The sequence below is a fragment of the Anopheles nili genome, chromosome 2, assembly GCF_943737925.1.
Source record: "Anopheles nili chromosome 2, idAnoNiliSN_F5_01, whole genome shotgun sequence".
NCBI classification, from domain to species: domain Eukaryota; kingdom Metazoa; phylum Arthropoda; class Insecta; order Diptera; family Culicidae; genus Anopheles; species Anopheles nili.
In genome coordinates, this window is record NC_071291.1 from 25,905,741 (window position 1) to 25,975,460 (window position 69,720).

The window sequence follows — 69,720 nt, forward strand, 5'->3', positions numbered from 1 at the left end:
CTGCTATCCGCGTGGGGTATTTCGCCTTTTTGGCCAGCCCGTTCCCGAAGGAAGCGTAGAACGAAGTGCGCCACTTTCTTACACCGTACGGTTCTGTCGGTTTTTTTGGGTCCACGTTTCCTTCGCGTGGCGTGATATTGAAGTGCATTTCCCGTGGCAATCCGGACCGGCGGGCATGGGTTCTCGGTTTCCGGGGGATCATCCGGGCACGGTCGATGCGTTTAATCTTGCGCCCACGGTGTAACGAGATCCCTCCCCGGAGCAAGGACGGCCTCCCGGGGCCACCGTCGGTTCGATAACGGACGATTGCCGGAAGCACCTTGCTGTCTTGATCGAGCCGCGGCAGCAAACCGTGTTGGCCGCGATCGTGGGAAACGAGAAACGGCCCGGAAGCATGCGATTCATGCGCGATATTATTAATGATAGCCCGGTTGAAACGGTGGGCCGAGCGCAGACTGGCAGAAGTTCGCATCAGCTGCTCGAGATCGAGAGCGTGTGCGTAATGTGCGCTGTCCGGAAGTGCTCGATGCATGATGTGGCGGTATTATGCGCTTCGGTTCTCGAAACAATAACTCATTTTTATCAGCCACCCGGTAGAGGCTCGCAAACGAAAACATTCCCAATTACGCTCTCATCGGTGTAGCTCGTACAATATCGCAAAGGAAGGCTTAGGCTTTCCAAACGAGATCCTTGAGGCTTTTAGAACAATCGGATCAATCGGCCGCCTTTTCGCCTATTTCTTAATGACTTCCATAATGCGCTCCATCGATTGCCCTCCCGATTGCGTCGTTTCATTCGTTTCTCTAGACTCGCTGTTCCTTAGCCGAATCCTCGAAGATCCACGTTCCCGGGATCAGGATCAGGTGGATCGAGTTACACGATTTGTTGCGCGGGTTCGGTCGAATGCAAATCGCGCAACCGATCGGCTTATGCTGGACACCCGGACCTCGGTCCTCGAGGGCAACACAGACTCACCACGGGCAACAGAAAATTCAAAAAAAGGATGAACAAAAACTGTGCCAACTGGTGTGTGGTAGCGAACGCAAAGAAAAAACGACGTGCGCGCGCGCGCGCAAGATCTTCAGCTCCAGATCGTCGTCGATGTGCTCCCGTTGCCTACTTCTCGGGACCGGTTTTTGGTCCTTTCTTCGGACCACCATCCTGTTCTTCTTTGCCACCGATGCCAACACTCGCGCCTCCGTTCTCGTACAATATCTCAAACACTGCTTCAGCTTTGAGCTGCTGTGGACCGTATTCACGCTCCGGACGGTAGGATAAGGAAGCAAAAACCTCCCGACCTGCAACCGGTGGACAGAGGCCACCGAAAGGGAAGGAAAGCCGGTGGCCTGGTGGCAGGGTGTTGGGCAAAAAACGTGGGAAAATCAGTTTTTACACAAGAACGTCGACGCAGGACTCGCATTCACAATCGCAACCCTGCCCAGGCGGTGAGCGATCGCGCGCAGGTAGCTCTAGACGCACCCTCCGAAGGGACTGCGCCCTTCTTTGTGGCCTCTTTTGCTTTTCTCTCTCGGTCTGGCTCCCGGTTCCTGGCCTGTCAGAAAATCATCCACGGCCCGTCGTCCTCGAAGGTCCTTGCGAGAGATCTCGTCTGATTATGTTATTACGCTTGCGTCTCGAGGACTCGACGCAACCAGCGTCCAGTGCATGTGGGGTTTCGTCCTGTCGAGGATGAAAATCGATTGCCAAATCTGGAGAGACAGACGAGAGACTGTGCCTGGCCGGGATTTCGATGATGCGGGCTGTCAGACACTAGCGAGCATTTAATGCGCGAATTTCAACCGTTTTCAAGCATTCCTTTGGCATCGCGGTATACCTTCATCGCTTCGATACGCATTTCGCTTGATCGATCGATCGAATCGAACGGACCGAAAGATGGCCGTTGGCGACCTTTCTGACCCCCAAAAATCAACCATCTCCGGACGTTCGGGTCCCAAAAACGTCCCAAAAGCATCGTCGCTCCCTAGCGAATTTACGATCCCTTGGCACAAAATGGCAATGTCTTGGACCCCGCACAAGGCGCCGCGTTGTTTGGGTTCGCTTCCTTCTGCCAGCAAGGCGATGCCGCCGATGGTCATAATTTGCGGTGCCGAAAATCGCAACGATTCCGATTCTTCCTTGTAGCAACCCTCGGGATTTTGGGACGTAATCATATGCCTGCCGGCTGGCTGACTGGCGTTCTGGTGGCCGTTTTGCCGCTTTGCATATATGTTTTCGAACCTCTTGTGAGGGCTCCAGGCTTTCGCGCAAGGAAAAGGACTTACGGCCGCTGGGTCGCTTAGCTACAACACCTCACAAGGCTCGCAAATTCCCTGCGCCGGCTATGCGCTTCGGTGGAAGCGATGATTTATGCTCGATAGCATTTCCCTATTTAATTGGCCATTTCCCTCCGTGAACACACCGTTTAAATTAGAGAAGATCAACTCACAGAAGAAGCAGCTCCACGTGAGCTCTAATTCAAAGGATCACCATCACCAGAGATTGGCATTTATCTAAAAAAAAACCATCCTCCCAAAGTGATTGCGATTGAATTACACACTGACATATGTTGTCACCATTGCGTTGCCTTTAATTCCCATTATGCTGACTGATCAATTCATTTCGGTGCATTTTGTCACCTCTTCTCCACACCTGGAAACCGGGCCGAACCGGGAAAAAATAAATACAGATAAAAACGAACGAAAACAATCTCTAAAATCCCGTTAGTGCAAAGGATCCGCCCGGGTGTCGATGGGCCTAAAAAAACGGGCGCAAAAAAAAGAACAGATATATACCTACACAAAAAAAAGCCATCAGAATAGGGCACAACATCCCAAAACATCGATTTGTTACATTCAACCAGCGGCGAAGCAACAAAAACAGCCATCAAAACCGTGCGTATATCTGTCCGGCGCGTGCTATCGATCGGTTGACTCTGGTGTTCGGTTGGGCTTTTTTTTGCTGCTCGATGGTGGTTTGTTGATGGTTTTTTGTTTTCCTCTCAGTCAGCGACGAGTTTCAGTGTTGTTGCTTTTTTTTCTCGCCCATATTCCTTCACATTGCCCTTTAATTCCGCCTTCCTTTCGGGGGTCCTTGTGTGAACTCTTCCGAAAGCCAACGAACACATCGGCTGCATCGGCGGAGCTGCCAAAGGGCTGCCAAGCGGTGCGCACCGTTGAAAAAAAAATGAAGAAAAAAGAACAACACCAACAGCAAAAAACCGAATCCCGTCTGATGCACTTTTTTGGCCGGTGCACTTTTTTATGGCGCTGATTTAAACCGAGCGACGGAAGCGCACGGCCGTAAAAAGAGGATCGTATTTTTTCTCCATTCCTCGACACGCTTATGGTGTTGGAAGTGTTTCTCCATTTTTTTTTGTTGCTGTTCTACTGTGGTTTAATTCATTTGCACTACATCAAGTTGGTACGAAATGAATTTAAAAAAAACACCACGACAATTCCTCAACAAGTGCAGGCAAACGCTGAAACCGACGCCATTAAAATTGAGAATTAATTTCGGTTTTGCTCGCGTCACCGGCTCGCGTCATCGGTTCGTCATGTTTGCTCTGGAAAGGGTCTGGAGCTGCCCGTTCGGTCGAGGGTCATGCAGGCAGTTCTGCTCCGTGGACAGGATGTTTTGAGCCCGACCCAAACCCGGTGTTGTGGAAAAGAGGTTGTTTTGCGTGTAAGCGAAACAATCTCCATTCCGGTGGCCTTACGCCATGATGCAACTGGTGTGATATGTGTATGGAAAAACAAAACAAAACAAAAGGCACCCCCAAAAACACGTCCCACAAGATGCACCGGGGTTAGGAACTCGATCGCGTCGACTCAACGCAACGACTCAAACGCCACCGATAAGCCATGAAAACATGTCGTTTGAACATTTAACCAGGGTTCACGACTACCTTTTGAGGTAGGGTTGTGAATGAAAAACGAAAAAGACACCCCCGCCGTGTTGTCAGCGATTAAATTCGATCCATGCGCGTTCGAGCAACGTCAAAACATTCGCACGCACATGGACGATTTCGGGAGCTTACAAATGTCTTCTCAATTGTCGTTTTTTTTGTTGTGCTTGTGTGTCTTCGTTGCATTGCACGAGTTGTTTGGTAAAAGACACCTACGATCCAAAAAGAAAAGCTTCAGAAGCAACAACCTCTGAGAAGAAGAAAAAAAAACCCGACGACATGTTTAAAACGCCCCTCAAACGGCGGAACTCGAGCACCGTGGCAACAAGAACCATACATTTCGCCCCATTCTTGAGCCCGGAGGGGGGTACAATTTAATTCATGATTTAACACACCTTCCAGCGACGTGTCAGCAACAGCAACGCGCGTGCTGCGGTCGGCACGATCGCGCGCACTGGGAACCGATGAGGCCAGCAGAACCCGCACACTCCCAGAACGTCACGTCCCTGCGCGTTCATTCACACATTTCCTGTCGCAAAGTGGCTGCCCTGTCCCGGTTTTAGGAAAGTCCTCGTCCACCACCCAAATGGGGGGATGCGAAACGGATGTGCCACCCTTCGGGGCAACGGTGGACGATTGTTTTCGTTACATCAGCACCAAGCACCAAGCCGCACCGCGTGTCTGGCGCTGTAAACACCCAGCGGAAAAGCGCTCGCGAAAAATAATAACACCACACCGAACGTTGCTGAATGGTTGGGTGTTACACGCCGTGCGACCTTTGCCGTAGTGAAATGACACGTAAAAGGACGGATTTGGAGCTGAATTCGCCGATCAGCCGCATGGCGCGTTACCGATCGTATTTGTTGTGGCATCGATTGTGAGTCGCGTCGTTGTCTTTTTTTTTTCGCTGAAGCGCAAGAAAAGAAGAGCGACACGCTATTGCCATTTTCTTGTTGCCGAGTCGCGCAGAACGGCCTGGTGAGGCACTTTTAAAGGGGGTGGTTTAAGCTGAGCTGGATGGTCTATGGCTGGCGACATTGCGACAGCTATTTTGGATTTTTCTTTTTGCTGTTGACTCGGTACGAATGTTGATCGATGTATAAGCACATCAACATGCCGTGGTGGTGTCTGAGAACGCTTTCGGCGCCTCTGTAAGGATGCATGCTGGATCGGATATTCTTAATCGACATCATTTTAATCGATCCTAATTGGAAAACAAAACCGAATGAACACATCTTAAGCCTCATCTTAACCGCCCTTTCTGGCAACAAGATCATAAAACCATTTCCGTGAATTGTTTTACTCATTATGCATAGAAATTTTCATCCTATCGGAGTTGGGAAATGGAAAGGCTTTTTTAGGCTCGGCTTTCATGATAAATTAATTGCAGAATATAGGTAAACCATTCGCCAACGGCATCGATTCGCACTAGCAGGCTAGAAACGAGCGAAAAATAAACAAAAAATGTGAAAAAGATGCGACAAAAAAAATTTGTAATCGACAACCAGTTCCGTAAAGTGGTTTCGCAAGCGCTACATCGACTCCTTCCAGCGCGAGGGCAGATAATTTCCTTTTTCTCTCGCTTTTAGATCCCCCATTTGCACCTCTCTCCCATCTCCGCCACCCACGCTCGAAATCGGAGGGAGAACCGGGAAGGGGAAAAAATTGCCTCAAAAGCCCATTTAACTCGGGCCCGACATTAAATTTTCATTTCTATGGCGAAATTTAATAACCCTTTCGTTGCGTGGCGTCCCTTAAGCCCGCAGCGAAACGGGGGGTGGGCCAAACACGTCAAAGCCAAGCGCCATCTTTCTTCGGATCCTTCGCCCACGCACGCCCACGGGTGGAGGGAAATTCAAGGAAGAAAGAAGAAGAAGACGAAGAAAAAAGAACGGAAAACGCCTCAATGAAAGGGTCCACCCAAGGTGTGGGAGAGCTGCAGGACATTTAGTGCACGCGAGCGAGAAGGGGTGCGTGAGCGCGAGGGCAAAGAAGCAACATAGGAGAGAGAGAAAAAAAAAAGCTAAATTAATCTCCAAAAAATGTAATCAGTTTTCCATCCCCCACCGCCACGTGCGTCCTGTCTTGCTGTTTAAACTTTTGCTCGAACAAAAATCTCCAAAGAATTCGCCCTCATTCTTTGGGCCGGTCAAAAAGGATGTGCTCTTGGTCGAACGCAAAGCAGAAGAAGCAAAGGACGCGAAGGCGAAGGCGAAGAAGAAGCAGAAAAAAAACCCGAACTCATCAGCAGCTCGGTAACGGAGGCGGAGGGTGGCAGGACCACAGTTGATCAACGACATAAATTCGACCGAGCCCGCATCCTTGCGAGGCATAGAAGGCACGGTGGTGGCGAAAAAAAGGGAGCTTCGAAGCTCTCCTCTCGTGTCGCCACCGATTGGTTGGTCGCGAAACCGAAGGCCGTGTTCGAAGGGGTTTGGGAAAACCACGGGCGAAAAGTGGGAATGCGGGACGCGATCGGTGAAAACCAACACCACGCGCGCGACTGTTAACGAATTAAACGCAACAACACAACGGCGAACGACGGAAAAGAAGCTCGCGAGAGGGAGGGACGAAATGGAGAGCAAAAAAAAACAAAAAGTACGCATTTCCCGACCCGCCCAACTCCTTGAAGCCAAAAGGAAACCTCCTTCCGATTTCTGGCGCGAGCCTGCGGAAAAAAGGGGTCCGGTCGCCTGCCTATTGCTTCCTTTCGATCGGAGCTAGGCCTTTTTGCATTTCACTTTTTCGTTTCTTTCCAAACGGTGGTTTTTTTTCGTTCCTTCATCTCGCGCTCCTTCCCCATGCGCCAACCCTTTCGGTTCTTTTTTTTTGGGAGGGGGAAGGAAAAAAGAAAATTAAAATCTTAGAGCAAAAAAAAATAAAAGGGAACGAATCGGTTCTCGGGCGTGTATTCGGGCGAAGGAAAAATTAGTGAACCGGAGTGAGCGAGCTGGCTGCGATGGGTGCGAGTGAGATGGAGCGTGTGTCCGCGGCGACGCAGAATTATGCGTAATTTTTTCGCTTACGCACTCTCCTGCCGAAACATGGGTGTGTGTGTTTGCCGTCTCGTTCTCGCAGCAGGCCGGGAATGTGCAACATCCTTTTCGGTGCGTGGCTTCATCGACGAAAACCCGCAACATCGACTGTAGGGGAGGGCGTATTAATTAAGGATCCACGAAAGGTTGATCGAAAAAAAAGTTGGACCAATTTTTCCTACCCGAAGCGCATTTTCCGCAGCTCGGTTTGCATTTTTTTCTTCGCCTCCAGCGAGGAAAACACACAAAACGACCGGACACGCCAGAACGATGATCGTTTTTCGATCAACTCATGCGACCTTTCGTCGATTACTTTCTTCCAGCAACCCCGGAAGCACGAGCAGCTACCCGAGTCGATGAAACGTCGGAAGGTGTGCGATTTGGCGCGCTTCTCCTTCCAACGTGGTAGGGCTAACGTAAGGGCGATCCACGGGTAGGGCTCTGAACCGAACGTCCTGAATGGGATGTCGAATGGTGGAATGTTGAGAATCGTCGAGAGGGGAAAAATCGATGATGGCCCTTAACAGTCATGCGGGGTAGCTGGAATGATGATGGACCGATGATGGTGACGGTACAAGCATGCGGTCCAAGTCGGCCCTTTTGGTGCATGTGTGTGCATGTATATGAATCGTCCTGCCGGCGGTGATGTTTGGTGGTGGTTGTTGGCCAATGTCAAGGAGAGAGCCCTTCAAATAGAGTGAGTGAGAGAAATTATGCAAATACAATATGCAAAAGAGAGAGAGAGAGAAAGAAGGAGCAAGAGAGCAAGTGAGAGAAAGAAAGAGATGTCGAACGTGCTTGCGAGAACGAGTTGACGAGAGAAAAAAGAGTCCCAAAAAAAAGCATAGAAAAAATCTTTATGCTTCTCGCTCTCTAAGCATAAAAAGAGAGGAGAAAAACATAAAAAAGCGGCGTACAGTGGAAGCGCCAAATTCTTTTTTACGATGCACCCGTATGTAAACGAGGCCGAAGGGTGCACTCTACTGCAAAAAAAAGTAGTGGAAACTTTTCTTTTTTATTTTTGTAAATGCACGAAAAATGCATCACGATGCGCTGAGTGCAGTTGGAAGCAGAAGATCAACCAGACGAAAACATCGTAATCAGCGAGTGATCGGCAGATTAAATGCACAATATGTTTAAGCAATATGCGATGATTCTGTTCTGGTCATTCTCTGCAATAATTTAAGAGATGAAAAAAGTTAATGAAAATATATTTTATATGTTTTAATTCTAGGTCCTTAACATGTACTAAAAACTGTGAACTGATCGATGCCAATTTTATAGAGCTAATGTCTCTTTGAAAAAGCACCCTTCCGATGTACGTCAAAAACCACGTGCAATTTAAACCGTTCTGCAGGCTTTCCCGGTGCATCTTTATCAAACAATTATAATATTTTATTTATCGACCATGCAAAAACCGATCATCACTCTCTCTCTCTCTTGCTTTGTGTTGCTTTTCCTGTGTCACATAAAAACAAATTGTTTTTAAACTAATTTTTCTGCAAAAAAATGCTTAAAAAACACCAAAACATTGCAGCAAGGTGGTCGCCTGCGTTAGGTGATATTTAGATTTTTTTTCTGCTCACAGTAGTGCCCGCCCTTGAACGCCAAAACCCTTCGCATGGTATGTTACCTAGCTCGACCACGCTCTCTCTCTCTCTCTCTCGCTCTCTCGCTCGCTCACTCAACAGTCCTCTCTCTTTTGCGTTCACACACAGCAACTGGGATTTTTCTCTCTCTTTCGCTCGTTTTTGGCAGCTTCCCCCACTCCTGTGGCTGAGTAGTTTACTTGCATACGCACACACAGCGCACGCGGCGTGCTTTCTTTGTGTTGGCAGCCAACTCCACGTGCTATCTCGCTCTCTCTCTCACACGGTTCACGCCAAGCAACGGTCACACCGCTCTAACGCCATACCGATGCTCTCGCCAAAAATCCTCCCGAGTGCGTGAGCGAAGAGCGAGAGAGAGAGAGAGCACAAAATTCGCTCTCTCACGCGCGCACGCACACTCTCAGCCGCCCGCTGTTTGCCTCTCGCTCGCTCCTAGCACCTTTCTAATGGTAGCAGGCCGTTCTCCGCACCCTGGCCATAAGCTAAAATCGGCCCAAAATACACCCGAAAAAAAGGAAACCCTCTCTGCCCTTCCACTGGCACACCAACCCCTCTCGCACACACACACACACACACGCGCGCCCAAACCCTCCACCTTTTTCCCACCCCCTTTTCCGGACCCGCTAACAACCCTTAGCCTTAGCCGCTTGCACCCGTCCCGTGCACACGAAAATGACGCGAGAGATTATAATATGCTGCAGGCCGCCGTCGCCGAACGTTGTTGGCCCAAAAAAAGCACCGTAGAAGGGAGCGTGAGCAACAACGAGAAGAAAAAAGGGAAAAAAGAAGAAAAAAAGCCAAAGGGAAACGCACACGGCAGAGGCCCCGTCGGAGCGAGCCGTCACCGGAGCCGCTCTAAACCTCCGCCAGCCAGCGATCGAAGTGCACGCAGAGGTTTGTTGAACAACAGTCGGCAGCGCGCGCGCCATCATCATCGTCGTCGTCGTCGTTTCGCCGTCATCGTCAGCAGCACACCTAGCCATCATCATCAGCAGCAGCAGCAGCACCAGTGGCTCTCGTTTCGTGCGCTCGCGTCTCACTGTTCGCGCGGTTTCTCGACACTACGGCGATTTCGCACGGCCAGCCGCGGCCGCATTAGTAGGCACATCGCGGACCGGAACGCAACCAGCGCAACCCTCGCCGGATTTGGCCTTTTTTAGGGGTGGTTTTTTGAATGTGCGCGCTCGACCGGCCGTCGTAGTCGTCGTCGTCGTGGAAAAAGTGAGTGAATTTCGGTGCACGGTGCGCGGCGTGTGCGTGTGTCACCTGTGCGCGGTGGAAAGTCGTGATATGAGGTGTATTTTTTTTTTCGTTTCGTTTTTTTTTTCTTCTCATTTTTTCAACTACACGTCGTGGGCCGAATTTTCCTCCCATTTTGGTTGGTGGTTTGGTTGAGCTGTCGAGGAGATTGATTCACCTTTTAAGCTCGCTGGTGACTTTGGTTGGGTTGTCTGATGGTTTTGACTCCACCGATCGATCCGCAGTGTTTTACGAAGTGCGTGAGAGTTTTCCTCGGCTGGCTTAAGACCCTAGTGGACTCACCTTTCCAACAAAAACAAAATCGCCACCAAGTTCACCGTTGGTGTGCGTGTGTGTCATTTTGGGTTTATTTCGTGCGTGTGCGTTTTTTTTCTCAACAAAAAAACCCCAGTTAGTGCGTTTCCAATCGCATCGCATCAAAGCAACCGTTGGGTTGGTTTTTTCTCGCCCTGCCAAAAAGTTACCCTCCAGAGTTTGACAGCTCGGACGGATGCGCCGCGATGAATCGCGGGAAACTCACGCGAGGCCACGGTCCCAGAACAAGTGTGTCACGCTTGCGTGAACTCGCCATCCGCGGGAGTGTTGGGATGAGTGGGTGGAATGTGCTTTCGGTTTCGTGTCCATCCACCCTCTGCCACCTGCCACCCACACTACGCGCCCTTTCGGGTGATTGCATTTTTCCGCAATTTTTCGGCAACGGCCGTTTGAGCGGTCGGTCGGAGTCGGTCTTTCCGTTGGCACTACGTAACGGCCCCGTGCGCTCTTTTTGGCACGTTTGATGTGATTTATTTTCCCACTTTTCCCACCCACTCTCACACACACACGCGCGCACACGCTCCGTCTGATACGGCCCGTGCGGCGAACAAAGGTGCCGCCGTTGCCGCGTCGGAAGATGGGGAAAAGTTTTCGAAAAAAAAAAAAGCCCCTAACTCGCCACCCGCTCGTTTGACCGATCCATCCAAAACCGTCGCCCGCTGCATCGGAAGCGTACCGTGACTGATAATAGGAGCCGTTGTTGGTTGGGACGGGGGTTCTTTTTTTCCTTCTCGTTTGAAGCCCCTTTTGCGTCGCGATCTCTACGCCCGTCGCGGCCCGATGGTGGCGAGTGGGGATGATTTTTCGGCAGTTTCCTCTACCTGCCTCTGCCTTAGTTTTCGGTGCCCATTTCCTGGACGAGCGGCGTCGACGGAAAAATCCGTCCTCTCTCGCGCGCACGCTTCTTCTTTTTTCTGCAACCACGACACCACGACAAGCACCGTTTTTTTTTGTAATGGATGGCGATTTTTCTTTTAACGAACCGCCACACGGGTTGAAAATTCACCGCGTGCTCTTTCGCACACGCAACGGTACGGTGCGCGTCTTATCGCAACCGGTGTTGTTTGTGCCCGTGCCATTGTCGAGTGTGTCATCGAAGTCATCCCTGATGCACCGATGGGACCGGAAAAGCCGCGTCATGTTTCCCCAAAACCGAAACAGGGACCTCTTTCTCGGTAGCTCCCGAGATCGGGCGACCACCTTATGTACGGTCGCCTCGAACGCATCGAACGCGGGTTATCTACGTAGCACCTTTATGTAGCTTTTTTACCCGGCAGCAAGCAGCAATTCTGGGAACCTATCAGGACCTGCCTACCGTGACGCAGGTCAACCCCGTTCCAGGTGGCTTCCGGAAAGTCAAACTTTTGTGCAACCCCCTGTGTCCACTGAAAAGCGCTGGACCCGCGTCGGCCGCGCACAGGCAGGTGGGTGGGTGAGAAGGGTGGCTCAAAAGCGCGGGCCAGAAAAAGAGAAAACCCTCTTCAAAAAAAAAAAAAAGAAACCCATTCCCGCTCATACTCCAATTTGCACTCCACCGTCACCGTCGATGGCAGCAGGCAAATATAGAGGAGCAAGAGCAAAAAAAAAACCACCCCCACCGAGTGGGTTTGTGTGAGTGTTTTAGACGGCGTTACCCCCCCAAAAGTTCCACTAGATGCTACTAGCGACGCTTCCCGTGCGGCAAACGTGAGCGAGAGATATCGCGAGCGTGGGGGATGGCAGTCATAGGGGTGGGTGGGGGTGAGAGGAGGAAAGGGCTTGGGTGGGATACCAGGCGGGTGGGAGGGGTCAAGGGGTCGAGAAGGAGGGAAAGAAATAAAACCCAAAATTCACGCAACCCACGCGAAAGAGACTCCGGGCCCGTTTTGAACACCGGCCGACCCGTCCCGACCACACCAACCCCTTATGGTGGGCGGAGGGGGGTGGGGAAGAGAGGAGGGCGCAAAGAAGGGTGCTGTCGGTGGGTGACAAGGGACGCCAAAAAAAAGGGGGGTGGAATAGGGAAAAAGGCAGCCAAATGAGAAAAAAAAATTATACGCCCAAAAAACGGTTAACGCCAGAGTGACGTCGTGACAACGCGAGTTTTTCACCCGACAGAGAGCGACAGAGAGAGAGAGAGAGAGAGCGAGAGAACGGAAGAGCGTGGGAGGGAGCGCACAAGCACGCTTTTTTGACAATTTCCGATAACACACGTTTCTTCCACCCACACCCACCAGCGCCAGTGGTTTTCCGCTCTCGCTTACTGTCTCGTTTTATTTCGTCTTCTTCTTCTTCTTCATTCCTCTCCTGTAGAATCACCATCCACGGGCGGTTTTTGGTGGACGAAACCCTACGGTGGGCGAAGCAGATGACACACCCCGCCCTCGGTGAAGGTGGAGCCCCCACGGAAAAACGTGTGTATGTGACATGTGACGTGCGCGAACGTAAACGTGAACGAAATTAAGCGCAAGTAGTGAAGACGCGAACCCGAGACGGGCGCCAGAAATCATAAATCTTGCACGCAAACACCCAAACGACGGATAAACCTTCGCGAAGGAAAGGCGGAAAACGGCACGCCGGTTAGTAGTGTAATCCGTTCGATTGGGTGGAAAATCGACACTTCAATCGCAGCCAGGTGGCTGCGTGTGTGAACGTTTTTGCGCGGAAAGTACGCAGCCAGTTGGCAGCCAGACTGACGTAAACAAACAATCGCCATTAGACTCGGCATTCGGCAGTGACAGCGGTGACAGCGAGGGCCGCGATCGCGCGGAAACCCCGGAAGTGTGCAGTTTTCCCGCTAGTGTTCTAGCGTGTGCAAGTGTTTAGCAACGCGTGTGTGTGCGTGCGTGTTTGTGTGTGTGTTGTGTACGTGTGTTTTCGCGCGTGTGAAGAGCCACGCGCGGGCTACGGCGGTGGGTGGTTTTGTCGGAGTTTTCCTCTTGATTTCGGGCCAACGTCCCGAGTGAAGCCGGGTGCGACGAGTCCCCCGGGCCCCATTTCGACACCACGGACCCCCGGAACGGCTCCAAGATTCTTTCGCTACAGCATCCCTACCACCATCATCACCATCCGAACGCCGGAAGCACGCTGGAGGGCAGAACGATCGAGTACCGGCCCGGTGGCGGGCTGGACTACCACAACTCGCCGCTGATGGCGGAGATTCCGACCGGTGACTATAGCCACATCCACCGGTCGATCGATCAGCTTCGCTCGATGAACGAGCGGGGCGTGTTGGGTCAGCTAAATGCGCTTCAGCACGCCGCCGCGGCCGTGGGCAATGGAACCGACCTTCGATCGGCACTGGTGCACGATTACAAGCCGTACATTAGCGATCTACGCGCCAACACCGTCAACGATCGGTTGATCGACTATGCCGTCGTCCAAAAGCACCACCACCATCACCATCAGCAGCAACAGCAGCAGCAGCAACAGCAGCAACAACAGCAGCAACAACACCAGCAACACCCGCAACAGCATCCGCTTCAGCAGCAGCAGCAGCAACAACAGCAGCAGCAGCATCATCAGCAGCAACCACCTCCACCGCACTTGCTGGACGATCGGACAGGCAACCACAATAACAACAACAATGAGACGGACCTGCGCCTGGTGGAGGATCACAAGCCCCCGCATTACAGCGCTCCATCCACACCGCCAACGCCCCTAGCGATCGTCGAGACGCAGATGGCCGAACCTGGCACTGGCAAGGTAAGGAATTATGTTCTACATCTTGAAGATGAAGAGTTGTGGCGTGTAATCTGCTGGATTACAAGCCTACGTCAGAGCCACTTGTGTCCCTGAACTTGTTATGTTTTGGCTCATCCCATGCGGACACGAAGTGACCAACCCAAGACACTGGCGTGTGGAAAAAAAGCCTGCAAAATGGACGCTAATGAACTTCTGAACGTTGCCGACACCTAGAGATAGGTTAGGGAACGCGTTTGATTCGCGTTCCTAACCTATCTCTCTAAACCATGACCGCGGGCTTTTGACGCCGCGCTATCTCGTGTGTGCGTGTCCTCATTTTTTGGGTGTACATTCCTTTTGGGTTTTTGCACTCCACCAAATTGTGGATCAATTAATGAGCGGAATTGTCCTCCCCCCGGTCTCGCGCCCGGTTCCGTACCCATCCCAGCAACGGGGGTAAGTGTTAATGAGCACTTTTAACAGGGCGCGTAAACGATCGCGCGCTGATTGAAAACCTGCGAAAACTTTGCCGAGATGCGCGCTAAATTGCTACCCAATCTGGCCCGTTCATTAGTGACGACGCTCGGGTGCGCGCAAGTCTTCATTAATTTGCGTCCACTGCGTCGAGCCGCGCAATGTCGCCGGAGCAGGGGGGTTTTTTGTTTCATAATTAACGACAAAAACCCCCCTGGTTCCTTATCATTCCGTGGTAAACGCGCAACATCTGGTCTGGCACACATCGTCGTTGCGGCTGAAGCGGTGTCTCAAGACCCTTTGCCGGCAGACCCTATCAGACGGCTTATTATTATTTACTTTCGGTCAACTCGTGAAGATCATTTCGGGACCGGTCCATTGGGAAAGGTTTAATGATTGTTCGATGATCTACCGATTATCAAAAACCTTGAAGAGAACCTTCTTGTGTATGTGTCGTCAAAGAATCGCGGATGCGTACGTCTATCAAAAAAATGTTTACACCGCAAAGGCAACACACCAAAGTCCTTCTGTGCGGCAGAGCTCCGTGAGGTTGTGAGGTTTTTTTCAACAACCGCGGATCGCAACTCGAGCGATCGATAATCGTATCTTCAAACAGTGGTGCGTTGGCATAATGGCGCACGGAAGGCGCGCTTCGATTGCTCATACAATTATGGAAGGCCCCGAAAGGTAGGGCCACCGATGCTGACACCTCAAGGACGCCCGCGTAAGAATGTGTTGCCTCCCGTTTGCGTTCTATTTCGTATTTTCGACACTTCAGCGCGAGTGAAGGGTGTCAGATTTAGGGTGCGTTACGGCGATCCCCGAGGGTTTGCGATCAGCCAGCCAACCCAGCACGTCGAGATCATGTCGAGGTTGCGTGCTTTTTTCTTTGCCTTCGTTTGTAGCTGTTGCCTCCGTGGGGTTGGAAAATTCGCACCCTCCCCAAAGACCTTCTCGATGGGCGGGAAAACCGATTGCCGATGGTTTACTAGTTTCCCAGGGTAGAAACTCCACTAGTAGCTCCTCCTACTACTAGCGCAGGCTCAGCAAACGAGCAAACAAACGAGAGGCGGCATAGAAAGACAAAAAAAAAACCACCTCCAGACCCGAGCCTGTACGCATTGTTCGCCATCCAGCGACTAGCGCCATGTTGCTTGCTGTTCGATGGGCACGTTTCGGTGCACAGTTGCACGTAATTTTATGCACCCCACTGCACGGTGGGAAATGCAACAAAAAAACTACACGCACACCGAGCTGCCTCGAGCTGGCAAGTGCCTTACACACTTATGCACTTGCCCTCACGATCGGCAACCCTAGGCCGGGAGTTAAGACGCGGCGCTTAGACGCGTCGTGTTACGAAGGGCTCTTTCTCGGGCATGGGCCGTTTTTTGCCGCTTCTTCAATGTATGTTTTATCGATTTCCATGTTAATGGAGGCTGACCAGCGGGTTTGCCTTCGGGGGGCCGGCTGTTACCTGTGCCTGCGCCTAGATCGCACCGGTAAAAGCGATAATTAGCATATTTTAATTATAATTACCTATAACGCAAATTCAAACTCTCCCCACCGTGGGGTGGGTCTGTCTCTTTCTCGCTGTTGCATGTGTTTTATCGATCTCTCTCTCTCTCTCTCACACACACCCATACACTGCTTTCCCTCATTCGCAAAAGGGAGTAGGGAAATTGCATCAACGCAACAATGCACACAATGAAATTATGTTGCATCGTCGGGGGCTCGCCAAAGGGATGCAAAAACAAAAAAAAATAACGCAACCAAATAAAAACAGGGGCGGTCCTAATCCCTGGATAGTGGTGCGAAATATACGGCCTTTTTCCCCCTTCTTTAACGCGAAGGATACGCGCAACCACTCTCACGGTGGGCACTGGCCGCGCTTTGGTACCGCGCTGGGAGGCCCATTTAACATTCCCTCCGCCCACTGGGAAAAAGTGCAAAAACTGCAGCTTCGCTTGGGGAAAGCAACACACACACACACGCACGCGCACACACACACGCACGCGCACACACTCAAAACTACGAACGGAAAAGCGCAAGCTTCGTAGGCATGGCCATATCGCGGTTTACGCGCTCCTGGTTAGCCCTTTTTGTTGTGAGGGGAACCTTTTTTTTTATTCATGTTTTTTTTTCTTTCGATCCACACCCCACAACGACCCACAGTCGATGGGAGTGTCCGGGGACCGTCGATTTGCACGCTAATTAATAAACCAAATCTCGATATCGTGCGATCGAGCGGGTCATAAATCGTCCACCAACGGTCGGTTCTCCAAAGGGGTTTTGTTGCGCACCGGCACGAAACGACTTCAAATCTCTACAAGCAGGGCCAGAGCTTAACCGGGGGTAGTTTAATTAACTTAAAATGCAAGACTTTTTCAGTGCGCGTTCTATGTTACCGCGTTCGTTTGTAGCCCGTTCTAATCTTCCTAATGGCATTGCGTGTGCTTCCCGTAGTGCGTGCATCTTGCCCTTTTGTTGCGCACTCTCTCTCTCTCTCTCTCACTCTCTCGTTTGATGGGGTCGTAAATCACTGACGTTGAATGCGCGCGAACGCACATTCGTCAAATCTGCATGTTACGATCCGCAGTCACACGACACACGCGCGTTTTGCGAGGCCATCCTTAGAGCCGACGCTGATGCTAAAGGAAGAGCGCTAACTAGAGTTTGGGGGTAGCGGTGTAAAAGACACACACCAAAGCCCAACAACATCGCAACGTGCCGCAGGTGAGAGGGAATTGAGATTCGCATGACGCCGTTTCGTTTCCCGCGACCAATTCGCTCAATGTCAACCGTCAACGTGTGATCTTTTTTCGGCACCGGCGAACCAAAATCCCTCGACCAAAACCATCCCCTGGCAAAACCCACTCTCTGTGTCATTAGTGGTGCCGCACCCTCCTCCCTTGCCTCCCTCCCCACCCAGAGAACGGGTCTCTGGGTCATCAGGCTGGGGACTGACTGACTGGATGCAACCCAAGAGGGGTTGTCGAAAAACTAAACCGGCTCACAAGCAGCCGCGTGTGACCTCGTCAACATTCGTTTGCATGGTGTGGTTAGCTCTTGTTTTTTTTTCTCTCTAGAGGATCTTGAAGCCTCTGGGAATGTGTGTGTGTGTGCGTGCTTAGACCACAACTCCGGAAGTGAGTGTGCGCGTCTCACTCCACTTTAGAACTGGCTCCAGAAAGGTTAAGTCGCCAGCTAACGCGTGGGGTGTGCTGGAACCGATGCTATATGGCGCCGTGTTTAAGCGGAGCTAAATTAATTGCAATTGTTGAAGATGATGGAGCCAGTTGACAGAGTGTAAAACAGAGAGAGAGAGAGAGAGAGAGGGAACGAGAGAGCTTCTTTGCAGACGAAAAAAATCGCGATATATCTTCGGTCCCCCCACAAGAAAAACCGACTCGTCTCGATTTATGAATCGTGCAATCAAACGCGCCGGCAACAAGAAAGGCAACCCGACCTGAATGCCACCACCGACCGTCTGCGTCGTGCTGAGGGAATGCCCGTGCGGATGATTTCGGTCCCCCCCTCCCCCCCTTGTGATGGGACACCTCCTCCAGGGTCCATCCACCGTCCACGGGTTGTCGGTGTCTAACGCCACTCGAGAAAAATCAGCACAATAAAAAAACACAACGAACCATGCCAGATCACCGAAGGGGGGACCCGGGGCGACTCGCACAAGGCAAGACCGGTTTTCAGGGTCAAGAAGGTTGGCGCGCGGTAAATCGACAAAAATTCGACGTCCCCCCGAAACTCGCGACTCGGTTCGCTTTCCGTGGTGTCACGCTCGTGCGCACTACTCTGCTTGTGGGAGCTGCTCGAATAACCGCGATCGCGCGATCGTGCGGTGTGTTTTCCGCCCAGTTTTGTTTTGGTATTTATTTTTTTTTCGGGTGGATTCTTTGCCTCGGAGGTTGCGACGTTCACGCACGAAACCACCACCACTCGTGGATGAGTCGGTCATGCGTGGTGCGCTATAGCTGGTGGCTGGGTCGAAGCGTTTCGTTCCGCGCCAGCTCCCAAAATTCCCAGCTCTCGATACGGAAGCCTAGGAAATACTCATTTCCCGGAGGCCACTCGACGACTCAATTATGCCCAGAAGTGAAGCTTAGAGTCCAGCAGAATCTGCGTCAGCCGACGGTTGCAATTGTGCTTGCACATTTGTGACCTTCTTTTTGCACCTTTTTGTTGACCATCGGTCATCGAAAGGTTGTCCAAATGGCAGCTTCTGATAGCGCATGGAGTGACGTTGATCATCGCACGCTAATTCCGTCACCGCGATTGGATCGTTTGTCTTTTCTTTTCGCTTCCAACATTTCCAACTCCAGCCTGTCCTCTGCGACATTGGTGACATCGTTTGGCTGATAACTGGCAACTTCGAGCTCGGGTTGGTCCTTGAGTTGAACTCGCTTCTTGCGCTAATCTACACGACCCTCTCGCCGTGCGGCTAATCGTTCGGCAGTTCGTGATTAATGCGGTGGTACATTTTTGTGTGAAGCTGGTGATGGTTTTTTGAGTGAGGTTGCCATTATTTTTCTTTTTTGTTGCTTCGTTGCCGGGTGCTGGTTTTAAAGCTAACGGCTCGTAATTTTCGCAGCTTTAAACATGCACTGCTGGTGGTTGTGGGTGGTTGGTTGCTCTTTTTTTTTCGCCCCCTCTTTGTTGTTCTCGCTTCATTTCGTTCGCTCCACCGGCCGCTGGTCATTTCCAATCAACCAGAAAGCCTAATCAGCTTTGTTCCGCGAGCCCGGTGGAGTGCCGGGAGTACCGGAAGCCAACCGGCGAGGGTTGCCGGATATTTGTTGTTTTATTTTTAATGCTTTATAATTTACAATTTTTGTCCCACCAGCCTTCGGGTGGGAGGGCGGAACCGACCGCTCACGGGTGGGTGCATACAATTTTAATTTCCCGCAATCACAATCGCATGAAAAATCGCGCGCGCTTCACCGAATCGGTGCGTCGAAGCGCGGGCAAAGCGTTCTCGGTTGCGGTTAGAACCGACGACATGGCCACGGTGGGAGGGGGGGGGGGGTGATGGTGGAGGCTGTGGGTTTCGAGGCCGCGGGACAAATGATGTTATTAATAAATGTAGTGGTCTTTCCACCATCGCCCACCGGCCCGGCCCGGTCGCTCTTGCCCCAATGTGCCACCCTGTTGGCCGAAATACATTTATATTATTTGCTGCAAGAGTTTTTTTTTATTCATCCATGAACCGCTGCTTGGACACTTCAACGCGAAGCTCCATTTCTAAACGGTTTAATGAAATCAATTATCGAGCTTTTCGGTTTTAAAGCTACTGTACCAAAACGTAGCGCTTGCTCGAACGAGGATCCCTGCCTACGTTGGGTCAAACCATCACCCAACCGTTAGGCGTGAGTAATGAGTTGGGTTTAGGGTAGAAGAGGAGGAAGCGAACAATAAAAAAAAATATGCCAAAACCATCCACCATCAAACACCGCAGACTCGGGAGCAAACGTTAAAATGCCCACACTGCTATGAACAAAAGTACGCAGCCAAAGCCCACATGCTGGAAATGTTAAAAACCAACGCAACCACCGCCGCCGGTCCACGGTGTTGGGGTTTTGGCACACGCACGCACTCAGGCTGGACCAATTGTTGGGCAAATCAGCGATTAAAAAAAAAAAAAAAGGTACATAAAAAAGCGGGTGCAAAATAAAACCGGAATCGGAACAAACGCGCGAGCCAATCCGCGGTCGAAAAATGCAACCCACAGGTCAGAGGTCACCGCATGCATGCTGGGGTGCATTCACAGCCGCGGGTGCACATTTGAAAATCAATCAGACCAACATCAGGTGGGCAGGAATCAGGTTCAGAGGGAAAGGGTACCGATCGGTGCACGTGTGCGGTTTCTGTGGCGCAGGTCCGGTGGTTTGATTCATTCGATTCGCTCGTCACCACCATCATCATTCTCGTCGTCGGCGTTGGTAGCGTCGACAACAAACGATATCATCGTGTGATGGAGATGACGGCCACTGGTGTGGGGGAGAGTGGGTGCTGAGAGCCCTCCCGCTTTCCCAATTCTTCAAACCTCACTTTCTTTCTCTCGTTTTGTTTTTATTTTCGTTGGACACGGCCACCGATGGAGAGAACACACACAAAAAAAACAGGTTGCACAGCGCGCGAGATGTACATCATTATTGTGTTAGCAGCAAACCGCGACGCAAACAATCGTGATTTAAAAAATGCCGGAAACCGGGGGAGGAACGGTCAGGTGCGTGGAGGTGTCCTGTGGTGAGGCGGGATGACCCCCGGGGGGAAGCGTCAAATGCACCGAAGTGCAGTAACACCCGGGTTTGTACACGTTGAAGCGCACGTAAAATGCACCATGGATGGTTAATTATTAATACAACAATGCAACGCGAGCAATTTCGAGCTGGGGCAAATTTGTACAAAAAATAAGTTTAAGCTGGAAACAAACCCCCCCCCCCTCCCAGGACACTGGGCGTAAGGCGTAAAACAGGTGTCAATTTGAGTTTGAAAATTTTTGCTGTTGTTGCATGCGTTAAGTTGATCCTTTGACACCGACCAGCTTAAACACCAGTAATGAGGTGCTAAATGATTCGCGTGAACAAAAAATGCATAATAAGGAGTTTGTTTTTTTTTCAAAAACCCAAAAATGCCTTTGTCCGTTTGAATGAAGAAGCGTGAGATTCGTTTTTTTTTGTGTTTCCATACTGAAATGTTAGTCCATTTGGTGGATTTAAATTTCAAATCAAACCACCGGCCGACCGTTTGGCATCTAATTAATCACCGGAAACAATCAAAGCGTACATTCTGGCGGGGCGCGTATGGGTTTTAAAAACTGCACTGTGATAATGCAAAAGAAAAAAGGTATACCGAAGCACATTAGCATAAATGTGCATTAAATGTTTCGCCAAAACCAAAACGTCAACGTCGGGTGGTCCACCCGACATCAAAGAGCTTCAGGGGGTGAGGCCGCGAATTCGAACACACCTGATTAAGCAGATCAAAACGGGACGATAAAAGGCCAAAGCGATCATGTCAAACAGTGTGCAGTGGGTGTGCATGTGAAAATTAAAAAAAAAAGGGGCATCACATCTAATGGCATCAAATGGGGCCACCCTTTGGGTGGGTGGAAATTGAAAAATCAAATCAATGAAAATGACCAACAAAGGCATGTGGGAAAAAAGGGCAAAAAAGTCCACCCCTGCCCCAGCTGCATATTTAGTAACTGTCGGAGAGGTTTCTTTTTTTTTCCTGCAAACCTTTCATGCTGTTTGCATCGCTAATATTATGACGATAGTTTGGTGTGCAAAAGCAGAAAAAAAAGAGATCACATAAAATATTGTGCCTCGTGCAGGCGGTGATAAAAACATGGTCCTTTTTTCTCATCATTGTGTGTCATGGCGAGGCATTTGTGGTTTTTATTTGTTTTTGTTTTTGTTTTTTTTGCAGATTGATGGCCGGTTTGCATAATTGATGGTTGGGGTGGAAGGCATTCTGCCGGTGATGGGCTTTTAAACTCGCATTCACGATACAAAAATGTTTAATCGCAAATGTTTAATTACATTTCTCTATTCTTTGTGTAGTTCAATTAATTCACCAACCCACGGTTCGTCTGGTTTTGATGGTATTCTAATTCTCGCTTTTTTTTCTATTCATTCCCATTACAGAGATACGGAACCAAAGGCCGCAAAAAGGTGAGTAAATCGTTGTTCATTGTGCGTTTACATATCGATCGTTTGTTAGTCTTTGACCAGGGAAAGTGGTGCATTTCTTAGTTAAATATTATGAAGTGAGACTTTAAAAACGGGCAAGAGATTATTCCTTCCCATGCTTCAGCCAAACATCGTTAATACGGATACAATGATCACCGATGGGATCACCTCAAAAAAGCCGATCAAAACGATCTTCCCAGATCGTCTGTGATCCTGTCCTGCTTCGCGAAAGGACCGCACAGAGACGACAAAACCCGGTAAACGGAAGGATCGCCGGGCGCGTGTCCTTATTTATGACGCGCGCCGACCGACGTCTGCTTAGCATATTCGGGCTGTTTTACATCTTTTCGCAATTAGACCACGCTGGCCGTTCCCCTGCCTGTTCCCGGGGAGACCCAACAGGTGGCGTTATCTTTTGCCTCGACCAACGCCCGATAATAAATGATGATAGCCACCTGAACGTGGTAGCGCGCGGCACTTGGGCGCTACCACACGATCGAGCACAGGCTTCCAACGATGGCTTGCTTGCAGGGGATTGAATCTGCTGACCCCATGGCGGTCTGTCTGCTGATTGACAGTCAGCTGTGGATGTATGCGGGATTGCCGTTGGTTTTTGCGCGATCATCAGGACGCTTTCTCTCGACCTGCGGTGAAAGGAGCGCACGGTTCGAGCTCTCGATGGAGGGAGCTCGATACGCAAATTGTACGCTATCAAAAGACGATATTTCTCGCTTTTCCCTTTTTGTTTCCACAACCACGGGTCGGGCGATTTTTGCCGTCCAAAATGCATGCGCCACTACGTCGTTTCTTGCTCGTCCTTTTTCTGGTGCCACGTTGTACCTGTGCTTCGTTTGTGTGCACATCAGCGGCTTTACCAGGCGGCATTTTAGGCGATATTGCGCTTGTTTGCGCTTTTTAATGAGGTTAGTAATTTTTCATCATCATCATCATCATCGTGTGCTTCTTCCTGGCTGGCCTCTACCTGGCCTCTAACCCTTTGCCGTCAGGATCGAGAAGGAAAACTCGAGTACAAGCGCACACGCACATTCGATCAGGACCTGCAAGCCTTTGAAAGCGCATCGTCGAGGAAGTTGTTTGGGCTAATTTTTATGATTTCTCCACGGCCCGCTCGTTGATTGGGGATTTTCTTTTTTTTTTCTTCAAACCGCCACACCCCAAACGAGTCCTTGTGGAAGGCAACTCAATGCCAATGGGATGCGATGCAGGCACATGGAGGGAGCTGTCAGAGTGTCGTTCTTAAAAACTTAATTCCCCCGCCGGGCCAATTTGTTTTCATCACCGCGAGTTATCGGTCCCGCAATATCGCCGCCTCTCGAAACGCTCCCGTGGCTGGTCTGTGGTCAATTCTTTCAAGCATCAAGGACCAGGATCGCATCGCAGACGGCCCGGATCGAGTATGATTTATGGTCGCGTTTTCATCCATCCGAAGGCGGCTGACTGCCGTGCGCCTTAATCGAAGGCAGATGCGAATACCCTACTCGCTTGCAGTTCGAGTTTTTTTGTTTTTGGTTCGCATTCTTACCTTTGGCAGGATCTGCACCAGAAGCACAAAGCAGCAGTTCGTTCGTGCTGCGTCGCGAACCTCGTGGACATATTTACGATCGTGCGGTTGGGTCCTGGCGCGCGAACCCATGCTGATTTATGCCGCCGATCTACAGCCCGTTCGAGCAGTCAGGTTTTTTTTCGGAAGGAGCACACAACAGGACCTCTTTTTGCGTGTATCAGGAGACCGCTTCATGTCGTTCGTCACGTATCGGCGAGGAATGGTCGCCAATAATTTCGGCAGGCTGGCACGAAACACAAGCATGACACGTGTTAACGTAACGCGCGCGTATCACGAACGCACGATCGCGAAAAAAAACCCGCTCAACCCAAAAATTGCAGATCCAACGCGCATCCGGGATCGGATCCGGCGATCGAAATCTCATTAAGACGAATGAAGAGCCCAGCGATTGGGGTTGGACGCGAACCAGGCCCATTAACGACCACTCAGAACACGTGTTCTTGAAGGGTGAAACGATGTGTTTGGGTTATAATTCAATTTACGTTATTTAGCCTCCCCCGGGAGGTGTTCTGACCGGAGCGCACTTTGGACACATCTTGCGAGCTCAAGCGACGTTTGTGTGTGATTTCGTGTGACTGTGTGTGTGCGTGTGTATGTTTTCGTCCTCCGCAACCCAGCAACACCGACGGCTTGTTGTCGAGTAGGTAATTGAGCTTTTGCCTCGTTGTTTTTTGCCTGCTGATGCAGCTCGAAAGGCGTCGCGAAATGACGCCACGCGAAGCAAACACCGTCGTCGGCGAGCAAGCACTTGGAGCCAGGGTGAGCTTTTCCTTTTTTTTATTTTGTTGTTGTTGGGTTCGGGCTCTCGAGCAAGTGAATGAACCAACCGGCAAAAATGGAGACCACCTCCCGTGTGGGGAGGTTTTTTGAGGGAACGTCTTTTGACGCCTGGTGTCGCGCGTACGTCAGTCGGGGTTGAGTCCCTCGAGAGGGAGAAGGACCCACCACCTCTCTCGATGGTTTCCTGTTTGTCTATTTTCCAGCCACTTTTGCTCAATGAATCATGCCGGCTAAGGTTTGCCGGAGAGCCTCAAAGCGGACGGTGAAACGAACTTTTCTCGCACATGTGCACCCGCTGGACGCTGCTAAGGTTTATCTGTTTTTTGCTGTCCTTTCCGGCGGAGCGGAAACCCATGACCATAAGAAGCAGCAACAACAACAAAGACACGAAAAAGGAGCAATAAATATTTTCGTACAATTAGCACAAAAACCCTTCCGATGGAAACAACACGCCGCGAAAGTGGACGAACGACAAAAAATGTGGCACATCAGCCGCAAGTCTGGCCGGTTACGCGACGCCAGGGAGTGAATTTTGCCGACGCAGGGCCGCGTGAGGTCGTGTTTAATTGCTTTACGACTGCTTAACAGACGTTCCCGGCGTTCGCGGGTTGAGTTGTTTAGACCCTAGGCCACGATCGAGAGGGTTCAATGATCGTGAGCAGGCGCCAGGACTCGGGAGGGGCTTTCGATTGAGGCGAAATTGACTCACATATGGGCCGTTTGTGTGAACAACCACCTTATTAATTCATCGAAGATCACACTCAAGCATAATACTTTCATTCAGCGAAACAGCATCCTTCCTAGTACACAGATTGCAGGAGCACTTTCCCAGTCTCAACTTTGACTACTTTTGGGAGGAATTATTTCAACAAACTCCTTCCATGAAAAGACCTCCAATCGAATGCAACCGATGATGGTGCTGCTCGTGGGTACCGTTCGGAAAAGTGGTCACGCTTTTCATTCGCCTCGATTTCGATATCGTTCTCAGCCCCCTGATGCAATGAATAGACCCTAAAATTCGTTCGTTGAAGCTCCCAAAAAATCGTTCAATTTCGCCCAAAATGCACCCCTCGCGTATATAAGGGTTGTTTTGGGGGAGGTGCACCTCCGGCTGGGTGGACGCGTGAGAAACATCGGTACGCGCAACGCGTCTCAACTCGATCAACGTCACCGTCCCACCCACCGTTCTGGCGCGTTCCGTCCTTTCTGCTTGCATTTTCCACGGGACTCCGCTCGTTTGGAGCTCTTTTTTCCCAACGCACATGTGTGCACCGATGAAACGTGCGTCTAGGAGGATACTCTCTCTCTCTCTCTCTCTCTCTCTCTCTCACTCTCTCTCACTCTCTGTATCGAGTCCATTGCACCGGTTCCCGGATCGCGCACCACCATTACGTCAGCCTTTGTCGGTCAGTCGCGGTTGCTTTTCGGGGGTTGATGTTTTTTTCTTCTTCTTGTTCCTCCTTGTGCTTGATGCAGACACCAGTGGGGTGAGTTTTTTTTTATGCTCTGTCTCTTCATGCCTCAGGCGGCACGGAAGAACCTTCACGGAGAACACCTGCACACACCGCACCACACACACACACACACCGGTCGCGCACACATTGTTGCAGTTCGCTATGGGCTATGATCGGAGGCTTCGGCGGGTGGTGGCCGGTGGGTGGGTGGATGGCTGCTGCAGCTGATGCCCACAAAGAGATGGAGCACGGTTTTTTGAGCGTTTTGTTTTGTTTTTGTTCTGCCCTGCCCTGGGTGGTGTTTTTTGGTTGGTTCCACGATGCACGCATAACAACAACAAAAAAGCCAGCAGAGCCGAGCAGCGAAATCTCCACCCTCCGGGCGATCCGTTGCAATTTTCGGCACCCAGGTTGCATGTGTGCGCGCGTTCTCGTTCGGGGAGTTGAGGAAAAAAAATGACAGAAATTAGCAAACTATCGAAGCAGGCGCAGAAACGATCCAACAACAGTGCGGGTTGCTTTGATGAGTTTGGGTGGGATCTTTTTTTGGTTTGTTTCGTTGCCTGATGTCCTGAAGCAACGTATCCTTTGAATGCGTCCTGCTGAGCCGTGTTTGTAGGGGTGGGTTTTTTTTAATGGAACAAATGGAGTTGATCACCGATGCAGCACACACACACACAAGGCCCGACAAAGGAAACCGGAAGGAAGCCACGCGCGCGCTTCTCCATCGATTGTGCAATTTTCGAACGCGAGCGCTCTCGTGTGGCTATAGCACGCTTCATTGGGCGAAAGAAAAATTGCATCGGTAAATAGGGCTTGCTGGGGGATAGCGCGAGGAGCAAAAACTCAACTTCACTTCACAAAAAATCAGCGCCACCCCCTTCCAGACAGGGTGGAATAGGGGGAGGGTTTCCGTAGGTTGGTTTTTAGGGTTTTTTTTGTCAATTTTTCGAGAGCATCAAGTGACAGTGTATGTGCGCGCGCGCGCGCACACGCATACCTTCGCGGCTCGCGGCTGCCAAGCACGCACCAGCACGCCCAAGGGTGCAAAAAGGGGTGGGGGTGGCTGGGGTTGAAGGGGACCAACCCTCCAAACCCAAACCCGGTGAGCCAGCTCCCGTTTAGCACTCGCGTGGAAGGGAATTTTTTCGGCAACCGTTGAGATGCGAGAGGGCCAAAAAAAAACAAAATCGCCACACCGCTGATGCGTTGGTGGTGGTGGAGCATTTTAAAAAAAAACGCGTCTTCCCTCCCCGCCGGGGGACCCAAAAAGGGTAAGTGGGTGGTTGGGTGGGACCAGAAACGAGACGACACTTGTGACACGGAGCACCAGCAGCCGAATCGAAGCTGGCAAAAAGAAAAACAGACAAGAAATACACACACCGAAACGAAAGTGGAGATTCTCTGGCATTTTTCCTTCCTGCGGCTTCTTCGTTGGCAGCTTTTCCTTCGCCGGCGGTAGTTTGCGGCATTTTTCGTCTTCTCTTTTCGGTGCCGAGGTGGTGGATGGATTCTCTCGTTTTACACTTTTTCGCGGGCGGCTGCGGTTGCACGTTCGCGGCGACGACAAGATCGTGTGCGTGCAGATTTTTCGCGGTTTTATGCATTTCGGCACTGTGGTGGTGGGTGCGAGACGCATGCGGTGCAGTACATGCGCCACCCCTCTGCTGTGACGCCACCCTTGCGTTCCGCTTCATGGAGCGTGAGAGAGTGAGAGAATGAGAGAGCGAGCGAGCGAGCGAGCAAGCGCACGCATAAGCGCCACGAGTGAGCGAGAGCGATTGCGTGCGAGTGAGCGAGATGGAGCATGCACACGGCGCAACGTGTTGAACGCCGTGTTGTGGACACCCCCTGGGGGGGGGGGTTGGGTCGCTAGGGGATGAAAAAAGAAAACCTACAACGTGGAAGTTTGATTTTTTGTTGCTTCTTCTGGTGTTCTTTCTTTCGGTTGCTTTTGCTGCTGCTGCTGCTGCTGGAGTGCAACCGTTTTTTGGGGAAGAATTTTGCATGCCATTATCGTTCATTGGCCCGCGGGAAATCGTGCGCACGGCGGTGCTGCTGCTGCATAACCCAACTGCAGTATGTAAATTTCCTCTCCCCCCCCTCGCGGAAGGACCCGTGCGGGGGTGGGAGTGGGTGGCATGGGGAGGTAAACATTATCGGATGTGCCGATATTTTTCGGGGTTGCATTTTGGAGGGCCACTTTGAGTTTTGTTGGGTTTTCTTGTTGTTCTCGTTCTTCGTTCTTGCATTTGAATGTATTTTTTCTATTTATTTTTTTTTGATAGACAGTACAACACACTGCTCTTTATACTCGCACCTAATGCTAGGGCGATGTGATGAAATCGTTCGCGTGGTAACACAAAACAGGCTCAAAGCGGTGCTCCTCGAGCCACACGTGAGAGTGAGCGAGAGGGGACACTAAAAGGACGCGAAACGCTCGTTTCAAAAACTGCCCAAAAATCCACCCAAACCAGGCGCAGGCGACAGGGAGAAAAAACTCAAACGCACACACACAGGCACAGTAAAATAGCCCTTCCCGGGGGTTGGTTCGAGCCGACCCAAAACCTAACGGTTCGGGTTTGCTTTATTTTTTCGGACTATTTCGCAAACATTCCGTTGCCCTGCAGCACGGGAGTGCGTCCTTTTTTTTCTTTTTTCTTTTTGGTTTTTTTGGCTTCCTCCCCATGTGCCCACCCGGTCCTCGATCGTCCTGTCGTCCTTCCGGTGCTGCTCCCTTTGTTACGGTCCCCTCCGGTCCGGTGTGTCCGAACGGCACCGGAACACAGGGGTTGGCACACGGACGTGCGCGCACACTCGTGTGTGTGTGTGTGTGTGTGTGTGTGTGTGCGTTTCGCGTCGTAAAAAAAGCGGCCGCCGAAGGGAAAACCCTTATATTTGCGAAGGTTTTTCCATTTTCGCAGCCTACGAGGTGCGCCACGCGGTGTGGTGGACGAGAGGGCCTACGGGCGCGAAGGGACAGCAGCAGCAGCAGCAGCTGCCGAGGCGGCAATGAGTTGTACATAATATGCTACTCGATCCCTGCCGCTGCCGCCGCTTCCATGCTCGAGGGTAAGCAAGGAGTGTGAAAAAGGGCAGAGAGGAAGGGAGAGAGGGCGAAGGTGGGATGCTTAAAAAATTTAAAAAGAGAGAAGGTCGGTGGAAGAATTTTGTTAAAAGGCTGTATTTTCTCGCTCCCCACCCGCACGCACACGGACGATGGGCGCGCGCGCACTTTTGGAAGTGATGGGCGGCCAAAGTGATGTCCTGAGGGGTGTCGGGGGAAATGGTGCCGTGCGGGGGGTTGAGGAGTCGATGAAAAACGCACTCACATGCGGGGGCGGGCTGGCGGTGGGCTGGCTGAAAAACACCTAATCGAACGATGGGCTTAAAATCGAAATTTCAAGCGGGGTGGGCGAATTTTCCGAGCAGCATACTCTTGTTTATGCTTCTCCCCTCGGTGCTCGAGCGAAGGACTCGAGGATCGAGAAATGAAAAAACTACCCCGTACGGTGGCTTCATGGGTGGAAAATTACTCCCCCTTAGCTGCCGAAACAAAATTCGCTTCAAATCGCTTCCAAACGGCCCAGTTTTTTACCGAACGATTAGGGCATGCTGCCGCCAAAAGTGAAACTGCGGGCTGGAGGGTAAGCAATAGCGAAATAAAAAAAAACAACGAAGAAGCATCTAAAAACAAAACCCTTGCAATCGAATCTCTCGCCTACCACCCATCCCATCCCACCCCACTGATCGACGGATGGGTGGTGGTGAAAAGAAAAAGCGAAAAACAATATCTGGTGTGATAGCGGGGCCCTAAGCATGGAAAAAAATCGCCATTCACGGTTTCGCTTTTTTGGTTCTCCTTTCACCGAAAAAATCGGACATTTTTTGCTCCGGCTCCGTGGGCGACCATATTTTTTATCGTTCGCTCTCACGCTCTCTCACTCTCGCTCTCCGTCGCTCATCGGCAAAAAGGTCGCACTCACCGTGAGCGGCACGCGCGCGCGCCACCAGCTGAGAATGGCGCTGGCGAGAGCATAAAAAATGAGCTCCTTTGTTATTGTAGAGAAGTTTGACAGCAGCGACTGCCGCCGCGGCATCCCAGCTCACGCGTTCTCACCGTCGTGAGACAGACAGCTCACTATCGGGAGGAGGGGATTTAGCTCACCCCGAAAGGGCGCTCTGGAGGTCGCGGTGTTGGGATGAGAATTAAAAATTTGGTGCCCTTTTTTCCCACCCGAAACATTTGTGCCCCTGTTTTAGCGGTGTTCTATCGCACCCCCAGAAAAGGGAATCGATCTGCGTGGTGAGAATTCGCGACGAGAATGCGTGCTATCATTTGCACGGTGAGACGTGAAATGGACGACAAAAAAACTGGTTTGTTTTTGTACGAGAGCGCGCGCCCCAAGCGAGGAGGAACCGTGCGTTTTTGGAATGCGTGCGGCTCCGGCAAACACTCTCTCAGTCTCTCTCTCGCTCTCGCGTGCGCGCGCGCGCGCCCACCCGCTCTCACTCGCGAGAGTGTTGGTAGGAAAAAAACGCCCTCACTCACGCAAATCGCGCGCCCCGCGCTCAACCCACCGTCCGTGCGGGAACCCTCGACAACACGGCCGCGCGGTCGCCTTTTTTTGTCGACCCAGCGCACCAGCAGAGGTGAGCTTCGCAATCCGTGTCTGTGAGTCGGCTGGTACGGAGGAGTTTCTCATCAGCTCGTCGCGGTGTGTCGTCGTCGTAGGGTCGGCGCGGGCCACTCTGTCGTCGAGGGCAAAAAATAGCCCCAAAAAGGGCCGCAGCAAAAAGGCAAGCAAGAGCCGTCGCTTTTTTGGTGGTTGAGGGCGCGAATAAAAAAGGGTTCCGGGCGCGCGCGTGCGAGTGGGTGAATGAAAAAAGAGCGATCGTGGTGTGTGCTTCGATTGCGGCGCGTTTGTGTGTGAAAAAGCAGGGAAGCAAGCGAGCAAAAAAAAAAACAGGCAAACCGTGGCCGCCTTCGAGCGCGCTTTCCCGCGTTGAAGTGGCGAGAAGCAGGCGCTGGATTTTGGTGGCGATAGTGCGTGCGTATGTGTGTGTGTGTGTGTGTGTGTCGTTGCTGTGTTTAGTTGTTCCTTCCCGTTGTGAACCGTGCGCGGCCCTTAATAAGGGCGATTTTTTGGCCACCTCGAGCGGTCCAAGAGGACCCTTTTTTTTCGCTTCTTCTTTTGCTTCTCTCTCTCTCTCTCTCACACTCTTGTGTGCCTTCGACGGGCGCGCGTTCGTCAAGCGTGAGTGTGCGTGCGAGTGGCCGTGTGGGCGAGTGTGTTCGTGCGAGAGCCCGCCCGTGCGATGCGTGTGCATGGGTATGCGCGCGGGTGGTTGTGTGTGCGTGTGGCTTCTCAGTACGAGAGCCGCCGACGACGACGACGACAACGGCGACGAAAAGACGTCGAAGACGGTGTGGATTTGGCTAACAGCAGAAGCAGCAGCAGCAGACAGAACAAAACGCTGTTTACTTAACTAACCATTTTTTTGCCTCTCACGCCGATGGCGATGCAAACAACCGACCACCGACGACCTGCCCGTTGGTGTGTTGGCACACCACGCATGCACACCGCGTCACGTCGTACCATCAATTTGCCAAAAGGAACCTGATCAACAGTGCTCCTCACCTCGTTCTCTCGCGGTTGCTTACCTCGCAGCCCGTGCAGCTTCTCTGCGTCCGTACGAATCTTGCTTGCGTATTTTTATCATCATTATTGGTGGTCTTATTATTGCTCGTTCCGTCGTGTGACGTGATCTGTGGGACCTTTTTTTATGGCAGCTTAATTTGGAGTCCACTTTCGGGGAGGGCTTGTTTTGGCGGTGTGGCCCATGGATACATTTTTTTTTGCCACAATAGTTAACATGTAAACTTCTGTGGGTACTTCGATGTAAGATTGAGAGAGAGGGATTCATGCACATTCGCGAAATGCATCTTATCAATTTGAAGCATTTCCACGCAACCCACAACCACTCGAGATGTCGCGAATGAATATTCGCATATTTTTTTGCATCGTTGGCATCATACGGGTGTGAAAAAAAAATATGCTTACAGCTTCTGAATTCGGTCGAAAGAAATGTGTCGAAGCGGGAGAAGAGAGAAAAAAAAAAGAATACGTATCGCGAATGGCGGTGAGAGCGTAAGATCGCGAGATCTGAGATGAGACGGTGCGACTGAGTTACCCCCAAACGGCACGCGAGAGAACCCCAAAAATGAGGCCCCCTCGCGGGCACCGAGCACGCGAGCATAGTTTTTTGAGCATATTATTTGCTGCGAGAGATACGCGCGCGATATTTTGTTGTTACGCGAGAGCGGTGGAAAAAAACGCCACGGTCACCGCGCGTGAGCTAAATTTGCTCGCTATCAGAGAGAGAGTGAGAGAGAGACAAGCAACCCCCAAAGGAGCACACAAAAAAGTGTTAATCCCATGCGCTGTGGTGGAGAGCAGCAGCAGTATAAAAAACGAGCCAAAACGTGAGAGTGAGAATGTGCCGAAAGTGCGAGCGTGTTGGGAGCATAAAAAAAAATGCACCCAATAAAGAAAAATCTCGCGTGCGCGGTGAGCGTGAGTGAGCGAGAGAGAGACACATCCACAATTTGCGATTTCCGACTCAGCGTTTTGACAGCGCGGCAACCCCTGCTGTGGGTTGGGTGGGGTGGTGTGGTGATGCCACGCCGGTCGAGGTTTTGCAAACGCACGTGAGAGTTTTTTTAGGTGCCTTTAGCTCTCGCGAACTCACCACGCCGTCTCAACTCACGACGCTGAGACTCACGCTCATCTCACCATTCGCACGCTCGCTCGCGTTTGAATCCGCGCGGGCATCTCGCACTCCCCGTCATTCGGGGGTGCGTTGCCAGTTTGGACGCTCGGTTTGTGGAAAACCCGGAAATTAGAGCATTCCAGAAGCATGCATTTTTGCCAACCGCGGGAATATTATTTTTGTGTATTTTACAGCGTGGTGATTAGCGGCCAGGTTCGAGATGGACCCACGGGAAAGTAGCTACTCCCGCGCTTAATGAGCTCGAGTTGCTCGAGCATCGTCGTGAGCAGTGCAGCAGTAGTGTGGTTGCCTGCACACACCCCGTACGGCAAGCAAGGAAAAGCGAAGGAAAAACTCATTTTCTTTACTCACGAGAAACAATAACAAACGGTACGACGGTTGGTGTGTACGTAGGTGAAAAAAAGGGACGCTAATGACACGCGTGCAGCCAAATTGAAGCTAAAGTGCAGCGTAGGTGATTTTCGTTTCGCGTAAAGTGCACATTTCGGGGAGGAAGGTTCACAAAGTGATCACGTGACGGTGGGCGTCGTGATCGTGCTTCCGTTGGTTTAAAACCCCGTGGTCGAGTGCGTGAGAAAGGCAGTGCCTCCAAGGATGGCGCCAGTATTTGGGCAACTTTTGCTGGCCACGGAGGATGGAAAACTCCAAGCAACCGCCATTCCGCTGAAGCGGGAAAAAAGCGAAGAATCGGATGATCTCGATGTGAAGGTGAGTGTTCGCGGGGGTCCTAGGAACGGTTTGCCATAAACAAGGAGAGCGCACAATGGCAGAAAGTATCCTGTCGAGAAAAGCCCACTTGGGTGCATTTCAATTCCACCAGACAGACAGATCTTAGACAGTCTGACGCAGGACGACGACGTTCGTAAAGTGGTTTGCTTAGATCCTTTTTCCTCTTTGGTCGCTTCCCTAACGGTACGCGCACACGCGGTGATGCAGTTGCATTTCCGTGCACCGTTCACCACAACACATGCGAGCATTGTAAGCGTCATTATCACGCCAATTAAAGGATTTCAGGCCGCTAGAGGTCTTTCCCCCAACGCAGAGGGTGTAAATCATCCTTCCCTCTTGGAAAGGACACGAGTGCAATACAATCCGCGTCGATTCCTTCGAATCAGTGCGCTTCTGTCGCTTCGTTTCGCGCGCTGTTGTGGTGCAGCTGGGTTTTTTGCATGATTTACACACTCACACACACACACGCACCGCTCAAAACGCAACCATAAAAAAAGTGTACCAAAACGCTGGTGCGGCCATAAAAAAAGGGGGTAACACAAGTTTCGTATGCGCGCACGGGGGTTGTGTTGAAGGAAAAAGGAATACACACAGCTCGCAGCGATACAACACACTGCACCCATTTTTCGGTGGGAGCTGTGGAGGCCAGAGTGTAGCTAAAGGGCGGGGGAGCCCCGAACCCGAAATGGGATAAAGGCGTAAAGCAAAAAAAAGGAAGGAAGAAATCCCGTGCCGCGCGCTTTCGTGTGCCCGCTCAGGAAACATGTCCAGGGAATCCTCGCGCTGCGAATCGCTGCAACCGCGGGCGCACTTTATCCCGGAGTGGTGGGCAAAAAATAACAACGCGAAAGAGACGGCACGACAAAGGGATATGCGACTGGGAAGGAGAGGGAAGCAAAAGTACACACACACACCATCCTCCTGTGAATGCACATGGAAAGGGGGGAAAAACAACAAAAGCGTCCACCGAAAAAATAACACCAGCAGCAGCAAAAGCAAAGGCAAAAGAGCCACGGCACCACTCGTCGATGGTGGCGATTCGGTGCCGAGGTTGTGGGTGGAATGGGGGGGGGTGGGGTAGCACGGGAAAGGGGATTCAAGAGGAGCGGCGGGTTGATGCACGGAAGGGCGAGAGAACGAACTGAGAACAAGGGAGGAAGAGCACACCAGAAAATGGTTTGCCATCAAGCGGCAGAGAAGAGAAAATGAAAGAATAACAAAAACATCAACCGCTCCCTTTCCCTTGTCGCAACACACACCCACCCACCAGGATCCTTGCGCGGATGAACCACCAGATCCACTCCGTTTCACCCCCACCGTGTGCGTGTGTGTGTGTGTGTGTGTGTGCGTTGCCGAACGCGGGAGTCTGCATTTGGACCCTCGCGGAAGGGATCGAATGGTGGTGGGTGGTGTGGGGGGTGAGTTATTTTTATTTTGTTTTCCCTTTTTTTTTGTATTATTATCATCATACACCCGCGCGGAGCTCCACAAGCCGGGCGAGTTTTCCCTCCATTAGTGGGTGGAGGGTGGGTGGTCGCAATGAGGAACGAGGAAAAGAAAGCAGAGCACGAGAAGAATAAGAAACAGAAATAATAAACCATACGAAATACGTCGACGTCGTCGTCGGTCGAAGGAGGCACTGGATGTTTTTTTTCTTGCCCTTTTTTTTCTACTTCCCATGAAAAAAAAACCCGGGCCCGATTCCGTTGGGTACAGCAGCACCCCGGAAGAGCCAGTGCGTTACTGGCTGGGGGGGGGGGGGGGGGGGGATTGAGAAGGGATTTGCTTTTCCATTGCGATCCGTTCCCGGTCGTCGTGTTCGATCGAGGAAAATGTTCAATTTCCACGCGCCCTTCGACCGGAGGACGGGGAAAACCGACGGCAGGCTGGTTTATTGAGTCTTATCGTCTGAGAACCTGCCGCTGTTGCTACAATGCTGCTGCTCGGGCGTTACGAACCAAGTGGAGGTCCTTTTCTCCTGCCCTAAAGTGCACTAAAAACGTCAACTTTATAAGGGAAAAGTCATGCAGGTGGCACCCCCCGAGCTGCTGATGAGAGCTGAATGTTATTATTTAATTTGTTTATGCACGGTATCGGTCTCGGTCCGGTTCTACCGGCGTTGGAGTCCGGTCCGATAGCGAGAAAGCTCCGTACGATCGTGTTCATCGAAGATCGATAGATCCCACCGAACGGTCAGGAGCTGCTGTTTACCTTTCATTAGACTTTCATGCTTCGTTCCGAAAAAGGACACCAGCTGCGTGTGTGTATGTGTGTGTGTGCGAGCTTCGGCAGTACCGCTCTATGGTAAATTTGCGGAATTTATTTGGTCGTTCATAGGCCCATCGATGTGTGAAACAAATTCCGCCAGATTGGCCCACCAGAGGTCGCTCGTGCATTCGGTTCGAGAACAAATATTCGCCACCACCCATTGGCAGTATGTTTGCTTGGCCTTACGGTTATGCTAACCTTCCTTTTTTTTTCTTCCTTTTTATTGCGTGTGTGTGTGTGCTGTCCAGTTCTCAGCACCCGAGTACACGGAGACAGCCCTCGTACTGTTTATTTTTGATTTTACAAATTCGACCAAACGTGCGGCACCTCGGATGTTTTTTTTTCTTCTTCTTCCAACCATCATCCCCATCCATGGCCACATGGGAGGAAGCCGAGATATCCTGCTTGCTGAAGGGGGTTTTGAAAAGCAAGAAGAAGAAGAAGCAAACAAGACGACGTACTGTGGGCTCTTCTTCTTCTTGTCGCGCCACCTCCCCCCCAAATAACTCCCCCCAGTCAGCAACGGAGCCGTGCTTAGCTGGTGCTTCGCTCAAGTGCTAAATGGATGTTTGGAATTGAGTGACGCACAATTTGCATACACACACACACACACACACCCGGCGCATGAAACCGTCCAACCCTTCCTCGGGTGGTGTGTTGTTATTTTTTTTTTGCCTCTTCACGACAAATTCAACTCCAGAGCCAGTGTGTGTGTGTGTGGCTGCTGAAAGGGAGAGAAGTAAATAAACTGAGGGTTCCCCGCGGTTTGTAGGAGCTCGAGATTCGCGGTTGGCGTAAAATTGGTGTTTTCATAGCGCCCCACGTTTCACACCGCACTCTGGTCACTGTTGGTCCCTTCCACTCCACATGGTGGACGATGGACGAGGCGATCTTCGAGGTGAAGAGGTTCGTAGCGAACGGATCCTACTTTAGTCCGTGTGTTTGGCGATCAGTTGGCGTCCTAGTTCGCGTAGTTTCGCTGATCTACTCTTTGTGTGGGGTTAACTCCTGCGTTTGGCCACCCTTTTGAAGACACCTGAAGCGTATCCTGCAGCGTATTTTGTGGTTTAATTTAGCAACAACCCCAATGCGATGCGATAGGACCCATTCCGTTGATCGACAGACATCTCGCAAACCTTGACGCACCGTGGTTGTGGTGGCAGCCCTGCGGGGCTTTCCGGATGACCTTGAAACGTGGCAGCCATTCATTCACAAGCTGAAGATGACGGGCCACTTTCGGAGGTTCTCTCGAGCGCACGGAAAGCCGCGTGGTGGCGAACGTTAGTTAACATTAGGCTAGCCCTCCACGATCGTAATAGTTGCAGGGCTTAGTACAACCAACTGAGGGTCTCATATGGTCACGGTCTAGCCACTGGGATGGCTTTTCCGGGGCGATCAAATGTGGGTCGAAATGTCGAAATCGAAAAAGCACCACCAGAACAAGTCCCAGCCCGCTGAAGCAGGTGGTAGCGTCTTTTTGGCCACTGAAGGTGTTAGATCAGGCACACTGCGGGCGGTTTATACCACCTCATTAAGAGCGCACGACTCGTTCCTCTGCCGATCGAGACCACCACAAAAAAAACCCGCCAGCAAAAGAAAGAATCAACGAAGAAACGAAAATCAAAACAAACCACTCACAGACCAAAACGGCAGCGACGCCGTCCTCTAACCGCTAATAACATTCATTAGAAGGCTGCCGAAGGCGGCGAGCTCTCGAGCGAGCGGCTCGAGAGAAGTTCAATAAAGCAATTTTTGGTTCCGTCCCAGCGCGCGATGTGTGTGTTGGTGTTCGAGGGGGTTGCGTCTTCGACCTTGACACTGTGTCTTGTTTTTTCCCTCACCTTTTGGTCTTTTGGTGGGGCTGCGTAGCGGGGCCACCCTTCGTGGACGACGGAAGCAGCGTCACCCTAGGGGGCAAGGTTAGAGCGTGGCAGTTTTTTTTTAATTCTTTTTTTTTTGCTGGCTAGCTGATTCGTTCGTTGGTTGGGCGCCAAAAAATCGAAGCTGAACCTAGAGCTGGAATTTCAGCGAATTTTTCCACCACGTTTATGTTCCAGCCTCTCCAGGACGAGAATGGCGTGTTGCGTCGTTGGTTGCGGTTGGCCTTTTTCGGAAAAAAAGAACGCATATAAGAACCGAAAACAACAACAATGGGCACATGGGTTTCGTGTTGGTTGCTTTCCGTCCCGCTGGGACAGACGCCCCGTCCCGCGATGCGTTATGAAGCTTAATTTGCTGCTCGTAAAATCATCATAAAGCTCGCGTGGAAATGATTAATGACCCCACACGTGTGGGGCGCGAGCGAGAGAGCAACAGGTGGGCTGGCATAATTACGGAAATTCATTGCACGCCATGAGACACACGCATTATTTCCCTCAGTGCCTCGAAGCCTACGTTCGTTAATGATTCTGAGCGAAGGAGATCATTTAACACATGGGAAGCTTTCCATACTCATAGTGGGGATCGTTCGAAAGGGCAAAAGTAAGGATCCCGATTGAGGTCAAGACGAGTCCCAGAAGTGCTGTCAATTCGTTGCTCGTCACTAATCTCACGACAGGACTTCATTCAGGATGGTGATCGTTTTTAAAAGTAAGCAAACGATCGCATGCTCTTATGTCGCTCGTTCGAAAGGACAAATAAAAGGATGCAATTTTACTCAGAAAACGATCGATCGGTGGTCTTTCAAGTTGTTGAGTGTCACTTTGGATGGTGATCGCTTTTGTAAAGGAAAACCTCCCATGAGAATGATGGGAATCTTTTGAACGGAAGAAGAATAGCTCCAGTGGGTGATCTTTCAGGTCGTTACCAATTCCGGATAGTGATCTTTTCGATCAAGGATAACATCTTATGTTGGAAATCGTTCTAAAGGACGAAAAAGAGTAGAACCACCCTTCTTGATGTCATCACAACAACACGATCCTCACAGGATCGAGCCCTTTCGAGTGTCATTCGCCAGTCACTAATGATTACGCTCCCTCTCTACTTGCAGATCTTCTCGGCAAAGGCCGACCTGCAGCTGCACGGTGGGCAGTTGCAGATGCGCGAAACCAAACCGTACAAATGCACCCAATGCACGAAGTCGTTCGCCAACTCGAGCTACCTGTCGCAGCACACGCGGATACACCTCGGCATCAAGCCGTACCGGTGCGAGATCTGCCAGCGCAAGTTCACGCAGCTTTCGCACCTGCAGCAGCACATCCGGACGCACACCGGCGACAAACCGTACAAGTGCCGGCATCCCGGCTGCCCGAAGGCGTTCTCACAGCTCTCGAACCTGCAGTCCCACTCGCGGTGCCATCAGACGGACAAACCGTTCAAGTGCAACTCGTGCTACAAGTGCTTCACGGATGAGGCCTCCCTGCTCGAGCACATCCCGAAGCACAAGGACTCGAAGCACCTGAAGACGCACATCTGCCAGCTGTGCGGCAAATCGTACACGCAGGAGACCTACCTGGCCAAGCACATGCAGAAGCACGCCGAGAAGGAGGAAAAGCGCCGCAACCGGGCGGCCGGTGGTGGTGGTGGCGGTGGTAGTGGTGCCGGTGGGGGTGGTAGCGGTGGTGGAAGTGGAGGTGCCAGTGGTCAAGCGGCCAACGCTTCCTCTGGTGGAGCTAGCGGTAACAATGCCTCGGGTGGTGCCGGAAGTAGTAATTCCGGTGGTGCCGGCGGTGTTGCAGGAGGTGCCGGAAGTCCGAATGGAGGCGCAGCAGGAGCGAATGCGGCAGCAGTAGCGGCAGCGGCCGCAGCAGGGATTGCAGCAGCGGATGCGGCCGCAGTTGGGCTAGCGGGTTTGGCAGGACTCGGGCTCAACCGAATGGGCGGGATGGCGGCCGGACTTGAGCATCCGTACTGGCCAAAGGTTAGCCCGGATTCGGCAGCAGCTAGCCTGGCGGAAGCGATGCAACAACAGCAACAGCAGCAGCAGCAACAGCAGCAACAACAGCAGCAGTACGATTTCAGCAGCAGCGGTACGTCGAATGGCGGCGGTGGTAATGGAGCGAACGGTAAGTGCGGCCAGTGGAGATGCGGAGGTGCGCCCGGTTTTCCAATTCCAACGGAACAACAGTGCGGTGCGATAGCGCCTGATGGTAGCTTCTTATCTGTTCCATCTTTCCAGACCCGCAGCATCATCGTAACTTGAACGGGAGCAGCAGTTCGGCCAACTCGGCGGACGACGTCGGCGAGGATCTGGTCGTGATTCGGCACAACTCCCAGCAGCAACAACAGCAGCAACAACAACAGCAACAACAGCAACACGTTAACAGCAACTCCTCGAACGCGAACTCGTCCGCCTTCACGCCTATTAACGTGATGCCACCGCATCTGAACAGCCTTGCGGCGGCACATCAACACCACCAGCAGCAGCTGGCCGCAGCCGCCGCTCAACAGCGAGCGGCAGCAGCCGCAGCAGCGGCCGCCACGAATTCCTCGTACCTGTACGATGCGATCAACTTCCAGAATCAGAAAGCGATCAATCAGAATGCGGCCGCGGTAGCGGCGGCCGCTGCGAACGGCTTCCCGAATCAGCTCATCTCCCTGCACCAGATCCGAAACTACGCGCACCAGCCGGGTGGCGGGGGTGGCGGAGGCGGCGGTGGTGGTCTGCTGGCTGGCGAGCACCTGCTGATGGGGGGCGGCGTGGGCAAGGTGGAGAAATAGTCCTCGGAACGGGACGACGAACGGTAACGGAGAGAGACGAGCAGCGAAGTGTCATGCGTTCGTCTTGATAGGGCAAAAGGACGAAGCCGCCGGTCAAGCGGTAATCAAAGGCAGCAGGCTGGTTATCCTTGCTGAGGGGGACTACAAACGAGCACTAAGGCAGGGAAGGCTAGGAACCGATCGGAGAAGCGTATGGTAGTAGAGGGATGGTGGTTAGGGTGGATTTGCCTTAGGGTACTTGCTTTCTTTTCGCGTTTTTCTCGTTCCGCTGCTGTCCAGAGGGGCAAATGAGCAAACACGGTGGTGAACACCGTTGGGCAGGACGTCCAAGGACGAGTGGAGAGATATGCACGGATGAATCCTGGCTCAGGCGGACGGTGCGGTTCCCCAACTCCCCCAGCGGTTGGAGAAACAGTTTGAAACCGTTGCTTGTGGAGCCGCACTTTCTCACACACACGGATGTTCTCCAACAAACACACCCACACTTCCTTGTTGTGTGGCTGTGGGCGTTTGAATCCTTGCTTCGAGACGCGCTAGTTAAAGGATCTCTCGGTGATTTTAGTCGGTTAAGTTGCAGGCGGCGGGTTTTCGCTTTTCCTTGCCTCTATATTGTTTTTCTTTTTTTTTTTCGCATGAAACCTTGTAGAGCCGCGCATTGTACAGTGTGTGTTCCCCATTACAAGTGCGGTTGTCGGAAGGGCCGACAAGGATATGAATCGCGTGTGGGTGTGTGTGTGTGTGAGGTTGGATGTGTGCTGTGAACGATCCTGTTAACAGACTATCGAATGTAGTTCTTTCGACGGCTGCTCCATCAAGCTTCCTGGAAGAGAGAGGGACACACACATACGCGCCCAACACACACGACCACATTTCAGTAACTGTAAATAGAAGCAAACGTAGCTATAAATATATACATAAATAGACACACACACACGCATGCTGACATACGTATGAATATAACTCCCAGATATCTGTACTATCACTTGAAGTGTGTGTGCTCCTGTATCCTGTTGCGTACTTGTACAAAAAGAAAAGGGTGGCCGCCGCCCCCGCCTAAAGAAAAGGGACCGTTAGGAGACGACGGCGGAGGCGGCGATGTGCGTGTGTGTGTTTGCGCTCTCGGTGCCCTTTAGAATAAGATGCATTTAAAACGTAGGACAAAAAAAGGGTGTATGGGGGCTAAGGGACGGCCAGTCGACGCACGGGGGTGGACCAGAGGTTGACGTGGGATCCGATCGCCAAGGATCGCCGAAGGACACCGAGCCAAGGATCGTCTTAGCGTCGGTGGGTAGTGGAACAAACAAGAGCTATACGCTTCTTTGGCCGACGAAACGGCGAATCCTGTAGGTGGAAAATTAGTTTTCCCGTTCATTTTTGGCCCACCTTTCTTCTGCGTTTTGCGCCGGTTTGCGGACGGTTACGTTTAATTTTACGTATGTTTTTTGTTTTAGTGGAAAGCAAATCGATCATTACATTACTACCGTCGAGGGGGTTCGTTTCGCGATCCGCGGGGGTGGTTGATCGTTAGTGTTTGGATGCTGTGGATGGTTTCGCAGCCCATTTCCAATGCAACGTGCCGCGTCCGGGGTAGTTTTCGCTTTCTCTAGGAGAAAGAGCAAACCCGAAACGAACCGTGCGGAATGATAAATTTGCAGCAACCGTAAAAGATGTCTAGTTTCGTAAGAGTTAAGGGCCGGTCATGGGAGAGAAAAGAGAGAATGAGTGGAATAGAGCGATATAGCGAGAGAGAGAGAGAAAAGCTTACTTAAACAGAAAGATACAAAGCAAACAAACGTTAGGAAGAGGGTAGCGCGATAGAGCACCGTGCGCGAACACGACACTACGATAAGTTATTGAAATCAATAGAAAATGCGCCTCTCGAGCACGTGCTCCAGGGTGGTGCAAATGAAAAACAAACAACAGGACGCCGCAAAAACAAAAAAAGAAACCGCAAACAGACCACCCAGCTGTTGGGCAGCGGAACCGGCAGCATTAGCGCGCCCCCTCACTGTTTTTGTCCCGGTTGGCAAGTGTGTGAGGAGGGGAGCATAATTTAAAGCAAGCTAAGTTTAGTGCATGTGAAAACGTGTTAGTAGCAGCCACCGCGGTCACTTGCGTGTCGGTTCGGATGAGTAGAACGTCAAGCGTGGAAAGCAAGCGCGCAGTAGAAGTGTGTAAAAAGGATAAGGAAAAGGGATAACGCCGGAAGACAGCAGAGCAGCAGCGGGTAGGCGACGCAGAAACAAAAATCTTTTATGATTAAATAAAACAGAGTAAAAAACAATAATTTAAAATAACAAAAACCATTGTTGCTCGATTCTTTATTCTCGTTTGCCGCGCGACACTGGCGCGATGTGGTCCTTTGGAAACTTTGGAATGTTCGAGTTTGGGTCTCATTGCATCTGCACGCACACCGAGGTTGTGGTTTGCTTTTTTCTTTTATTTCTTCCATAACGCGATGGACAACCCAGCCCCGTAACAAATCTTCGACAGCCAAAGCAATACGTACAGTACAATGTTTGCCATATCACGATTACGGTAGACATGAGCGCTTCCAGAAACACCCGGCATCATGGCCAGCAAGCGGTGTGCAGCTCGTAACACAAAACAAAAAGAGTATATTAATGTCCAACAATTTAAAAATAAGCTAAATGTACACTCACATTTAAGCACCTGGGATATGTGTTTACATGGTTATGCTAGCTAAACGGTGACAATTAAAACCTTAACCTAGTTAAAACAATTGTTCGGAACGGCACAAATTACCGGGCTGTATAAAACAAGCCCAACATATACAAAGCGCTTGATCATTGCTCTAAACCACGCACGCCAAAAACCACGCCAACATGCAGTGGCTAAAATGCATGGTCAAATGAATGCAAGTATCTGCAGGATGTAAACCTAAAGCGTAAAAACAAAGCTTCTTTGTCTAAAAAAAACCCAAAACATAAAAAAACCGAACGTTACTGGAATGGCGCACTTAAACTAATGTAGCATCTCATTGAATACAGTTTCGTTAAAAATCGCTTTCGTTATACTGCCGTCGGAATGGTTTCCCCAACCCGTCTAGAGAAATCTGGAAGCTTTCCGGGACCCACCGGCACTACTGCCCCCGGAAGCCGCCGATGTCGGGACGCCGATGCGTATCCCTTCATCGGTGCCACTGTTCGCGGAAGTGGCCATACTGTCGAGTTGCGTGTGTTTCGTAATGTTTTCCGTCTGCAGGATCACCATCAGCAGCCGGTTGAACAGGATCAGCAGCAGGCGCGTGTTCAGTTTCTTGTTCTGGAGCATCTGGAAAAAGTTCAGCAGCCCGCTGTTGCACGTCACCGAACCGACCACGTGCTTTAGGTCATCTGAGAGCAGCGCGAAAAGCGATATCTTGGCGGCGAGCTTCGTTCGCAGGCGCGTGCTGTCCTCGCGCAATGGCGTCGTCGGGTTGAACCGTTCCCCATCCGGCCACAAGTTGTTTCTGCAAAGCAATGGTCAGCTAGATTGTGGTCCGAAACAGGATGGCCGGCCCGCGAATACTCACAGTATCGACGAGAGGATCAGCTCGACTTTGTCCGTGGACAGGAGGCTGCTGGCGGTTTGCATGATGCGTTTGTTGGTCGCGTGGCTTACCCATGGTGCGCCCAGCAGCCGGTTGATCAACCCACGCCGCAGCCACTGGGATTTATTCTGCAGATCGAACACCTCATCCAGCAGATTCAACGCCGATGCCAGAGCCGGGTACTCGGATTGCTTCAGCTCGAGCGTCGGAATGTCCTGGATGTCGTAGAAGCTGCGCTCCTTGAGAGAACTCTTGCCCACGAACATCCTCGATATCCCGCCGACGAGCGTATCGGGCATGTTGCGTATCTTGCTCATGCCCGACTTTAAACTCTCGATCTGGAAAGAAAACGACAAAAATGAGTAACTCCGGAACATCAAAATCCCCCGTGCACTGAGTGCATCGTACCGTCTTCACAACAGGCCCTCCGTGCATCTTCCGATCGTCCGTGTCCGGTTCGAGAAAGTTCCGAATGATCGCCATCATCTCGTCGGACAGTTCCGCCTTGGCGCAGATCTCCGCCAGGAAGCGGTTCAGTATCTCCATCCGATGCTCCAGCACCGCCCGCTGCGTGTTTTGGAAGGCTTTCTTCGCCGGAAATGGCACACGATCGAGGGCGGGAAACCGCTTTACGAGCAGCTTTTTCAGCTCGAGAAACTTCGAGTACCGCCGGTAAATGTGCCAGCTTTTGTGGTGGTTGTCCTCGATCACGTGCACCTGGATCGCGTACACCGCGTAGTGGCCCTCGCAGTGAATGGCCGTGTTGATGATGCGAGCGGACAGTTTATGTCGATACTGATGATGCTGATGATGATGGTGGTGCTGATGGTGATTGTGGTGATTTTGATGCAATTGGCTGGAATCTTCCTGGAAGCGATGAACGACGTCTGCCGCCTGCGGTACAGCAGGGACGTTTCGTCGAGCGGTGGGAGCTTCGTTGCCTGAGTCGTTGCTGGAACAGTCGGACGATTGGCGTAGCTGCTCGATGTTGAGATCGTTGATCGCCGCAAACATGCCCGTGCAGTCGCTGTGTGATCGCGCGTGCTTGATGGTCACCGGAAACAGGCTCGATGGTGAGGGTTTCTTCGCGACAGCGCCACTACTAGTTCGCACGTCGTGCTCTTCCTTGATGTCCAACACCGCGATCGATGCCTGAGACGGTGCTGTAGTTGAAGAGGCCGGAGCCGACGTTGCCAAACCTGCAGCGTCCTCGTCGTCGTCGGTTTCTTCGAACCGAATGTCCCCGCTGTACGTGTCACTGGCACTGTCACTCTGCAGCAACCCGCCGGACACGGTGAGGTGATCGAGCGACGGCATGTCCTGATCGTGCGCACTGTGAAAGTCGAGCTCGCGCAGCAGCTGCTTGTAGGCCACGCTTTGGTAGAAATTGTTCAGGAACACCTCTTCGTTTTTCTGCTTTTCGTAGATGTACTTGCAGATCGAATCGAACCAGGTGTTCTCCGGCTGGATGGACGGATCGTTCAGCCGGAAGTTGAGCGCCTCGATCAGTCCCGAATCGATGTTCAGGTAGTTTGGCGAGCTCGGTTGCAAATACTGCAATGAAAGCCGAAAGAGATATAAGAGCGTTTTGTCTTGTCTGATCACCGCGTCGTCTCACGATCCTCTACCTCATGATACAGATGGCTCGCCTTCTCACGAATGCTCTGGAGTGTTTCTTCTCGGCTAAGCTTTGATTTGTTCACCAGCATCTCTGAGTAACTTTGGCTGGTGGAAATTTTCCATTCTAAAGGCGAAAGGGCAAAGGCAACATAACCACGGTCGATATTGTGCAATGTGGAAAGCTTCGTCAAACTTACCCTGAGCGGTGAGATAAAATATCACATACTTTTGTAGGTTTAGCACACTAAGGTAGTCCAGGTAGTAGAACACGGCCAGCTCTTTACGCAGAATATCATCGAGGCTGAGTTGCGGAAGATTCGTGGACACTTTTTCACGTTCCGTTTTGCCAAAGTCTGCGACAACAAAATGCCAAAAGCAGTCAATCGAAATAGAGGAACATATCTCAACCCTGCAACCACGAACATACCATTCTTGTTGTTCTGCAAATGACTGATCCGCAAATCGATCAGCTTCTGCGTATACTTTAGGCTGGCCAGTTCGGCACTGCAGTTGCTGTCCTTGTACTTCGCGTCCATCTCTTTGGTGATGAGCTGCCGACAGGCGCGCAATTCCGACAGATCCGTCGACTGACGGATCATCTTCAGCAGGAACTCTCCCGCAGGTGGATCTTTGGTGAACTGCTTCGCGATCTGCAGATTGATAAAGTCCGGATCGGCCAGCGTGTTAAACATCGGCTTCAGCAGGTTGTTGGCGAACAGGTTGCACAGCAGCGTGCGCAGCGCGATACACTTAAAGTCCTCCTCCGGAAGCACGAAGTACAGCACCGTTTCCGAGACTTGCAAGAAGTAATCATCCAAAGCCTCCGCATCGGTGCATTCGTTCTGGAACTCATCGCAGAACCCGAAAAACGAACTCAGCAGCATCGATTCCGGGTCGACGGCAGACTGCTCATCCACCGGCACGTTGTAGAAGCGCGAATTGGCCACGTTTTTCTGCAGCGCGGCGTTTCCCAGCTGCCAGGTGAGATCGGTTTCACTCTTGTTCCGTCGGTGTCCTTCCACCTTGAGGTTCCGTCGCTGCGGGGACAGCTTTTCATGGATCTTAAGGCGCTTTTGTTCCGTACTGGTCGGTTTCTTGCTGTTCGACGCACTGTTGGCCACCTCCTGCGTGGCGAGCCGGTAGAAGCGCGTATGCTTTGCCAGGTCGTCGATTAGCCTGGTCGTCATCAGGGGCAGCAGGTCGACGGAGCGAACACGCTGACAGATCTGCAGGACGAGCGATTCAATGCTGTTGCGGATGTTGTAGTCCGAAAATTCCCGGTCGTCCGACACGAGTGTGTACCACGAATCGATGAAGTCTCGCACCACGTAGTCGATGATGGTGTGAATGAGCTTGTCGATCGGTTTGTTACCGCTCAGGATTTTCTTCTTCTTCGGTGAACCGGGTGGCGTGTCGTGGCGATGCAGCAATACTTCCGAATTTGAGAGGTACGATTTAAACGTCGTCGCAGCGGGTGGGATCGAATTGACGGATACTTCCTCACCGATCGACACGTTCCCCACTAGGAAAAAGGCGAACAAGAGCATCATTAAGAATCCCATTTCCCTTAGCACGAGAGCTTTTGTCTCATGGCAACGCTATGAGTTCCTTCACACAAACAAGGTGATTACACGCTGGTAACACTACTTGACTAGCACCCATCTAACGGTCTAACCTAATCGAGCCCCGCTCTAAACCACGAGCGCTAGCGCTTTCACAATCAAAAGCGACAGAAGGGCCAGACACGAGATCTAAAATACCTACACCTCCTAAAACTAACGAACAATGATAAAGCGTGAATGAACTGCCGTTGGGCAGCGTGCGCCTGAAACGTCGCATAAGGATTGATTAAACCTTGTTTTTGTGTTACCATCTTTCTTGCGATGCTTCTCGGGATCGTGCAGCACACTCCCGGCGCGCTTGTCCGTGTGTATCTTAATGCTCTCAAAGGGTCTCCAGCGGCTGCGTTCCTCACCGGGCGATGGATGCCGATTCGGCGCAGGCATCGTGGCTTCCGGGCTGTTATCTAGAATGGTATGATGGTCCCGTTGGTGGAAGTGCAAATGGCCACGGTGCATTAGTTGGTCCGTGATTGCGTTTGGCTTCGCCTGCGGCTCACCGGTGGCATTCCGCGGTTCGTGGCGCTTCTTGAACAGCAGCTCGATTCCGGCATCGAGTAGGTTACGCCTACGGCTACCGTGGCCACCGGTCCCGGACGAGTCGCCCGCGCCGGAATGGTGCTGGGCTTTCGCGTTTCGGTTTGATTCGGTTTGAACTTTGATGTTGGGCGAAATGAGCAGCAAATTACCGGGCTTAGGATCACAAACTATACGGGCATTTGGTTTGGTGTGATTATGGAAAGGGCATAGCGTTTTCGTTGTTGTTGTTGGTTTAGCACACCGGTCACGTTTGGCGGGTTAACGTGCCATAAGTAACAGATCGTATCCGAACGAAGTCAGTCGATAAGTAGGGATAATTTTTTTTTTGCATGAAGGGTGCACAAGTGCAGTTTAATTCATTTTTGATTTATAATCGATAATCGTGTCGAGCGAATGCGTTCATGTGTTTGTGGGAAAGAGAGAAAGAGAGAAGAATGGGGTTTTTGGATGAGGCGACAGAATACTGCAAGCGAACACAACAACCAAGCAACAGAATGGCTTTAGTGGTTAAACCAAACATGATGAAAAGAACCGAGAAAGTAAACCATACAAACGCACGAAAATCCATAAAATGATCCAATTGGAAAAACGAACGAACAGATGCAAAACATGTGGAACAATAAACAATAAGTAACACAAAGAAAGCAAACCGAAACAAAACAATGAGTCACATGGAAAGCCAATTCACAATCAAAGGAAGGAAGAGCTAGATCTAAATAAGAGAGCAGGCAACGCAACGCATGCCATTGTCCGTGCTGCTGCAACATACCAATGCTTAAGCCGAGCGATTTGGGCTCTTCTAGAGGATTCTCGACCACCCCACTGTTCAGAAATTTGTCCACATCGTTATGTTGTAAGTACAGGACGGTCACAAATCTGCGAATGGATGAAATATGTAAAATTAACAAATTCTTCGACATTACAGCTACCTCACAAAACGTACCCGAGTAAAAACATCACCAAACCGATAACCATCGCTATGAACCAGAACAATCCGATCAGATTGATGGACACAGCGACGCTAAGCACGATCCAGCTGGCGTGCTTGAACTCCATTATTATTCCTACAGGAGTAGCCTTACTTGATGTCCATTTTTTGCTTCAATACGTTTATTTCCATTAGAACTATAGCATTCCGGTTGGGTGCGTGTAAACTAGCATTACAAGGCGGTGCACAGGAACATGCTAATCATTTTGGCCTCCGGCGAAAGTGATTTTCTTTTTTTGCTATCTACGTCTACAAAATTGCACAACGGCCACTTCTGGAGGAGTTTTGCTTTTAGTGCACCGAAATGATTAATTAAATTGGATAAATCTCTTCTACAATTAAAACGGCAACAGATAATACACTTCTTGGCTTTTGCAAATTACACTATTTCGAGATAAATTAATTAAAATTTGATTCTATGTTTTGTAAACAAGTTGTTCCTTTGTTTGAGGAGCATGTAACGAATCCTCCTCCTATGAGGATTACGTAGAATTATCACTGTAAAGCGTTATATTGCTTTGATTTTCCTTTCACTCGTCGAGAAAATCTATCAATAAAAGAGATTTAAACCCGTGTGTAATTAAAATAATGCAAAAATTCTTCCCTTTGCAAATACCGACCAAAACAATCGCGCGTATACATCTTTTGACATTACCAACGTCAGCACTGGAACTGTTGCTGTTTTTGTTTTTTACATTCAATTTGAGTAATGTCAAAGCTACAGCCGTTTTTCCACCGATGTCTAAAAATAAATTGCAATAAAAATCAAGTTTGATGAAATTTTGATTGAAACAACAACAAAAATCCTCAATAAATTCTTAAAAGCTGTTGGTATGATTGTGTCAACAGTTCATGTACCACGTGCTATCATGTACCATGTGCTGATTATGTTCATGGATTCAATTCAATTTTCAAAAGTTATATGGTTTTCACTTGAATAAATACTTTCTATAATTTCAGTTGATCAAATCAAACAGTAAAAGCTTTGGAAAAACAGAAACAAATGCAAATTCCGTCAATATTGGCCGGCTGATCGGCTTCCTGAGTAGCAACAGCAAAAGTTCTCATCGCATGAGAAAATTTTCTCACATACGAGTGTGAGAGTGAGATATGAGAAAACGCTTAAAAACGCTTAATAGACCTACCATGCCACATAATTTGAATAAAGTAAACTGTACTTATCAATTGTGATTTATTATGCCAATGAATATTACTCACTTTGTTTTAATCATTTGTTTACAGCTTTTCTCGATTTAGTTTTTCAATAACGCTTGAAGTTACATCTTTTAATGTCTCATTTGGAGCTCTCTGAACAATCCAGCTACTGCGTTCTGCAAACTTTAACATAAACCAGCATTTTGAGTTCATACTTTTACAACAAGCATATTGAACCAAAATCATAGTTCATTATTTGATATTATGTTTTTTTTTTGCTTATTTGGTTGGATCTCGCCCTTGAAGAGGGCTATCGATTTCATTTTTAAACATTTAAAGCTTTCGCATTGATCATAGGACTAAATTCAAACGCCACCACATTTGTAGCAGCAATTTTTGATTGCTTTCTGCACCAAGAATTTCTTTCAACCCAGTGAAAGTCGTGATTTTCGAGCTTGCGGCAGCCTTGAGAAAAGCAACACAAAGCAGAACTCCTTCTCTTCCTTACAACAAGGGTAGACTGTAAAATAGTCAATATGCGACGCGAACGACATCGAAACGTACACCCAAACAGGCGATCCCGCAACTCACGGCAAGATTGTCCCAGTCATTGTGGTGTCGATTACAATTCGAATGGTAGGGCCATTGATTTGATTGGTCATGTTTCCGTTCACGGCGAAACGCGGCCTGGACCATTGCAGCGGTGAAAAATCGCCCCATAAAGCTCCAGTGCGTAGTCTACCGTGCAGGCCGTTCGCCCTTCGAAGGCAGTCAGTTGGACACGATCGTTTGCTGAAATTGGACTCCATTTGATGGCATCTCGGGCTCGGTGAACCGTGGAATCTGTTCGAAAACACCCCGAACGGCGGCATAAAGCACACATTCCCCATGGCGAAGCTGCTGGCCACGTTCAAAGCCATCCTGACGCGGATCCTGTTCGCCGCCCACGGCTTCATCGCGATCTGGCAGGTGACCCAGAACAAGAAGGACCCCGTCTACTGGAGCCTGTGCGCCCCCATCGGTGTGCTCTGCATCGAGGGCATTTTCACGCTGGCGATCAAGAAGAACCAGGAATGGCGATGGTAAGACAAGCACCAACCATCCCACCCACATTGCGAGGCGAGGTTTGTGGAGAAAAGCGACCGTAAAATCTAATTTCCTGCTCCGTGCCCATTCTCGAGCCAACCGACCACATCCTGTGGCACCCTTCGTTTTCCCCTCGTCGGTCGGTTCCACCACGTTCGTAGGCAAAGTGATTTTATTCCGTACAAGCTCGTTGCCCATGCGAGAGAGGATGTGTGGTCTCGCTACAGATCCGCCTTTGTTTGTTGGTTCATTCAAGATGGGATCTTTTTTCGGTCACCGGTGACGTCGCTGTGGGGTGTTCGTAAAACGTGCGGTTGTGAGGCTGTGGTAGATGTGCGACGAAGCCACGTCAAGAAAAGTTACCGGTTTTATCGAGAAATGGGAGACGCACTCATGCGTGGCTATGGAATGGAAAGTGAGCTTGAAGCTGAAGTGTCGCAAATGGGAAGGAATCGAATTTAAAGCGCAATTGGAGCGTGTTTCAGAAGCTTTTCAACGGATCGGTGTGTATGGGGACGGGATCGGTGACAAAAAGCGGTGCTATTTTTGTTACGCAAAGTCTATATATGTATTCAAAAACACGAGAGGAAAACGAATGACTCGTTGTATTCGGAATTATGAACACGTGCGAAAAAATAACCAGCAGTACTAACGAGGATTTACCGAATTATGCAATCACTGTAACTGGGGCGATTTCGAGCAAATACAATTTCATTTTTCTCCCGGAATGGTTTGGAATTTCGCACCTGGTGATGGAGTAGGGAGACAGAAAAAAAAACGAAACCTAAAACGCGAACCGAAGCAATCCCATTTTCTAAGAATGTCCACAAAAAAGGAAACCGTCCGAGATTCCTGTCGAGGGGCAACATAAATTTGCATTAAATTTAATCTGAAACGATGCTTTATTTTCCGCTTACGTAAGCAACCAGGCCTCAAAAGCACGCCCGGAGCGGTGGCCAGGGTCGGGAAAAGAGGTTTGAAAAAGTTTTGCGCTTTCCCACTACACAGTAGGCGGTGGTTTAATGGGAATGTTGTTAGGAACTCGGGCAGCTGCAGTTTTGTTTACTTAGGGCCATTTTCGTTCCCATTTTTTTCCCGTCACGTGGCTGCCAAGCACCATTCAGATGCATTAGGAATAAGGGCGTGTTTGCTCCATTACTGGGGGTCCATTCTGGTGGGTGGTTTTTCTTTCTCGCCCAAGGTAGCGTGTCGGGGGATTCTCGTTGCGAATGAAAGTGAAATTTACATTTTTTTCGCACTTTCTCCCGCGGTCCAGGTTCTGTCCGTCTGTGTTCTTGTACCTGTCGAGTATCGTCCCGGCAATCTGGCTGCTGGAGCTGGACAAACTGGACAAGCGCACGCGCTATCAGGATCAGATGTTGAACGAAACGATCAACCTTGCCGCCACCGTCGGCAAGGACCTGAAGGACCTGAACAAGATGCTGGGCGTCAAGATTCAGCTGCCAGACATCCAGCTAACGGCGGAGATGTGGGTGACGTTGATCGAGCAGTTCCTCATGCTGGTGCTCATCATCGGCCGCTGGATGCTGCCGAAAGGTGATCTTACGCGAGATCAACTCAGCCAACTGCTACTCGTGTACATTGGTACCGCAGCGGACATTATCGAGTTTTTCGACTCGTTCAAAGACGCAAAGATCGCGAACGAACCGGTGCTGGTGTTGCTGACACTAAGCATCTGGTCGTGGTCGTTGCTCCAATTCACGATCGTCCTGTCGGCAACGAGGGCCCGCAAGCCACGTGGTGGTGGCAGCCAAACAAAGGACGCCAGCGAGGATGCGAACTGCTGCAACGTGGCGTGCTGCAACATCGATGTATGGGGCATTGCGCTTAACATTCTGCTACAGGACGCGCCATTCCTCACGTTCCGGTTGCTCATCATCGTGCATTACAAGATCATCACGTACATGAACATCTTCTTCACCTGTAAGGAGTGAAGCGTCAATCTCAAGCCCTAGCAACTGAGGTTATTGATCTTTTTTCTCTTTAACCGCTTCCATCCCGTGGCAGGTAAGAACACGCTCGTGATTCTGCTGCAGCTTTACCGGCTGTACGTGGTGAATTCGGAAAATCGGAAAGCCGCCGCCACGAAGCGACGTCTAAAGGCAAGAGCCAAAGCAGAACAGCATGCGGCGCGGCACCAAAAACAGCGGAAAATTAGCAGAAGGTAAGGCAGCAGTTGCTCTCGCAGTGACGATTGCGAGAAGGAAAATCGAGCGTTCGAGGGAAATGAGCAAGCGCCAATAATGAGATAGACTAATTAAGGAACTGGGTGGCCGAGAATGCATATTAAATTATTTCATTACCGCGAGTAATTCATGCAAAACCGCTCCAATCCTAGAAGCAACCATTTCTCGAACGCAGATAATAGTTGTACTTCTCGTCGAACGAAATGGTGTATTTATCTCAGACTCGTTCCGGAAAGGAAACGTGGTTGAAAAATGCGTTCCTTCCGCTGACATAACATTGGTATTCTGTGATGCTTTGGCCTACGACCGGGCACGCCTTCGACAGGCGGAACAATCGCTTAACCAGCGAGTATAAATGTATTCCGCTTCCACGATCGCTATCCGGGCGGCAATCACTAATTACACGCCATCGGTTCGCGTCCCTCCAAATTCGTTAACCCTTGTCGAGATACACGCGGTCACGCGGTAAATTCTCTATTCACCCGAGGACCCCAAAAAAAAAGAAAATAAACGCACCCTCGCACCCCACGAAACCGCTCGGAGGAGGAACAAACATTAATCATCCCGTCGGGTGGGTTTCCACGGTTCCACGCTTTTCCCGTCCCCAAATCGTGCGCCCCAAAGTAGGCCAAGGGCTTTCCGAGAAAGCTCGCTGCGAGTGTCGTGCTTGGCTTCCGGTTGGGCGACCGGTTTTGTCGACGCCATTTCACCACGAAAGGATTATGAAGCACCCAAATCGGTGCTCGACGAGCGTGCCGCCAACCGGCAGGATATGCTAATGGCGGCACGGATAGCGGAAGTAACCCTATGATTCGATTTGGTGCTCGAGAACGCGTGCTTCGGATTCACCGGGGACGTGAGCAGGCGTTAGCGAACGGATACATGCGTTGGTTTAGAAAATTGAACCATTCCCCGTGGCCCACAGGACCTTCTGTTTCTTCCTTTCACATACCGGGGCAATGAACGGCGTTTAATTTTCACATTCGGGTGGCTTACGGCGTATGGTTTCGATTAACGAACGCGCGCGATGGTTTTACACACCGAACGCTAAGTAATTGCAAATAGTGGTTCGTTCGGCAGCATTGAAGGGCTGTTATCCTTCGATTCCATCGTCCGGAGTCCTGGCTTTAAGTTCTCGAAGCAAACGAGAGCGTTACTTAAAATTCCACCTTCCATCCGGTGGCAACCCAACTTGGCCGGGTGTTCGATTCACTCGCTGCAGGGCGCAGCTGCGTCCTTCAAGCTCCTGTGAGATAAGGCAACTTCGGCTGCCAGGACGCTCGTGGGCGATGGGTTTATGGGCCAACTCGTTTTCCAGTGCACCCATCGAGCGGAATGCGCTTTTAATGCAGCTCGCATGCACCATTGCGTTGGAGTGGGTTACTTCATCCACTCTGCAGGTGAAGTGCTGCTAGATTCCGGAACCAACAGAGAGAGAGAGAGAGAGAGAGAAACGACCACCCCATGCGATGAGAGGTGTGGAGGCGTTTTAGTGGGCCGGCGCGTGTGGGTGGGCTTTTATTTCGAAAAGTTTTCCTCTTCATCAGCACCAAGAAGCTTTACCGCTGGGAAATGCGGACGGAGTGCTGTCCGAAGCAGCTGGCAGGCTGGCGAAATCACGGGCCAGTGAGCGTTACGCTTCGTGAAATTCCACCGCCAGGAGTCGCTCCGGATGCTCAAGGACTCGCGGGAAAGTTGGGCAAGCTGTGATAGGAGAAAAAAAAACAACAGAAATGAAAGAAACATACAAATAAACCCATAAGCGTGATCTGCTCATCGGGGGGGTGATTCTGTGCTGTTCGATTTAGCAAACTTACATTTCCTTGCGACCTTGCTCGTCCTTTTCCACAGGAAAGTGGCCGATATCGAGGAAGACGAACCGGAGCAGGACACTCGACGTTCGAAGCACGCCCGGAAAACCCGGTAAGCACCCCGTGGGGCAATTCAACGAAAACAAAGCGAGACTAATCCGCGTCAGGATGGCTCTCGCTGTTACACACACACACCCACACACACACGTACACACACCGGAAGCCACGATTAATTACGCACCATTAATCACCTTGATGGTGTGCCACTGTTGCGCACTTCGAGTGTATTTAGCACACTCGTGGCCTAAATCTCTCGCTCGCTTCGCGCATCAGCATTCCGACAGCGCATCTGACTCGGCAATGGTTTGTCTTCGCCGTTTTTGCTCCTTGTTGCTTACGCAGGTCGTCTTCGTCCCGCAAGGACACCGGCTACTCGACGGCCAGCAGCCAGACCACGGCCGAGCAGCGGCGTCTTCGCAGGACGGCAAAGCCGGACGAGGTCGAGCGGGTTCCGGGCGAGGACACCGATGGCGAGGACGATGGTGGCGAGCGACCGGGACGTCCTTGCGCGGACCAGAAGGAAAGGTAAATGGTTCTGTCCTGTTGGCCCTTGAGGAGTCTTAGTTTTTGCTATGAAATCCTAATCAACTTCACAATTATCCATTCCCGTTTATATCGCTCACTATAGCGAGAGAGCTTTCGGTGTGGTGAGTGCTCACTCACTATAGTGAGAACGGGATGAGCTGTCTCACTATAGCTTACTGTATCACTCGGAAGTTATTCCGAGAGGTTCTTTTCAATTCACTTACAACAACAAAAAAACCTCCATTCGATGATGAATCGTGAACGAAGCGGCTTTAAATAGCTCACAGAAGGTCATATCCCCCCACTCGTCCCGGTTTATCGATCCCAGCCCATCCATCCGGGGAATGGATTGCCTTTTTTATTCTCGTTCGTTGTTTTGTAACAAAACTCTGATCTTATCGAGCGCAATCAATCCACCCAAGTGGTGCGTCTCGACCCGGGAGGGCAAAAAGGACTCGTATCTGGCTTTCGCTTACGTTTGTCTCGCCCTCGCTCGTTCCCTCCCCACGCACGCTCGTGTGTAATCCCATCCACTGCCAGCGGCATAACAAAAGATACCGACCGGGCGGCATTTTTGGATTAATGTTAATTGAGAAAGATATCCCGTAACGGTGCCATAATAGTCTGCGCTTTCCCGTTTTTCGTCGGGGCGCAGCGAATTAACGTTCGTACACGAGCTTCCACTCCGTTCCGTCGTTTCACCCCGTTCCCGCCGGGTGGGGCACATATCCTCGAGCGAGCGTGGAATGGGAGGAAAATCATAACGAACGACCTGTGGGTGGGATGGGTGGGATGAGCACAAACGAACAAACGTTCCGCGCGCTACTTTCTCTCTCACCCCCCCCCCCTCCCAAACGACCCCAATGGGGAAGGAGATTAAGTGGGAATGAGACTCGCTAACATACGGCGCTGGTTCATCTACAGAAAACCGGGCGCGAAAGTGATCGCTGTTTGGAGCAGCACACGGAATGAAACCAGCTCAAAGGGAGGTGATGTTTCCGCTCCGGAGGAGTTTTATTCCATTATAACTTCCCCGGGAACGGCTGCTACGCCTCCCGGACGGACAAACACAATATCCTGAGCCTATCAGCAACGTGATTGCGCCTTCGCTTTGCGTACTCCCACTCACCCACACACACACACACACACATGTGCCGCCATCTTTCATCATTAACATCGTTAAAGTAAGGTGTAATTTTTTTTTGCTGTTGTTGTTGTTGTGCCTCTCCCTCCACAGAAAGTCTTCACGCCACGCGGATGGTGCCGTTGGGCGAAAGAAGCGCCGCGGCTCAATTGGAAGCGATCGAAGCGAGGAACCGGTGGCGGAAGTGGTTCGTTCGAGCGCCGGACACCAGCGTGGGAAACGGCGTGGTGGTGGTGGAGACACCGCCGGTAGCTTCGAGATCATCCACGAAAAGTCCTCGACGAATGGTCGGCGAAAGAAATCGAAACCACCACCAGCACCAGCCATCGAAAAGGATCTGCCCGCGGAGGGTTCGTCCTTGTCAGGCAGCTCGTCCTCGTCGGCATCTACGAGCGGATCCGCGTCCGAGTCGGAATGAACGCGTGGAAGCGTGTTTTTTGACGCGAAAATCCACCCTCCTTGGGGGAGGTCGGTGAAATGGCATTTCGTTCCGTGGTGTCCTTTTTTGTTCTCTCTCTCTCTCTCTCTCTTTTTTGTTTGGCGTAGCGCAAAGGGACCGTCGGGACACCTTTTGTGGCGTTCCGGAGTTCAAAGTCCGACGGAAACGGAAGTTCCCCATCGTTTGGAGTCGCAAGCATCGCGCGAACAAACAAGAAAAAGGGCGCTACCCATTGGAATGCAAATCGTTTAAGGTGAGCGTTTTGGGAAGGCGAAAGGATCGCGACATCCTGATTGTATCGGCGCTACTTGACTGTGCCGCAGGATAGCGGTTGTGATTAATTTAAATTAGATTAGAACGGATCATGCGACGTGTTCGAGCTCCACCACAAGCTTCCCGGCGTTTGTGCGGCGTGTAATTACGGCTTATCTGTGTGTATTCATCATTCGTTTTACCGTTTTACCGTTCCGTTTCACTGGATTCACTTTCACCGGTCTCCAGCTGGTTTCAGAGTGTCCCGTGGTGATCCCACGGCGAGAACCACTGCCACTGGCACTGACCGGCTGGAATAAATGGTTCATCATTTGCAAAGGCGCCTTACGTGGATGATGCGAATCCGAACAACGGACGAGCGAAAAAAAAATGAGCTCAAGCTGGCCAACGCTGGTACCACGTGACGGCGCGTGGCCCATTATCAGTTGACGCGATTGTGATGAGAAGAATGCTTGCCATTGATAGGCCGTATCGACGCAATCGGCACGCACGGACCAAGCAATTGTTCCGCATGGAGGCGCCTGGTCGCTTGTTCGCTCGTGGCGCAATCCCCCCATGGGGAGAAGTGGAATGATGATTGTCTCTGGCATTGATCGCACCGGAAAGTGGCGGAATTTACGAGGGAATTAGGCAGTCCTTGTACAGTGTGTGAGGGACTTAGTTTGGGAAGTCACTCGGGAGCTTTGTGAGTAACAAACGCACGGAAAGGCGTCGGATTTATATTGGCAACGGTGCTATGCGTACGACGGTGACGGTGACACGTTCACCGTTGGCTTACTTTGGATGATGCGATAAAGATATATATCATATATGGAGGGAAGCGTACTCGTACATTGGCAGTACATTTGAAAGGTCTGTTTGAAATGGGCGTTGGTGCAGGTTTTTGCGTACAATTGTAGGCTGTCTCAGGGTGAAATGGTAGTAGAAAGCTGTCCGTTCGATATACAGTCTTACAAAAGAAATGAAGCATACAAAATGCTTATTAATTGACGTAAATTTGTTGTTTGGAAAATGTTGGAAAATATTTTGAAATGACGTAAACGGACAAAAATAGTTGTACAAATGATGATTATAATGAACCCTTACTATTGTGCCTTATCAAACAACTTCCAATGCGGATTTTTGGTAAGCAGTACCCTTACATACCTTAGCGATAAGAAACCAAACGTTATTGTATCTAAGATGTTTTGTAAAACATATAAAAAAATAAAGCTCATTCAAGCTGGCTTGAAACAATCGAAACGAGAACAGAGCCTGCGGGATAATGCTTAGCGGTGTTCGAAATAAAAAAACTCAATCAAGCGCACCGGGCTTTTGGAACAGAATCTGCCATCAACACAAAAAAGTCCTCAAAAATGAAAAGAAAATAATAACCTCCGGGAAACGAGAAAAAAAAATCTCGAACGAACCTAAAAGCACGATGACGAAAACCGGCAACAATTACAGTGTTCCTCCCAGCGTACTCGTTTTCCCTATTAGGTTCACACAAAGCCGTCGTTACGCTCCACCGGGTATCAAGATTTGAATACACCCGAACAAGCGAAGCGGGAAACACAATTCGCAAGGCGAGTAGCCGAATGGGGGTAGCAAAACACGGCCTGACGGCAAGTGGCTTGGTTACTTGCGTTCCGCAGGATTTATCGCTGAGTGTGCCGACGTGGCGAGGTGAAAGTCACGCTGCGAAAAATCGAACAATGGCGGCATGGGGCCCGAAAGAAAAAGAAAAGTAAAGGCCTGTTTATTTTTCGCTTCCCTCAGCGGGAACGCTACGCAGAGTGGCTCACTTCCGGGTGGGTTTGGGATTGCAAAAAGCTTACGGTGGATACACGTTGTACACGTTGCCTTGAAGCCGATAATCGATCCCGGGATGTCGATGATGCAGAGCGGCTGCAATTCGGTTCGCACGATGGTTGGGATGAAGAATGGGCGAGATTTCGTCCTGTTTCGCAAATCGATGGCCTATTCATCGCGTGTTTTGATGAGGTTAGTTTTGGCACCATGTTGGCAGTAGTTAAAGTGTTCCGGCATCATAGGATATCAACAAACGTTGAGCATGTTTATGCAGAAAAAAAGCTACTCTTAAAACCGGATCAACCTGTTGCACGATGTGCTTCTTTGGAAGACGTGAGGTTCGCATTGTAGCCTCAACACAGGCATGTGCTTCAACAGCCCGATGGAGCTACTTAACGCCTTCACATCTCGCCTTGAGATCCTTAAAATAGGGCTCACCCGAACAATTCTCCTTCATCGTACTCTCTCTCTCTCTCGCTCTCTCTTTCTCTCACTCCATTGGAGCCTTCTTTTCAACCCACATTCTGGCACGTAGCAATATGATTTTATTATTACCATTATCGTAATATAATCGCTTTCGGTGAGTTACGCGCGCTCGGCAACGACCATCGAAAAGGAATCGAAGCAAGTGCTACGTTATCGAACAGCCAGCTTCCCTGGAACGAGGCGTGGGAAAAAAAAGCAATCTTTCCACGACGCAACGCCGGAGCGTGCTTAAAACAAAACGGAAAAAAATACCACCGGCATTCCGACGAATTCTTTCGATGGCACTCGAACCCGTTACCGGAGAACGCCCGGAGAAAATCTGGCAGGAAGGAAAATTAGATTCGATTCCCAGCCCCAACCATGGTCTGGGTGGCTGGAGCGGTGGTGATATTTCGCCGAGATCCACTTGGGAGCCCTTTATGCAGGCTGCGAATAGACTAGTGTAGTAAAAATCACACCCAAACTCGAAGGGCAAGAACCCGAAGAATTCGCAAAATGTCTGGCCCTGCGCCAAATGCTGCTTGGGGCGAGGTTCTGTGGCATGAGAACTGATGCTGGAAAGCCCAGATGGCAGGTCGATGTTACTTTAGCAGGTTTACTACGTGTTGGACATGGCAAAAAGTTTGCGGAATGCTTGTATTCTGAGGATCCGAGACCGTTGACGCAAAAGGGTAGAATTTGAATTTGATTCAGTTTTAAAAATGATGGCTTTGAAGGTGTAGCGAACACGCTCTGGGTAGTGCGAAATAAGTTGGTAAAAAAAGTTAAGAATTATTATCGTTTAATGCTTTTGTATACGAACAAGAGCTTTTTCGCTTAGAGTCAGGAATGGTACCAAAAAAAAACAACAAGAGAAATGTACATAAAACGGTCAAGATTGTTCGTACGAAATGAAACCACAGCGCTGGCCCTATTGAACCTGAGCGGTACGGTACATTCATTATTAAAACTTTAATTGAAACTGCAAAGTAAACATCCGTTCGAATGCGACCGCACAATCACAAGAACATCCCGAATTCGTGAGACGACCCACCATCAGCCATCCAATTGTCCAGCTTCTTCAGAAACACCGAGCCCGGGGCAATGCAGTAACGCAAGGACCCGCCAGGAGCCGAGTCGGGAATAAATTAAAGTCTGGCACAGCCGAAAAAAAAATCAAACAGACGCGAATTACAACGCAACCGAAAACTGCCATCAAACTCCCGGCGAAAAGCTCCGTGGGGACGGTGACGGCTTTCCCAAAACTGGATCGATGAGGAAAAACCCCGAGCTTTCCCACCCCCACGAACACTTCGAGTCCTTCAAGTCGTCTGACCCCCAACGCCTCAGCGGGAGTTTGCGTTTCTTTTTGAGTGGAATTTTGTGTCGCCGGTGAGTGTCCAACTGTGCGTTCGACATGTCCTGTGCGCTGCGATCGGTGAAAACAGGGCCAGTGCTCTCTCTCTCTCTCTCTCTCTCACTCTCATGTGGCTTTTTGCACATCATTGTTGCGCGCTTCACGGCAAGTAAGTGTATCCGTTCCCGGCATCGGTGGGCTTCGTCGCGAACCCTACAAGTCACACGGCCAACCGAGTACGTCAACCGGAAGCAAGAAGGGCCGGAAAATGGTGCCACCGGAAGGTAAAGCACCGCGTCACGGTGGCACTGTGGGGGCAGTGACAAAAAATAAAGTGGAGCCAGCGCTCGTCTCAGGCCGTGCGTTTTCCTTCCACCGGTTGGAGCTCCATTGAAATAATGTAACGCTTTCATCCTGCTTTGCTACACCTCTCCTGGCGCGCGAGGAGATTGTACAGATTTGATTCTTTTGATAGCGAGACCCGCCCGGTGGTTGAATGGGAGCAGCACGAGCGAGAAGAAAAGTGCGACAACTCTTCGCATTCGGGTGAATCGGGCTCCGTTTCACGCTATTCTGCGGAGTTTGTTACGCTACTCTAGACGCCGTTGGTTGGTTTTCTTTTTGCTTCGTTCGTCCTTTCAACCCAAAACAGCCACCGACCATCTCGCAGCTCGCAGCTTCGGCCAGTCGATAAACTATTTCTGCTGCTGCCGTTCGAGCTCGAGAAGCTCGAGAGGGCTCGAAATGGTTGCAGGGCACGTAATCTCGATTACACATTGTGCACATCGCCGCTGGTTCTTGGGAAAAAAAAACAAGGCTCGTTATACAATCCAGTCTGCGCCCTTCCGTCGACGAAACGCGCGAGAGATAATAAAGAAAGTTTACCAAAGCACAAAGCAGCTAATTGGTACGGCGCGTACGGCGAAACATCCAACAAACCGGCAGCGATCAAACAGGCCTCTTTTTGCATCTTGACAGACGCGCTAAAAACGCCTCGCTTTTGCCCAAGATTTATGTTTATTAACCCCGATGCCCGATTCCGTTTCGATGCGGAATTGCGCGACGCCCACGATATGATGCGGTGGAGATTAATGCGAAATAGAATTGATAGCGTCTGTTAGACAGATGGATGGTGCTGTTTGCGCACGGATGTAACATGTACAGTACGTTCGCTTGCCTAACACTCGATCTAATTTATTACATTCCGCGCAAACGATCCTTTTGCTGGGCGGGTTGCATACTTTCAGGCGCCATATTGGATGAATTTTCTCATCCATGGATTTCAAATCCACGACTGTCACACCCTTATTTCGTTCAATTTGGGGCGCTCATCGGCCATCTGCGGGTGAAACTGATAACAAGATCTCCTGCTTAGTGAGAGCATTATCCCTTGTTGGGTTTTCATTTTACGGCCACGTTTCCATGGATCGTCCGAGCGGGATCGTTGCATAATTAAGGCTTAAAACTTGAATCGTGCCCCGTACGGCGCTTCGATGCTTAGCGGCTGTAAAAAAGGAAGCTATTAAAATAATCCCTCCCAAGCGGTTTGATCGGGCTCGGGCGCTCTAAAAGTTATTTATAGCAAAGCAGTCGTCTTCGAAGCGGACTTCTCGGCCAGCCTGAGAAAACATCTCCATTCACAGCAAAACCCAATCGTTTCATTTAACATGTCTCTATGATTTATGGCTTCTGCGCCAACCCCCCTGGGGTACCGCGATGCCCAACGAGAATGAATGGCCCAAAATGGCTGGCATAGGGTGGCAAGGGACTTTAATCGATCCGAAACCCTCTCCTCCCATCACCGTGCGGTCGCACAGAAGCGCCATGATCGGTATCGGTTCGCGAAAGTAATTCCCAGCCGTAGGGTGCCGTGGAAAAGCCAATGCTCCGTGCGGTGGTTCGTGGTTTGATAGCGATGGGTTTTGGCATTTCACGGATCATCTGCCTGCCAACGACCGTGCTGGGAAAGCTAATCAATTAGGGGCTTTCGTCGCATTTCCCACCATGCGGTTGCCACGATTCGGTCGCCACACATTTTCTAACACACACGCCGGATCAGGAACGGAGAAGAAACGCCCGTGGCGTCGCTCGTTCTGCTATTTACTCAGTTCCGCCTGTCTAGTTACATATTTGCCACCGATCCGGGCCAAATTAATTGCTTACCTAGCGCAGGAATATTATCACCCTCACCAACATCACGCGGGAGCAGTGCGTTTGAATGTTTGCTTAATCGTTTTCCCGCTAGCCATCGGAGGGCATCTGAAACCGCAGTTCGCATCCCGCAAGTCGGGAGGGTCGATAGATACTACATGAACTTGTGAAGAACCTCCCCCCCCCCCCATAGCCCATTGTTTGGGTTCACAGGGATGTCCTATTTTTCCGAGGCATGAAGCCACCCCGAGCAGGAAATCCTCGAATTCCCTACTTCCTTTATCCAAACATTTATTGGACGACGTCGGCGACGGTGTTTGCTTGGCAAAGATAATATTGGTCAACGCGCAAACATCCCCGGGGACAGCCGCGCGTTGAGATACAACGGTACACCCCACATCCTCGGGGAATCGCCCGAATTGGGGGAATAATTTTACATATTTTATTCCGATTGATGTGACGCCTCAATAGACCTGAGTAGAATTCACGCAACAACCACTTCTACGGTTCGCAAGAATTCCATCCAAAGGTTCCTCTTTTCCAGGACGAAACTTTTCCAACGGGGGTTGTTCGGAAAATAAAATGTGCCGTTCTTTAGAATCCTCAGTTCAGCGTGTCGTCAAAACACCAGATCGCAACCATTCAAGTGTATTTAATTACGCTTTCTCAAGAAAAGCGCTTGCTTTTGCAGTAGAAATGCATCACCCGCATCATCCCGTATGGCAGCCGTCGTACGCGGTGAAACTTTATCCACCCCCAGGGCCGAGGATTGGATTTGCATTTCAATGCTGTGTCAATTCGCAGCCACAATCGCTCACCATCCAGCCGCCAGAGGGCGCTCGGATCGCTTGCGAACATCCGTTTTCAAGTTTTCATCGGAAAAGTCGGTCCTCCGATGATGGCACCCGATGGCGCCGATCCGATTCGCTCGACCGTCTCGGGTGGGTGGAGTTTTTCCACTCCACGTGGTGCCGACAAACCCCAGCGGGTGGCCTCCACCTTCAAGGAGGCACGGCTGGCAGGAGCAACACAAACAAACTAGCGCCAGCGAAGGTAAACCCATTTTCACGTCCCCGCTTCATCCCTGGCGGGCGGGTTTTGAGGATCGATTTTCTTCTGCCAGCCTGCAAGCGATTGTTTTCCCGGCCCCGGGAAAACCCCGACGAGCGCCCGAAAGGCAGATAACAAAAGAAAAGAGTACCCCAACGCCTTGGCAGGATGTGTGGCGCTGGTGTCGTCCCCTTTGGCAATCCCCGGCAGGTTCGATAATCAAATTTACCCACAACCATCGAACGGCTTCGGTGCAGCGGACACCGGAGTTGGAGCATTTGAACATCCCGCTCCACCCAACGGGTGACGGGTCATAGTCCTGACGCTCGGTGAAGGGACACGAAGGAGACTGGCCCACTTTTATCGCTACGATGGTGCTCTCGCACAGGGAAAGCGTGCGACGTTGGCTTAACTTTAGCGACACAAAAGGGAGATGAGACTTACTTTTGCTTTCTGGGAGAAGCGTCAACGGGCCTGGACCGCAAAATGTTCGCGCGGAAGCTGAGACGAGTTCATCAGTGAATACTGCCACCCTACCATTAGTGGGTTCACTACACTGAGCGAGTGAGATAGAGCGAGAGAAAATGCGGTTCATGCGAACGCTCTCGCGTGGGGGGGGGGTTGACTAACTTCGTGCATAGAAATTTACGACCGAAGAGAGCATAAGCCGAGTGGGAGAAAGAATCGATGGCAGGGGTTTTCAAGCGAGCATTGTGTGGCTTTTTGAGACTACATGGAGCTTGTGTGTTGGAAACGTTCAATTACAACATGGTTGAAGACAGGACTTAAAACGAGACCAAAGAGAGATTAAAGCTCAACAAACTATCAAAAGCATACCTTATTTCGAGAGAGCATAAAAGCCCTTTATTTCGGAAGAATAAACCAGCAATAAACAGGTTCAATCAATCACTCTCCAGCGCTACCATCAATTCTCATCCAGTTATTGCACCACCAGGTAGCGCTTGAGAACCGCTGGCATGCGCGTGACCACCATCACGGTACGAATTTTCCCACAGGTTGCCATTCATCGCACCATCGTGCCGTTCATTCGTGTGCGAATAGCCAACGCAACCGGGCATCGGCAGCAGATCTCGCGCCCGCGTCATTTTCCCGGTCCACGTGCACGCGTTCCAGAGCGTAATTTCGTGTGTCGTATTTCCATCGCCCAAAAGGGGGACCGGGCCTTTTCGTGCAAACACCCGCACTGGGCATTCGGGCATCCTTCGGTGAAGTGTTGACCACGAGGAATCCCTCGCCCACAATCGTTCGTTTCGGGAAGAGGAGAACGGTCGGCCGTGACGTCAGCCAGAAGGACGAATCGTCTCGGTTGATCAAAGTGTATGCGGACCCGCTGGTTCCGTCGGTTCGGTCGGTGACTTGTGGTTCCATTTCTTCGAAGCGACAACGAGCCGCTTTGAACAAGTCCTGCTCGATTACGGCTCGGTTCGGTGGGTGGTGTTTTTTGAGTGCGAGTGGAAAATGTAAGAAAATTCAACCAAGTCGTGAAGAAAGTCGTGCGCCGTGCAAGTTAAGGATGTTCCTCGTTGCCATGTGAGTTTCGTGCGGACCGAGCAACAGGACGAGCACGCGATTTGTCGCCCCGTGGCCGTTGGAGGCGTTTGCTTTTCTCTCTCTCTCTCTCTCTCTCTCGCACTCTCCTCCATGCATGATACGAAAAACCTGGTATTGTTTCGGGCTTGCGCCATCCAAAGCCATCCAAATCCCGTAGCAACCGCCGGGTGGGCTCGAATGGAAACGAAATTATTAAACACCTGCGCTGTGGTGTGATCGGTGCCGTTTTCTCAGCCAGGTGTACGGAATCGATCGGTCGCAACCCAAAAAAAAGGCGCGCGAGTGTGTAAACGAAGAAAAAAAACGAAGGTCGAAGAATCGAAGGGATGCCGGGAAAACGGCCCATTTAGCCTTCCGCAATCATCATAAACCCGGGATTTGTGTCAAATTAAAGTTTTGCGTTCGATTCTTGCCAGCTGTTTGTGGGTGGTTTCTTCTGGTGGGTGGCTTTTTTCTCGCTTCCCGCTAACAGGAAAAGCACACGCCGGCTCCGCTTCTTCCGAGTGCGGTTGTGATTTACAACTCTTCGCTCCAGCAAGCTTCGGGAAAGTTCTCGCGCCAGCTGACGCGGACGCGTCATAAAACCATCACGCAGCAGCTCGCCCAAAAAAAAAAGATAGGACCCGTCGGCGGAACCAAGGTAAGACACATCACCCGGACGATGCCGTCCCACAGCCACCCGGTTTAATTAGGTCGCTTCTTCCGCGATCGGGCGGGAATTCAATTACGAAACTCAATTTGCGGACCCCTAATGGAATAATTATTGACCGGTGAAACGATCGGTAATGGGGAGGAAAGCTCCGGGTACGATTGCAGCCCGGGAATGAAAGTTATATTCATTAACGAGCCGTTGTAGACGCGAGCAGCCATCGAGGTTGGGAAAACGGACGTTAGTCGGGTAGGACGAAAGGACGAAAGAACCGGGGCTGAGAAGTAAAACCGGCTGGAAGTAAAAGCACAGTAAAAAAAAGCAAAACATCTCGGCACTGGGCTTGCCTGGGCCCTGGGAGTGATTCGAATTTACTTACATCAACGCCCTTTTTAGGGGGCAGGACGTACGGAATGCCGGTCCAGGCGGTCGGTGTTCGGCGAGCCCGTCATTAAGGGACCCATATATAGGAAACCGTACCATTAGAGCGAAGGGACGCGTCCCTCATCGAGCCAAATGGATACCGAGAAGGAGCGCCTGTTGATTACGGTGAACCTGGGCGTCCTGCTGACATCTGCCCTCGTTAAAGAAGCTCGCTACGAGTCGAGTTCTTTCTGAGCGCGTCTGGCGACGTCTTGGGGAGCATAATTTTACAGGGCTTTCTTCCTTCTTTTTCTTCTTCATTGCCCTCCATCTGAGATGCGGGATTTTTAATTCTCATTTTATGACAATTTTACTGTCGTCACTTCGCGTGTGAAAGAATCCAAACGCGAGCTCGCAGGATCCAGATGTCCTCTGGAGGGCGTATTTTTGCTCTTTGTGATATTTAACAGCCTCCCGGGGGAAAAAGGGAGACCATTTCCCTCACGGCATCAGTCGCCATTTCCCTAATGCTATTTCCGCTGATTAAACGTGCACCGCCTGCATCATTTGCAAGTCGAATTCTTGGGATTGCTTCGTCAAAACATCTGAAGGAGGGCTGATTTCGTCAAAAAACAAACACGAATCAGATGCCGGCATGAAAAGCAACACTCACGTCCCGTGTAGGAAGATGGTGAGTGAAGTGAACAGCAAAAATAAAAAAAAGACGCCGATGGTAATTTATTTATAGTGTTACTTTTTCGCACCGCCCAACGAATCAATCAGACCCGACGGGCGAAGGCTCATTCTGGGCAGCTTTCCATGTCGCCATCGTCGTCATCGTCGGATCGCTTATGCTAATCGGTGAACGCGAATGGAAACACCGAGAAATCGTGAGAAAAAGCGAACGCAAAAAAAGGGGGGGCATTCACAGCGCACCCACAATGCACCCTCCCTTAACAGCCGCTTGGGGGGGGGCAAGAGGCTCACCGGAGTGGGTGCGAGGGGGAGGGGAGGGATGTTCCCGCCCGAATGTGTGTTGCTTGTGCATTTATCAGATAAGCCTGGGGGTGCTTCACCGCGTGTGCGATGTATCCACAACTACGCAATCTCGGGTCGTGTAGTACTCGATCGCTTGAAAACTCACCCCCTTTCGGCGGGTGGGGGTTGTTTGTTTCGTGCGAAGGGAGAAACACTATTCCACCCTTCGGGAAAGGGGATGCACCAACGCTCGTAATGTATTCTAATGCCGTGCAAGCATACGCACGATGGGACGGAATTATTCATGGACAAATGGCGCTCAAGAAATGGAAAAAGAAAAAAACCTGAACGTTGTAGTGAATAATCACGCTCGTGTTTATGACGTTGAGGTGGACGGTTGAGGTGAAAGTGAGAGAGAGAGAGAGATGAGTGTGCATTGAAGAGAACATAAAGGGACTGACCCATTTACGTCACAATTGAATCCGTTAATCGTGCTAATAACCCGACCATTATTGGCCCAACAAAGTAACAATCCACAACACAGTTACGATCCAGCGGAGGAATTTAAAATGGATACTCCGTTAACGTTACACGGACGCCCAAAAACCGACATAGTAACCCACAGTGGAGGCACTTTTCTTCACTTCGTTCCGGGCGGTATCTATTAGCAACGGCGGCTTCCCAGCCAGCTTTGATGTGCGGCGCATTCATAATTCATTAGATTAGCTCAGCGTGGGTCCATCCCGCTGAAGGGGTCTAATTGAAATCTGAATCCAAGTCTTCGGCCGGCGAAGCGCCTCATTTTTCGAGTCCTTCGGCGAAAAACGCTCAACCCGTGCAGTTCATTTGCTTTATTGCCGGGCTGCTTGCCGGGTTCCGAAGACTTTCGCCTTTCCCCGGGCGGTAAATGTAATTTGAAGTACTCGGCTGGAGTTTGGCTCCCCGCGTGCTACCGTCCGGGCTTCTTTGGGTGATTTATTTATGCCCTCCCTCCCTTTTTTTCTCACACTCACACCGAGCCGGATTTTAATCAATTCTGCACCATGAAAGCGCTCGATTCACCGACGGGAGAGCTCGGCTTTGAGGAAGCATCCTGACAGATAAAGCCCCGGGAAATCGCCCCGGGAAACCACCTCCGGATTGGAATTGGCAAGAAGTGTTTCGTCACCCGGTTGTGTGTGTGTGTGTTTGCCTTTCGACCCTCCTGGGGAGAAGGATGCCACAAAAGTGCAACCGCTGCGAGGACAAAGGCGAGGCAGATGAGACACGCGATTGTGGTGGAGGGATTTCTACCGCTTCATTTCCGTGGCTCAAAGTGGGAAGGATATTTGAGGGCTCGATCGGGCTTCCACCAGAAGGGAACAACAGGGGTACCAGGGCCAAACGAGCAGTGGAGACTACTTAATTTGTGCGCAGTAGGAAAAAATATGCTGATTAAAATATTTCTTCTCGGACGCGACGCGAAATGAACGAAGAGCTTATGGGAATGCTGTTTTTATTTCGGGTGCGGAACGAAAGCGGCCACATTTCACGGTTGTTTGAATTAAATTTCCCGGAAATCGGCACTGGAACGGTTGGTATTTTTAGTCCCGGAATCCGTGCTTGGTAAACGGGGAAGCGCCGCTTCGTTGAACGAAAAGCATCGTTCAACTTTGAGAATCTGATTAATTTCGTGGGCTGTGCGTTTGCTCGGGCGAGTGTCCCAAGTATCGGAAAAGCTTTCCCCTTGTTTACCGATGCGGTGCTTCCGAAAGGAAAATTTTTAACAACGATCGGATGGTTTGTGTGGTGCAATTACAACGTGCTCCTGCTGTAGCACACGTCCACCGACCGCCAGAAATGTAAACGAACGGACCCGTGAAAGGCGATTACCGAAAAAATGGAACCAGAACCAGCGAACAAGCGGAAAAACAAACCCGAGCACGGCCGAGGGAGGAAGAAAATCACTCTTCTACGGGTCCAATTAGTTTAGCGTGCGCCCTAAACACCACCGAACCGGGCCGCCGAACTTTAAAGGACACCAAATGGACGTGTCCCCAGAGGGCGACGGTGGCGTGCTTCGAATATGCAATCAATGCCCCGGCTCG

The 69,720-nt window shown here is 50.8% G+C and overlaps 3 protein-coding genes across 3 annotated transcripts; 2 read left to right on the forward strand and 1 right to left on the reverse strand.

The window, feature by feature from the left end:
• Positions 1-13,253: 13,253 nt before the first annotated feature.
• Positions 13,254-40,237, forward strand: LOC128730683 (zinc finger protein squeeze-like). The gene is made up of 4 exons (XM_053823758.1): positions 13,254-13,808; positions 21,923-21,949; positions 38,568-39,618; positions 39,696-40,237. Exons 1-4 carry the CDS (start codon positions 13,254-13,256, stop codon positions 40,235-40,237), a joined length of 2,175 nt encoding a protein of 724 aa, XP_053679733.1.
• Positions 40,238-42,437: 2,200 nt separating this feature from the next.
• Positions 42,438-48,646, reverse strand: LOC128722150 (sorting nexin-13-like). Its single transcript, XM_053815989.1, has 9 exons — positions 48,513-48,646; positions 48,339-48,445; positions 47,281-47,736; positions 45,838-46,932; positions 45,608-45,763; positions 45,419-45,534; positions 44,199-45,344; positions 43,773-44,128; positions 42,438-43,709 (listed from the first exon to the last, which is right to left on the reverse strand). Exons 1-9 carry the CDS (start codon positions 48,623-48,625, stop codon positions 43,304-43,306), a joined length of 3,951 nt encoding a protein of 1,316 aa, XP_053671964.1. The 5' UTR covers positions 48,626-48,646; the 3' UTR covers positions 42,438-43,303.
• A 1,954-nt stretch (positions 48,647-50,600) lies between these two features.
• Positions 50,601-56,963, forward strand: LOC128720411 (transmembrane protein 26). The gene is made up of 6 exons (XM_053814083.1): positions 50,601-50,794; positions 52,075-52,742; positions 52,827-52,983; positions 54,857-54,928; positions 55,219-55,401; positions 56,639-56,963. The coding sequence occupies exons 1-6, from the start codon at positions 50,601-50,603 to the stop codon at positions 56,961-56,963; spliced, it is 1,599 nt and encodes a 532-aa protein (XP_053670058.1).
• The last annotated feature ends 12,757 nt before the right edge of the window (positions 56,964-69,720 follow it).

What these genes read in the sequence shown, in the direction of transcription:
- LOC128730683 (XM_053823758.1), top strand. Translation starts at nt 13,254, where the DNA reads ATGGCGGAGATTCCGACCGGTGACTATAGCCACATCCACCGGTCGATC. An exon ending in CCGAACCTGGCACTGGCAAG is followed by an intron (nt 13,809 to 21,922) that starts GTAAGGAATTAT and finishes TTCCCATTACAG; the next exon opens with AGATACGGAACCAAAGGCCG. An exon ending in GAACCAAAGGCCGCAAAAAG is followed by an intron (nt 21,950 to 38,567) that starts GTGAGTAAATCG and finishes CTCTACTTGCAG; the next exon opens with ATCTTCTCGGCAAAGGCCGA.
- LOC128722150 (XM_053815989.1), bottom strand. Translation starts at nt 48,625, where the DNA reads ATGGAGTTCAAGCACGCCAGCTGGATCGTGCTTAGCGTCGCTGTGTCC. An exon ending in ATTTTATCTCACCGCTCAGG is followed by an intron (nt 45,535 to 45,607) that starts GTAAGTTTGACG and finishes TTTCGCCTTTAG; the next exon opens with AATGGAAAATTTCCACCAGC. An exon ending in GAGGGCCTGTTGTGAAGACG is followed by an intron (nt 44,129 to 44,198) that starts GTACGATGCACT and finishes TTTTCTTTCCAG; the next exon opens with ATCGAGAGTTTAAAGTCGGG.
- LOC128720411 (XM_053814083.1), top strand. Translation starts at nt 50,601, where the DNA reads ATGGCGAAGCTGCTGGCCACGTTCAAAGCCATCCTGACGCGGATCCTG. An exon ending in CATGAACATCTTCTTCACCT is followed by an intron (nt 52,743 to 52,826) that starts GTAAGGAGTGAA and finishes ATCCCGTGGCAG; the next exon opens with GTAAGAACACGCTCGTGATT. An exon ending in TGCGCGGACCAGAAGGAAAG is followed by an intron (nt 55,402 to 56,638) that starts GTAAATGGTTCT and finishes CTCCCTCCACAG; the next exon opens with AAAGTCTTCACGCCACGCGG.